The sequence below is a fragment of the Protopterus annectens genome, chromosome 7.part0, assembly GCF_019279795.1.
Source record: "Protopterus annectens isolate FY-2018-M chromosome 7.part0, PAN1.0, whole genome shotgun sequence".
Classification (NCBI taxonomy): domain Eukaryota; kingdom Metazoa; phylum Chordata; order Ceratodontiformes; family Protopteridae; genus Protopterus; species Protopterus annectens.
In genome coordinates this window covers 1,676,870,521-1,676,942,609 of record NC_056739.1, presented here as the reverse complement: position 1 = coordinate 1,676,942,609, position 72,089 = coordinate 1,676,870,521, and positions in this window count along the sequence as shown.

Sequence of the window (72,089 nt, the reverse complement as noted above, 5' to 3'; positions counted from 1 at the left end):
TCAAAGTCATAGCCTCAAGCTAAATGCCAAAAAATACATAGTCATCCCATTTGGGAAAAACAAAACACCCACAAATTACCTCATAGGCGGCAGCCCCCTTAATACAGAAGAGGTAATAAGAGATCTGGGGACCCAGGTAGATAACAATCTCTCCTTTGACAATCATATTGCCAAAGTAGTTAGGAAATTCTTCTATGTGGCCCATCTAATTACTAAGGGGTTCACATCTAGAAATAAAGAGGTTATAGTGCCTCTCTACTCATCACTCATCAGACCCATCATAGAGTACAATGCCCCATTTGGGATGTACCTCACAAGACACTTCCAACAGCTGGAAAGACCACAAAAGCACCTCGTCAAGAGGATTACTGGTTTCAAACATATGTCCTATGCAGCCCGACTGAAAAAACTCTGGCTGTACTCAGTGGCATATTGCTTACTCAGAGGTGATCTCTGCCTGACATACAAAGCCATGTCCAACTCAGAATTGATGGACATGCTCACCTAAAGAAATCCAAGTCACTGCGAGCCATGCTCTCTAGTGAGCTAAACTTCACCACAACAATAAATACAATATGCTGGAGGGATAGATTCCTGTCACAGAGACTCCCCATGCTTTGGAACAAAATTCCTAACTACATTAGGCAGAGCCCCACACTAACACTCTTCAAGAGAAGCCTTGACGAGTGGATGGGTAACAGAAAATACACCCCTGGGAATCACTTCATTGGTTCTGCTTGACAGAGGCTCAGTTAATTAATCAATGGGGGTGGCGAAAGCCGACACACTCTGGCTAGGCTTATAAATGCCCTTGGGCAGATAGCCTAGTACCTACCTATGAACCTATGAACCTAAGAGCTTTTCTTTAGCAAAAAAGCAGATCTGTATCTACAACTATTCCTAATTTTTTTCCTACTCACACTAAGACCTCAGAAAGAGAATTTTTTAGGATACTAAGATTTGTGGCATCTATGATTCTCAGAATTCCTCTAGCAAGACTGCACATGAGAAAAAAATGGTACCGAAAATATGCATGGTCCCAACATCAACATCCCCAGGCATTTCAGATTCCTGTTTTCAAATTTGGGAAAAGGGAACTTCTTTGATAGAGGAACCTGTTTTATATGAATTCCAGGTCTCCCATTATCCCTTCCAGCTCCATCACAGGCTAAAACTACAGGCACCTCATACTTTGTTTGGTGAGTGATATTTACGGGATTAAAAGTGCAGGTCTTTCAAACAAAAAAGAGCAGACAAAACACATAAACATAAAAGAGATGTTGGTAGTAAAAATGATCACAACTCTGTCAGTCATCTAGGGTTCCCAGGTCTATTACAAATGGTTGTAGAGAACACCATCATAATGTAGCACATACATGGAGGAACCAGATATTACCCTCTGTGCAGACTACCTATGGTTACTTGGGATATAGTTTTTCAGCATAATCTCACCATACAGGCATTGTGCATCCCACCAGAGCAGTTTTGTTGTATTCAACAGCTGGGTCTTCTGGCCATTCCAATTTTACTCTGGACTATTTACTGCTGCCAGGCCCACCATAGATCCTAATGGTGTCCTGGGCAGCTGGTGCTATCCTACCATCATCTGAAGGAGTCTACTTTAATCCTGTCCTGTTTCTCCCTGACATGCATGCTGTGACTTGCAGACTATGCCACTCAACCTCCACACTTCTGCATGGTGTTGCTGAGGGCAAGCTGCCCCATCCTTTTTGGTGAGCACATTGCATTTGGCTTCATAGTCTCCACTAGGAAGCTCCTATTGCTCTATGTGCTTTGTTCACACATCAGCCATCAGTCACTTGAGCTACTAAGTGAACCCTGATTGACTGGGCTGTAGTCACAGCTTTATTCTCCAGCATCATCAGAGTGGCTCGTCAGAACAAAATTTGGAGACATACAAGTTGAACAGGGCCAGAACAGATCCTCACAAATGGAAACTGAATCAGGGTTTTTTTCCAGGAACTGATCCAGCTGTGGAGTACACCTAAGATAGATCTATTTGCCAACATTCACAATAATCAGATGGTAAAATTCTGCTCCAGGTGTCCATGCAAGAAGGTCTGGAAAACAGATGCCTTCTCATTCTCTTAGATAGGAATGTTTCTGCAAGTTTTTCCATTAATATCTGGGGTCATTCTGAAGATTCAGAGGGACTCTCCAGAGAATATTATGGTGTGTACCTTCTGACTCAGGCAACAGTTCTTTTCCCTTCATTTGGAAATGGCCACAGGCAATTACCACAGGCTTACTCACATGAGACAGGGGGTGTTTGATACATCCCACCTTGAAATAGCTTCAAGCCAATTGACTGGATGAAAGAGTTTTAATACTTTTTAGGCACCTATTTTCTGGCAGCGTGTAGCAGGTATTAAAAGAGGCAAGAAAACCTGCCAGTAGGAGACCCTATATTAACAAATGGAAAATATTTTCTAGCTGGTGCCAAGACAAGAACCAGGATCCTTTTAAGGCTAGCATTTCTGTGTTTCTTCAATATTTATGTGAATTATTATCCTTGCATTTGAACTAGCTCATCAGGCTGATATGAGGTTACTAACACAGAAAACTGTTTTGCTGATTGCTCTGACCTCTGCAAGAAGACTGAGTTACAACCTCTTGTAGTGGATCAAGCTTATCACATTTTCCACAAGATAGGGAGTTTCAAGTGGCATCCAAATTTACTTTGAGCTGAACTACCCATCTCCCTATCTTCTTTGCAAAGAACATCATCCAATATATATATATATATATATATGATTGGATGGATTGCAATTTCTTTAGATGTAGCATTTCTAACAGAGCTGGGTCAGACATGGCTTTGTAAGTCAAGCAGAGATCACCTATAAGTTGGCGATATGAGACAGAGAATAGCTGGAGTCTTTTGAGTCTGTCCGTGTAGGACATATGTTTAATGCCTATGATCCTCTTCGTGAGGTACTTCTGTGGCCTCTCCAGCTGTTGCAGGTGTCTAGCGAGGTATATACCAAATGGGGCATTATACTCAATGATTGGTCTAATGAGGGAAGAGTAGAGAGATGGAGATGATGACCTCTTTCTTCCTGGATGCAAAACCCTTAGTAATGAGATGTGTCACATAGAAGGACTTTCTGACCACAGTGACAATGTGGTGGTCAAAGGAGAGGTTGCTGTCAACCTGCGTCCCCAGATCTCTTATAATGCCTTCAGTGTTCAGTGACCTCCCATCAATGTGGTAATTAGTAGGAACTGAGTTTTTACCAAAGGGCATGATGATGCACTTTCTGGCATTAAGCTTAAGGCCATGGTTTCGACACCAGTCATTGGTCTCAGTGATGGCTTTCTGTAGGATGTCTGCATCACTAGGGGAGTTAATAATGGTTCCCAGCTTGCAGATGTCTGTGAGCTTGGTCAGCCAGAGTCTCTTTGTGTTGGCCTGGAATTCTGAGAAGTAGATGCTGAACAGGAGAGGACCCAGGACTGATCCCTGTGGGACTCCACTCATGATTGGTCGGCAGTCTGACTTGAAGTCCATTACTTTCACACTGTGTGTTCTATCTGTGAGCCAACTTGCAACCTACCTAGTGATATAGGAGTTGATATCTAGTGTGGTGAGTTTATCAATAATTCCCGAGTGAGGAATGCTATCAAAGACCTTGGCCAGATTGAGGTAGGCTGCATGCACTGCCTTACTTTCATCCACAGCCCTGGTGACTGACTCAAAGAAGTCAACCAGGTTGAGCAGGCATGATCTCCCTTTCACAAAGCCAAATTGCGTGGAGTCTAGAGTTTGGAGAGTTCCTATATCTTTGTTAATCAGGTTCGTGATGATGCGCTCCATAGCTTTACATATCAGACTCGTCAGGCTAATGATGTGATAATTTCCAGGGTCTGTTATCGCTCCCCCTTTATGGAGATGGATGACTGTAGCAGTGCACCATTTGCTAGGGATAAAGCCTGTGGTGAGGCTGTGACTGACCAGGGCACACAGATGTGGTACTAGTTCACTTTGTAGTTCATGTAAAACACAGCCAAGGATATTATTGTGTCCCATGGAAGCTGTATTCTTGTTCTTGGACAATGCAGCTTTAATCTGTGCTGCAGTAATGCTGGGTGCCTGGCATTCTTACAGTACTGGGATTGGTCCTTTAGGGGGGAAGAGAGGGGTAAAGTTGGCACTGAATCTGTCAGACAGTATCTTGGCAATATCTGTTGGCTGAGTATAGGAGGCACCATTGTGCAGTATCTCAGAACAAATCTAGGTATTGCCATGGAGGTTCTTGCTGTAGCTATAGAAGGCTTTGTGATTGTTTCTAGTACCTGCTGCAATTCTGCCTTCATAGCTGGATTTGGAGGATTTGATGAGGGATCTCAGCTTTTTGTTGGGGCTAATAAGGGAGTATTTCCAGTCTTGGGACTTCACCTTTTTCTGCAACAGTTTCTTCCTTCTGTTGTAGAGTTTATTAATGGCATGCAACCACCAACTTGTCTTCCTTTTTTTGGAGGAGAGCGTCTTGGTTCTGTTGGGTATGGCTAGTTTCATGCATTTGTGTACATGTTCATACAGTGCATTGGTGTATGATTCTGCAGTCATGCAGCTATTTTCCACTGGCATGGGTGCAGTGAAGTTAACCACCTCTGTTTTTAGGAGTCCAAAGTCAGATTTGGAGAAGTTTTTCAAGGTGGTTACCTTTGTGAGAGGTGTGGGTGAGATGTGGGTTTCCATGGTGATTAGTTTATGGTTGGATTTAACCAGGGAGGGCTTGACTATTGGTGCAGAGCAATGTTCACCCGTGTTAGAAATAACCATGTCAAGGATGCTGCTTCCTCTAGTGGGGGTCATTATGAGCTGGTCAAGGGCACTGGAATTGATGAATTTCAGGAAGCGTTGGGCATGTGTATTGGTCCTTGAGTAGTTTTCCCAGTTGATGGAGGGGTAGTTGAAGTCTCCTAGTAAGAGAGTGTTGGGTTGGACCTTGCTAGATTCCAGGGTGCTTAAGAACGTGCACTGAGAGTCTAGGGACATGGTGGGGGATAATTCTAATTTCTGTGAAGTGGTAATTATGTATGCTGAACAGAGCTTTATGCAAGTAATGCATTTTTTATGAATGGTCCAGATAACGGATGTTTCTTTATTGCAGTTCTGAGAAACATTTTTGCTATGTTTTTGTCATTCTCACATACATTTGTTACATTATTTTCTTACTGACATTAAGGCTATGTCCCTACATATTAGTTTTAGTTATGCTTTAATTATTTTGATCTTCTTTACCTTAGATATGGAACGTTTACTGTGTCCATTTTCTCAGTGTCATTTACTGCTTGGCATGATGTAGTTATAGTTTTATTTTCTATTATATTGTTTTTATTTTACTTTTAATTCTGTTAAATATACATTTGTGAAACTTGATTAACATAATTGTGATGTTTTTATGGACTCCATTTCAGAAATGCAACTATTTTGGTATGGATACTCCTAAGTGTACTCACAAAACAACATATTTGCAATCAAGGCTGATATTGACTATAAGTTATAAATCACTGAAAAAGCATTTTGCAGGGGGACTCCACTCCTCTGTACTCCTTAAAATAGAGGTTTTGCCTGCACACATCTCAGTTATTTAAATATGCTATCTCCAATATTACCCTATCTCAGAGTGGAGAAATGTCCTAAAGGACTCAGTCCCAATCTTTAAATACATAATTGAGTAATCATACATTATTAGTTATACATTATGGTGTTGATCACTAACATCTCACTTAAAAGCATGCCAAACATTTTGTGTGGTATGAGTGACTATTTTTTTGTGTATTTAGTGTGTAAACTTGTATCCATTAAGTGTAAATAGAGTTGAATTACTTTAGTGTTGCATAACATGTACACTGCACTGATAAATGCTTCATGACATTAATAAGGGGGGGGGGGGGTGTTCAATACCTGATGAGAAACATAGAGTAGTGAAGGCTGTCCCATACAACTACACGTTCTGTCTATTATTACTGAATGTAAGTGGGACTAATGTTTTGCAATAATCACAATGTATTCATGGAATGGGACTTCTGAGCATGCTCCATATTTATCTTTATTGGGTTATGTCTCATGGAACTTTGGATGAAAGCTTGGCAATTTATATCAGGCTTTACTGACATGCACCACAATCTTTTTTACATCCAAAGTTCACAGACAACAGCAGCAAAAAATAAATATACTTCTGGACTGTATCCATTCAATAGGTATCAACATTGCAAAATTCAAACATGTTTATATACTATATAAATGCAGCTTTTATTTTTGCCTGGAAACTGGCACCGCTTACTTGTGTTTTGCAATTATGCCTAAGGATTTGTGCATTGATTCATTATCAGCATGCATTTGGCTTCTTCCAGAACTGTATGACATATTAAGCTATTGCAGACTAGGGACAGCTCCTTGTCTTGAGCATGGGGCTGTTTTGGAGTCTGACCCTTTTTCTGCATTTCCAGTTACTCCTGTGCGGCTTGTATGGATGAGCACATTACCATGTATTTTTGTAACAGGTTAGTCTGGCACGCCCTGTTTGAGCAGGATGCCCTAATCCAGGCTTCATTAAACTGCCTGAAGTTTATGTTCCATATTATAATATTTGAGCATTTCATATTTCCAGTGACTGGAGGTCTTTTGCTAGTTAACAAGATAAAGATCTCAAAGTTAAGAGCTGGTGTCAGATGAGTAAAAGAGACAGAATGATCCCATGCAATCCATGAATAGGTACGAGATGCAGTAGTTTTCTTGCATATGATGGCTGAAGCAAGATCATGCTGTTCCATTTATTTTGAGCCCTGCTTTATACCAAAGGCAGAATGGCATTTATTCTGCATTAGTAATCTGAACACTTGCCTGTAGATGGCAGCAAGCCTGCTGCAGGCCAGACTGAATTGCTGACTTGTTCAAAAAGTTCCATCTTATATTACAAGAATAAAATGCGTATTAAACCAAATAAAGAGATATAACTGAAATACATGTTTATTTGATATCCATGACTGTCATCTGAGATATTTATGTTTTAACTGTCATCTCTTAAAACAATGAGCATATAGTCTGTGCCCATATGTTATGTGGTGACTCTGACATCCTCTTTGAGAAGTTTTGTGGGATAAAGGAATGTGTTGTTTTAAACTGTATGTGCACTGTCATCTGCACGGAAATATTTTGTGATGCTATTTGTTTGTATTCCTGCAGTGCAGCTTAGAAAATGATATTGTACATAGATTGCTTTATCAATGTGGCCCTTTGTCCATACTTCCGTGCAGTAACAGATGTGCTGTCTGATTTAACCATATCCCAGAGGTTATCCCTGTGGTTGACTGAGTAAGCAAAGCAGAACTTAGTAGCCAGAATGTAAATATGTGATTAATCCTTTCATAGATTTAAATAATGTTTGGTTTTGTACTGTTAATTCAGGTTTTATATTGTTAGCTTTAACATTATTTCTACTTTTATATATTGTACATAAACTACCTCCTGTATCTCAGTTGGCATTTATGCATTATATGTCTGCCTCTGGCCTGTGCTATGGCTGAAATGATTGTCTGGGCCAGTTCATTTGCCAGTCTAACAAATGAAATTCATTAAAATAAATGCCGATTAATTTCAACAGACTTTGTCACCATCTTGTAGACTGCCTCAGTAGCATTTCCAGTTTATGGATCACTTATCTTCTGCAGTATAAGTATTAACATGCATTTACCAGTTCTGAATACTGACTTGAAATAGAAGCAAACAGTAGAAGTGTGGTAAGAGTCTGCTGTTGAGATTCAGAGGTGACAATGAACCTATGTGAAGTGACTGAAGGGAAACAGGTAACGTTGACAGGAAATTGTGAGGTGCCTCAAAGTAAATATTAGTATTATTTACATTATCTAAAGTTTGATTTTTTTCCACCTCCGTTTCCAATTCTCTCTGTCAATGTCAGTTTCAACAGGCCCTCTCCCATCAGCTATATCTCACTGTAACACTATTGTTCTCCTTTTCCCTCTTGTTAACTTCTCCCCCTGTCTTGTACATGCATTTATAGGACTGCTTCACATGTCGTGGTTGTAATCAGCTGCTTTCTGGTTTATATTTTGACAGGTGGAATGCAGGTTTTGCTTAACTGCATCTGTTGCCTCTCCACTGACGATACAGCATCACCAAACAGTATGTTAGGATTTTGCGAACTGTTTGCTGCAGATTCTCTGTTTCTTTTATAGTATTTCTTTTTACTTTTGTTCTGCATTTTGTGCTGAATGGCACAGATTTCAAAAAATTTTTTTAACAACAATCCATTGATTAAGTGTACAGGTAGACTGAGACCATGTAAACATATTTTGACTTTTTGTGAATGCTACATATTGCTGTGTCCTCCAGTTTTAGCTTCTGTCTGTTTCCCTATCCATTCACCATTTTTTTCACTATACTCTGGTGCTATGAAAGTAGTGACATGAAAATTTGTGCCATGCTACTCTGCAGAACTGAATTCCTTCATCATACCTTCTGATGCTGTTCCATTCTAAGATGAGTATGAAACAAATGCAAAACATCCTGTGCTGCATTATTCTGTAGAGACATTCAGAGAGATTCAGTAAAGATTTCTGAATCCGGGGCATTTCATTAATATCGCCACAAAAGTTGCGTATTGGAATATGTAAATATGCCTCAGTGAACTTAGAATATTTAGGCATATAACAGAGTTGAGCAGCAACAGCATTGGTGCACTGTCTAGCAGTCACAAGCACTCCGTAAGTCATGAAAACTGTCTCACAAGCCTTGATGTAAATTAACAAAGTTACAGAAATTATACTACGTCAATGTAAGCTGCATAATGTTTGTAAGTAATACATGTCTTCAGAAATCTCTCCAGTAAGCTTAGGGACAACTACAAATATCTCCATAAGTCATTTGCAAATAAAATATACTTGCTTGCACTTATGGATTTTGATGGAATTTGTAAAATTTTTAATAAAAAATTAATAAAGGTGAAAGGCAATCATGGCCACATTGCCACAGATAATGGCAGCTAACAATGGATGTAGGACATGTGTGGGGAATCCAAGGAAATAGGGAGACAGAAAAGCAGAGGTGGAGTATGAGTGAAGAGGAAGGACACACGAGAGGTATGTTGGCACAGGAAAATCTGAGGGATAGTCAGAGGGGCATGGACATTTTTTTTGGAGAATCTAAGGAAAGGTAATGACTGCAAAAGGGGAGTAGAGAGGTAAGACAGCAGGTATACACATATGACAAATATCACAAGACTTAACATGTAAAGGTTGGAAAAAACAGTAAAGAAAGGTAAGGTACACAGCACGCTGTACAACATGGGCAATGGTAAGTTAACAAACAGGGTGGAGATGCCATGGTCAAATGCAGAAATATATATGTACCTGTGCACTACCATGGTATGACATGTTGCAAACTGTTTGGCAGTCATACCTGAATGTGCATGACCGATGGCATTCATGTGTTGTAGGGTAATAAACTGCAATCACAGTACATATTAAATTTTGAATCCAGTACTCAAGTAGTCTGTCAGCAGTGCAAGTGTAAGCCAAGCAACAGCCCATGAAATGCTGGAAAATTCCAGCAGAGGACAGAATAGAACCTCTGACTATACATTTGAAAGGCAAACAAACAATCACATTGCCAAGCAGCAGTACTGTAGCAAAGCAGTAAACTGGCTGCTTCCTACACAAGTAGGTGTACACAACCCAGACAGGGAATGGAATGCATATGTCAGAGACATATGCCTTGTCAAAGGCAGCACATGACCTTCATTGGCCTAACAGGAAACTGTTGGAAAGCAATGTGAATACACATACACACAACGATGACATGTAATAATATGCATTCAGAAATATATAATATATAATTAACAAGTTATGCATGTGAGTTTCAACAAATTACACTGATTAATATGCAACACACAAGTATAACAAGAACAAGGATGCATTGCAATTGCCAGCACCTTGTGTGCATATGTCTTGCATCTGTATAATGGCATAATTTGACCTTCTAATAAAACAACTGAAAATGGACTAGAGTTCCAAGAAAACTGAACATATACCATGCAGATGTGGAATCTATATGACATACCTACAAAGGTAGAAGGAAGGTGGACAACATGGGTCCTCATCAAGGTGAACATGGCAGCAAAGCTACAAAGGCAAAAAATAAAGCTCCCTATTATGCTGTCGCAGACGCAGGTTGTTGACTGCATCTTTGTTGAACTGAAAAGCACGAAAAGGCAAAATAGCGAAGCGGCTTTTCAGCTAATTCTTTCCCTGGGAAAGAAATAGTTTGGCCACTTTTGCTACTTTGCCTTTTTGGCACTGTAGTGCGATCTTGGAGTTGGTATATTTAAGTAGGGGGGTATGTAATGTTTTATAGTTTCTTTTTTTTTTTTTCTTGGAACAGTTTGCTATTCTGAGGTTTTGACGTTGTAAGCTTTCGCTTATATGGGGTCTATTATTTGTGATTCTCTCTTCTGAGCATACAATATCATAATATAAACCCAAACAATAAAGTAGGACAACATTATGTAAGTGGACACATTGCAAGTGCATGTGTACACCACATAGGGTGGTGCTAAAGTCAACATAAACTACACTGAAGCAAATAGCCAATGTATGTCACATGGGCAGACTGTATTGCCAATGTCAACAAAAATGGCCATGTATAAATCACACACACATGCATTATTGTGCAATTAAATAACAGCAAGAGGCATAGGTAAATAAGCTAAAAATGCTATGCATGCACAAGTGTGCCTATACAACCCAATCAATTATATGGTAAACACCATGTTGGCAGATAAGTGGATCACACAGACAATACTTACGGTCATGAGGGCCCACTCTGATGGGGATGAACATTATGAATGATCTTCTGGGTTATGTCCCTGAATAAGTCCCACATAGCCAGTGCCACGTCCTTGGAAAAATTCCCCATCATGTCCATCATCTGAGTCTGAAAGACATCAGTCATCACCTCCCGGATCTGTTACCAATTATCATTCTGTGATGGGGCTGGGCTGTATCTCCTCAGGGGTGCAGCAGGGATGATGGCACATGCAGGTTCAGCTTACTTGTGTATGAATGCCAATTGTAGCCCATGTGTCTGTCCAAGTAATGAGTCATGTGAAAAACTACCAATTAACATACTGGTATAATAAAAGTATATTGAGATGATAATCCACTGGGAAGTATAAAAGATGTAGGCAAGGCAACATAGTCATTGGCTGACCCAGCATAAAGTGTTTGGAATGCAGCACAACACCTTAAAAATAATAGACAATCATTAAACATATTGACAGCCTGTGACATGTGAAAACATAGGTTATGTCCTACAAACACTACTGTCTAGTAATGTATCATTGCCTGACAGAGATTTATTAGCAGTATGTATGACCCTGAAAGATTAAAACAGGATGATGATGATTATGTAACACACAGGCATAATAAACAAGAATGGCTAAGTACACAACTATCCCTAAACACATGACACAAGTATGTTGTAGACAGAAGGGACACCCATCTTGAACTAAAGAACCACCACAATCAAAAGCACTGTGACAGTTTTACATAACTGACTGCCATCTAGGTTGTGACATAGAATTCTAAACATGACCTTTGTCAAACATGGCTTGCTGCTAACTGAAATGTAAATATATTTTTATGTAATTCATACTGGTATGACTATTGCACATACATTATTGCACATACCTTACAGATGCATGACGGGTATTCCTGCATTAGAAATAGTATGTATGGTAACACAACAAAAGCAATCCTCTAGCAATGATCAGATCCATTGTAGGTAAATATGTGAAAAAGTAATCAATATACATCTTACCCTGTGCTGCTCCTGCAGACTGTGTCCAGTCCTCATTACCCACAAACATTAGAAAGCATGTATGAATGGCTATGTAGGTATAAAATAGCATTGCCATACATGGATCAGCATATGTTCTCTAACTTTTAAATTGAGTAACATTCCACAGTCTGACAATTGCATATCTTTCACACACATACATTTGGAAGACTAAGATTCAAATCTTCATCTCTCAGGAATGTTCACACTCTAACCCCAATACCCACTTGCCTAGCTAATCCATCTTGCCTAAGACTGCATTGAGGAAATGCAGTTAAACAAATCAGAGTTATGAACATGCATGGATTGGATAGTATTATGGATTATGGTTTATGCTTTACATTAGTTAAAATAAAGTACAATGTGCTGTACATTTATGAACAAAAAGTTGTAAGCGTGAATGCATGTCAGCACAGTGGTCACAACACAAAAACATAACTTTAAAAATTCATATCTCAGACAGTGGACCACTGGTATTTGCATGGAACACCTTCCCATTACATTGAGCTATTGGATAATGGACCAAACTTCAAGAATGTACATGGCCATGTACAAATGGGATTCCAAAACCTTGAATTTTAATGAACTTTATTAATTATGTATGGCACAAATGGGACTTAAAAGCTGTGTGTGCATAGGTGATCTAACTTTCAGGTATACCTGACTTTCGGGTAGCTGCAAAGTTAATTTTGCACCTGCTAGCATTGCTGTAGTTGGCTAAGTTTCTTTCCTTATAGACCTATGTTATCATTTCTCAGTGTGTATATGCTTAGATTGATGCATTTATGGAAAATTGTGTGCAGTATAAAGAATGTATATGACTTACTGGAGGGGTGTAGGATTTTCCTGTATGCATATAGGTGGGAACATCTGAATCACTAACAGGCAGTGCTTTCCCATATGCATTTGTACAGAAAAAATGTAAACAGCAACTTGAACAGTACATAAGGATGCACTAATGAATTTTCTGTATGTATTACGGGTCACTGGATAGAGTCTGTGGTATATATACAGAAACCTATGGATTCCGACATTATGTTTATGTTGCTATGTAATATGTATTTGTAGTTATGCTATGGCTATTTATTTGCTGATGCTTGTTAAAACATGTAGTAGACATAGTGCCTCAATCTAAATATATCTGCATTTATGTTTGTTTACCATGTACTGTCTGCGGTATGCATATGCAAATGGGTGCTTTCCGGTTTTTCCATAAGTTGTTCAACTGACAATGCACAGATACTCTCTGCTAACATGGATAGTATTCACTGCTCACTATTGATCATGTTGATATAATCTAATCAAGTATAATAGTTTGGGTTAATATGAGCACATTTTCTTTTTACACAGGTTGTCTGTTTAGGCTCTAGTTGCATTTCAGCTATTGAGAATATGGGTGTGTGAAACTCATCAAACATTTTTTATTTTAAACATATGTTATATGTAGTATGTTAATGTGAGCAACATGCAGAGTGTGTGGATCATGTGGCATGATGCTGTTGTGGTTGGAGCTCAACTGCTGTGATACTCCTGTAATAGGTTCGAATTCCACAAAGGCTCTCTACAGATATCACAAGTTATATTGATGTCCAAGTCTTATGTATTCAGACGTTTTCATATCACATACATTGTTTTATATCACAGTAAGACATGTGACAAGGACTATTCCTAAAATTTGACCGATCACCTGAATGCACAGATGGTAACTTAGCATAAGCTGTCAGCATAATCGTCTCCATATGTGGGCCCCCACATTAATCTAACCATATGCATATAACTGTATTCCAGATGGTAAACAGACCTAGGGGTGATGATTTTTCACCACAGAAAAATGCAATTATAATAGATGCACTGCACCAACATGGATGAAGACTCCTTGGATGGGAGAAATGAAGTGTGGACCACCGTCTCCAACATAATTAATGCTGTGGGAGATCACAATAGATCTCATAAAGTCTGTCACCAGTGGTGCTGTGACATGATCCTTTGTGTAGCCAACAAGAAACACTGGTATGAGAGGTCAAGGGATGCCACCAGTGGTGACCTACCATTGACATCATCAGATGACATGATATCTTGCATCACTGCAAATGGCAATTGGGGAGTGCTGTATACCTGGAGTGGGATAGTAGCAGGTGATGCAGACCAAGCACGTATGTGTTACTTTGCATACAATTTTTGCATATAGAGCACCTCAGTACAGATTGTTGTTTCATGCATATCCATGCATTGTTATGTTTGTGTTACAGCTGCAGAATTGCTTTGAGACACATGGGTCCACACAGGATGATGATGACCAACAAGTAATGACATGTTGCATACAAATTCAATACATGCATTACAGTACAACCAACATGTGTTATAATATCTGCATTCATTTGCATGGGTCCAGCCACTTCTGCACAACAGCTGGACACTCCAGGTAAGTGTCTCCATATACAGTTACCTTGGCCATTACATGTTATTGGCTCTGTCTGCTGTCATGCAAGTGTTGTATACTCTCATATTGATATTTTCATGACATTCTAACCTACAGGTACATCTTCTGGGAACATGGGCCATGCAGGTCCAGCTATGGACAGACCAGGTATGTTTCCCCACCATATATGTAGACTACAGCATTGTGTAGCATAACTGTATTGTATGAAATTAATGTCACTGTTTTTTTTTCCACAGAGACATCTGGCCAACAGGAGTACCATACATCATGATAGTATCACCATATCCTGTTACTGTGTTGTATATGTCATCATGTACCTATGTTGGTGCCTGCATACATTACTGTGTTTGCTTCGTATTTTCCTCCTGCAGATCTGCATTAACACAGACAAACTCACCACAAAGGGAGAGTGTAACTATTATTACCGCTGTTTCAGACATATCCTTGCTGTTACTCCTGTTGTCTTCCATTTTTGTTAAATAGCTGAGGATATGCTCTTTTTTCCCACATATTCCTGCTCATGTCTTATTATTTTTTTGTGTTTACAATCCTTATTCTGTGCCATATTTTTAACAACTCGGTCAAATACTTCACCTTACTGTTTTGTATATTTAAAAAACTAAACATCTTTCCCCATATTTGTATTAATGGCCCTTATTTCTCCCTCAAGTTTATGTAACTTTCTTTCATTATCTTTAAAATAAGTTCCATATGTTCACAACCCATTTTATCAAGCAATTCCAGTAATTCCTGGTGTAGCACAGAATATAGTAGTATCCCAACTGGATCTTTCCACAACCAGAGACCCTTAGGTACCCTTTTTAACCTAATACATTCTATTAGAGAAGAATTATCTAATTGTAGGTACCTGTTTTTCAACAGATTCTTTTCAAACAGTTTCATTTTTGAAGCCAAGGAACTATTTTTTTATCTGTGTGTTTCATTCCTTTTAAAAACAAATTCAGGATTCTCAACCCATGAATTAAGAGATCTTGTTACCCTTTCCTGTTCTTGATCATCATTCAAATGAAGGAAGCGCTTTGTGTTACGAGGATGATTGTCTGATCCTTTACCAAGTCAGTTCCTTGAGTACATTGCACTAATGACTCTCCTTGGATAAACCTCCTCAACTGCTGTAATAATATTGTTAAATCCCCAGGCAACTGGTTGTTTTGAGATGCCATAGTTGATTTTAACAAATTCAATTATAGGAAATTAACAGACAGGATCAATGAACATTTGAATGATATAAAAAAATGGAAAGAAACAAATGCTTTGCAGAAGCACTCTCAAAATGTAAAGGGTTTAAGAGATTTACATTTTTTGTTATTGCTAAGACAGTAGTAGATGAAAGAAGGGCAGACTTTGATAATGCATTGGAAATGAGAGAGGTTATGCTGCAATTGAATTTAAATACCTGTATAGAACCTTTTTATGCTGCAATTGCATTTATATACCTGTATAGAACCTGACCAAAATGAAAATATTTCTATCAACAGTATTTTAAAATATTTGACTATCAAAATTTGATTTATTATTTGAGTAGGAGATTATTATTCTTAAACTAAGTTTTGTGAGTAAATAATTATGAAATTCATACATGTTGGATACGAGGTGTGTTTCTAGAACTTTTAAAATTTATGTCATGAATTGAATAATTATTCAGTAAGTGACAGATGTGATTGGTAGAATGTTTTTTTAAGTATGATGTAATTTCCTGTACACTAACTCTGATGAAGTCCTTTGTAAAGACAAGATGAAAGTGATAGGTTTGTGCTCAGTAAAGATCCAGGATTTCATCTGGTGTTGCATTTAGTGCCGTATGTCACACTGAACATTTTAGTCTTGCATTAATTCCTAACGAGTAGTCCTTCAGGTATTTCACCTTGCTGGAACACAACCTTCAGACCACTTTCCATCCATAGGCATTTCTGGGATGTGTTGTCATGATATTTGTTATACTGTCATCGGCTGCACACACCCTGGCAATTCAGAGATGGCCACCCCTTTCTATTGATGTATCTTTCTGCTGCTGGTTTCATGGAGCTCTTAATAGGGATGGGGGTGCAACCTATTGCATCAGGAACATGGGGGAAATGTGCAATGTTATAGAAATGGTGCATTACAGTTTACCACTCCATGGGTATACATGGGAAGGTTTATGTGTTCATTTACCTTGGAATACATTGCTGCCAGGAATTGTAAAAGGATGCAACTTGCTGTCTGTGACATTTCTACAAATCCTCCCTTATGTTGTTAGAATGCCCCAGATGCCAGGACACCTAGGTATAGACACACAATAGTTTCATGAGGGATGGAGTTGCCTCTAAATGTTCCCAGAGACTTGTGTGGAGCATATATGTTGCACACAGGCTGCACCAGTTGTTTGTTAAAGTGGTACCTGTCCATGATTTATTCATCTGAGAGCTGGCTTAGTTGTAGCCTGGCTCTCTGTCTAGCTGGCTGCCTTCTAGGATGCACCGCCAGGTCCTCCACCTCCATTGCTTGCAGGACCACAGCCTGTTGCAGTTCATTCACTGCAGGTAGCATTTTTTTATCAGTATTGTTATGCATCCTGTAGCATTATGTGGGAATAGTTCCCATTCCTTGTGTTGTAGTATGACATTCACCAAGGATTTTGGAAACAGAATTGGAGTTGCAGTTTACTGGATTAAGTTGTGTTGGGCGCACAGAATGTGTTTTGGAATCTGAGAGGCATACATGGTCTCTGTAATTATCCTACACTGAATAAATAAGTAATCAGACTGTTTACAGTGCACCTTCTGAAATCATATCCTCAGGTGGTCCACTGAAGTCTTCCTTTGGAGTGCTACACTGTTAGCAATTAGCTTTTGGAATCCAGCCCAATGTACTCTAAACATCTACTTTCTCTACTTTCAGCTTTACAGTCTTCATTTTCTCTTCTGCATATTCTGTCATCAAAGCCATTCAGCTTGGCAGAGGTGTAGTGGGAAATGTTTGCACTTGAATGAAATTACTGCACTGATTTACAGATATAACTGTTTTATGCAGATATGATGTTTTTCTTTTTTCATTTTACTTTATAGATAAATATTATTACTTTTAAGAGCTGGTAAATATATATTTTAACTTGAAAGCTGACTGCATAGAGACTGCCCCGTAGAACATATATTTTATTACTTCATCATTTGGGAAGTGATTTTGTAATAAGATTTCTGAATAAAGAGTTAAGATCCATATAGCATTTAATCTTTGCTTGATGTGCTGATCTGAACTGTTATAGCAAATTTGTATTTATATCTGTGTTTATACTTGCTATGTGACTTGCAAATGGCTTGTATTAATCAACACTCTCTGATATTCATAACTTACACTGTTGCTTTGTCTGACTAATCCACGTGGTTATCAAACAAACACATTGACAAATAAATAATTAACAATTAAGACTGCAGTTATTGTGTTTCAGTGGTATATTCACATATTTTTCATTTTTAGGTATAGTAAATATCACTGTGAATTTCTCTGTTTCTTGATGACCTGGTGGTCTTGAATGGATTTTATTACATTTCTATGTGGAAATGAATAGCAACATCCATTGACATCTCTAAAGGCAAATAGACTATTGGGAGAATGATTGACCAAGAAATGAAATGGCTATTAAGGCTTATCTGTTTCAGGGGTTTTGTGATATACGTTTTGGATCAAACTGTCTATCCAGAGTGGTTTGCAGTAATACGTCTATTATTCATTATTTATGAGACATTCTACATTATATATATTTGTAATAATGAGTTCATAGGTTCACAGAGTGTTGACCAGCTGACAGTTTGTAGTCTTGCCAATGATCCCAACAGTTTACCAAGACATTAATTAATATCAGATCCTCACTTACTTTATGTCCCTTTCCACAAGGGCTAAAGGAGTCAAATTGGAGCTACTCTGATTTATCTCTACAGGCATTCTGTTCTATAAAAGAGGTATTCTCTATGAAAAATATTGGTCCTGCCAATAGACCCTGTTGATGTTTTGGCCTGTTGATCATGTGTTTAGGGTATTAGTTTATGGATATGTTGGAGGTTACATATGACCAGTTCATTTGTGGCTCTGTAGGCAAAGCAGAAATCTCTAAATGGTAGGAAATAGAAGAGAGTGAATGTGAGAGTTCAAAGTGCATCAAGCTTAGTTTATGATACTACAAGATAGTGCAATAATAATACATTTGGCTATGAAGATTTATGAGTATTGCTTTTTCTCTTCTGTGGAGTGTCACTCTAACATAACTAAAGCAAATGTGCGTAAAACCTATTTACACTCATATAATCATATTCCAGATAGCATTTCTCTGTAGAATGTTGCATGAAAATTCATTATCAATGGAGGAAGAATTAAGGAGAGTTAAGGTTAATAAAAACAACATTGTTAGCTGTGTCAGAAAACCACACTAGTGAGTTCTATTTTGCTCTCTTTTTTTCTCTCTTCTTAGAGTTACCCCTATAACAAATACATTTTAAAAACAATGAATAATATTTTCAAAATTAAAGGAATGGAAGTTTCATTGTAAAGCATAGTCACCTAGAGTAAGAATACCTTTCTCACATTGGTCACATTCATGTTTGAAATGTCTGTAAGATGCTTCTACTGAGTGGATGAATTACAGCTTGCCAATGACTGAAATCCCCAAACTGCATTCCCTGAAAGAAAAAAAATGAAGTGTTTTTTGCAGGGTACAAGCTTCTCCCACACCCGTGATGTGGGGAAGAAGCCCTCCAAACCTATATATTCCAACTCCATTGTCACACCAAGTCAAACAAGAGGGAAATTATCCCCAAAACTGACATCTCTGCCATCACAATCTGCCAACAGTGATTTCATAGGTAGGAGCTCTGCTCTTTGGGCAAAAGGGGTATGAGTAGATATGGAAGTTGGGGACAGGGAGAGCTGATGTGTTTGCCCTGTTTGACCTATTGCTGTGTATTTTATTTCCTTTCTAGTGAAACTATCGGCTTGGTCTGCTTTGCGATTGCATACTGGAGGTGGATAACATGTCCACTACTGTTTTAATTTCATGTAGAGGAGTAAACATGCAAAAGTCATGTACTGAGCTAAGTGATGTACTGAGTAGCGCTGCTGCCTCAAAGTGTTTGGTTTTGTTGTTTGGTTTTTGGCAAGGGGTGCCTTCTTTGCAGAACCTGTACACCCTTCCTGCATCCACTTGAGTCATTGGCAGGTACTCCAGTTTCTACTACTTCCCAAAGACAAAGATAAATTGACATTATTGTAAATTGCCCATAAGTGAGCACAGCATGAGAAAAGGTATGTGTACCCCATGCAGTAGCCTACTGTTCTGGACTGACTCCCCTGCCTTGTGTCCAGTGAGTGATGAGATAGCCATATCTGCACAACCCTGAACTGGTTTAATCAGGTAGTAAGAGAATGAGTGAATGCATATGTTGAATATCTGTTATACTGTGACATACTCCTCATATAACATATGTATATATTCTTATTAAATATAGCATGTCTTGTGGATTGTGACTGTTTTCTGCATTTGGTGGTATCCCATAGTTGAAATTAAACATACAAAACAGATGCCATTGTTGTCATGTTAGTATGATTTCTTCATTTCTGTAAGCAGAAAAACTCCCCATTCCCTTCCCAGAACTGACCACATCAAGGGTAATCCTATAAGTCTGATGGAGCTTCTCCTATTCATAAAATTAATTCAGTATTTGGCAGCTTGTCAAACTACAGTTAAATACTGTTTTATGTGTCAGGGTCCCCAAATGTACTTTAAACCAATACATTGACTGACACTACTTCTTCAGCTGTCAATGAAGTCATCTTTTCCTTGCCATGAAAGCACTAGCACATAGAATCTGAGGTAATGCCAGGCATAAAATATGAAACTACAGCAAGATTCATGAAAAATGAGCAGACATTTTTTTAGTTTTTTCTTAAAATTGAAGCTCATGGACTCACACTAACTTTTAGGTTTCATATCTGGTAACTAAAAAAAAAGAAAAAAGAACTATGTTCTGCTCACATCATCTCTTCTCTTTTGCTTAGTGTAATGTTGTATAGCAGACTCATTTATTTCAAAGAGAAGGCTATTTGTATTTAAATGGAAAGCTTTACTTTAAATTATAAGTCTTGAATCCGTAAAATAACATTGATGTATTTTCTGTCATAAGCTATGCGATCAGTGCACCCCAGAAGGAGCGGAAGGTTCAATGGTCATAGCTTCTGAATATTGTAGTTCTGCACATTCGTGTTGTGTTCTTTTTTTTTTTTCCCATCCCCCTTGTTTATAGAGAGACAAGGCTTGATCAGGTCCAGATCTATTGAAGGTTTTAAAGGTTCTAGTTGGAATTTCAAGAAAAACAGGGAGCCAACTGTAACATTCATCTCATTTACGATGAGTAAGTAGTGTTTGGAGCCACAGTTTTACCCAATGAAAGAAATTATAAAAAAAAAAAAAAAACAAGTTAATGTCATATCTTAGCATTTTATTCAAATACAAAAGCTCAAGACATCGAAATCCTCTCTCGCAACCCACCCCCACCAGGGAAGCACACCACACCACAGAACCAAGCCAAACCAAAGCATTTTTTTTTCTTTTTCCCTTATACAATGGACCTGTTATTTTTCTTTATAGCAGAAAGGCCATTTCAATAAGCTTCGAGGTAACAAATAGCAATCCTCTTGCCTTCCCACATGACATTCTGACAGTATATCCAGACCATTCAAAAGCTATCATAAAGCCCCCAGAGAGAATATCTACTCTACTGCATTTCCCAGTAAAAACACTACAGAGAAGTTATGTATGTAACATCAATATACTTTGAATTTAACAGCAATAGCAAAAGCAAGCCATTATTTGTATCTTGTGGCAACCAAGTACTCAAAATGGGACATTTCTAAAGTATATATTCTAGGTATACTAAGTGTTAGTAAGAGAAGAAACTATTAGATTCCCCCAGTAGAAACAACTTTAAATATGTTGTATATATGTGTTATTAACCCAAGTAGCTAATAACATCATAAATAATGAGGTCAATTGTAAAGGAAACCATATATCATAAGGAAGGTGTATAAGGTACCCCATTAACCAGTTCAATAAATAACCAGACATTTTATATATATCTATATAATATATATATATATATATATATATATATATATATATATATATATATATATGTATATATGGATCTTGTACTATTGAGCGAAAGCTCAAATAACCGAAACCCAAACTAGTGAACACACTTTAGCGAAAGTGCGTTTTCACCGAAAATGCACTTTTGCTAAAGTGAGCTCAAGAAAATGAAAATAGTGACAGAATGGCTGTTGCTGAGGTTGCGGTACAGTGCGGATAAGGGAATATTCCCTTTTCCCCACTGTAGTGCGATCTCAGAGTAAGAATACAAAAGTAGGGGGTTGGGGGGCACAGCCCCCCAAATGGGGGGTGCAGGGGGCTTGGCCCTCTGCATAAACTTACTGTTTTTTTGTTTTTTTTCCAGACTTTTGCGAAAGTGCTTTTTCAGTGGAAAATCACTTTCGCGAAAGTGTGCTCGGTAATTTTGGTGTCGGTTATTTGAGCTTTTGCTCAATCATACGAGATCCATATATATATATATATATATATATATATATATATATATATATATAGAGAGAGAGAGAGAGAGAGAGAGAGGAAAGAATAATTTACCTTTTAAAGAACACCATATGTGATGCTCTGAAGTATTTTCAAGACAAGTGGATCAAAATCAAGGCTTGTAATACATTATTTATCTCTGGATTTCTTACTGCTTTTTTCTTTATGATGTGAAGTGTTTCTTGTCTTTTTAGGCTAAGAAGAGATATTTCCAAATCCTCTACTTTATCCAGTAGGTTTTTTGCTTTTGACAAAGTCCACAGCTTCTTCCAAGGTATTAAAAGTTCTTTGACCTTCTGGCAGGATAATTTTAATTCTAGTTGGAAAAATAATTTGTGGTTTAATACCAGCTTTTTTAAGTTTTTAATGACAGGAACACATGTTTTCCTTTTAGTTATCACTGAGGTGGTATAATCATTATCAAACCTGACATTTTTCACATTTATCTGGACTGGAGTCTCCACCTCAGCACAAACTGGAGTCTCCATCTCAGCACAGACTGGAGTCTCCACCAAGCAGCTCTGAGAATCAGATCTTTGTCTTGAGTTGACAGAAACTTAACAATGATGGATCTTGCAGCTGAAGGGGTTTTTTTTTAGATGGACACAGTTGATAAGGACCTGTGAGCTCTTTCTATTCCAAATGATAAATATTCAGGTGAATTCAGAGCTCTAGGAAACCAGTCATTCAGAAATTAAACCAAATCATTACCTTTCATTTGTTCTGGGATACCATAAATTTTAATGTTATTCCTTCTTGATCTACTTTCCAAATATTCCACCTTTTCAAGTAACAGATTATTTGACTTTAGAAGGAAATCAATCTGGTTTTCATTTTCTGTTTGCCTTCTATCTAGCTCATTCACAGATTCCGCTATTGCTGTAATTTGATCCGAGTGCTTTGTGATGATTTCCCCTAATAAGTATATTTGTTTTTTTTTTTTTTTTTTACTCTTTCTTCATATTGTCCATAATATATTCCAGATTATCCATTTTGTGGAGAGATCTTTAATACTAGAGATATTTGTAATGCCTTCTTCATTGAGTTGTCCTGGAGAGAACTCTTTGAGTGACTCATAATTGATATAGATTGTATAACGTGTGACAGTAAAAGTTCTAAAAAATAAACTTCTAAAGATGAAATTCTTTCACTTCTCATATGGCTAAATAATAGAGTGACCAATAGGATCCAATTTATTGAAGTATTTGAAAATAACAAATCCTGTTAGAAAAAAATATCTAAAGGCAGAGCAAGAGGTTTGTGCTGCTATCTGCTCAGCATGCACACCCCAAGCCATAGTTTTGTTTTTTGATAGCACCTTCAGAACATGCCTTTTAGTGAAAATAGGGGGTGCAAGGGATTCTGGGATATGTGGTTATTGAATAGGAGTTTCCAGGGTGAAGTTTGAGGTGAACTTATTTGCTAGCATATCTGCATTATCACAGGGGTTGGAGTGTGGGGCTGTATTAAGGAAACTTTCAAAGCAAGTGCTATTGTTTAGTTTTATAACATAGTTAAAGAATGACTTGCAGTCATCATTCACTTCAGAAGTTAATCTCCATTCATGGGTTGCTTTATTGGTTCTTATAGTGCTTTATGTTTCTTACTGATATTTTTTACACTATCCTCATTCTGAGGATTTTTTTTATCAGAACTTTATTAATGATTGTGAAGGCAGCAAAAATACAACAATTAACAATAAGCCTGAAACTTCATGAGATAAAAGTAAAAAATTGAATGTTTTCCATTTGAATAAACAATAATAAACCAAACAAACATATTATTCAAAAGGACAGAGAGCACACATTTAAATTTAGTGTACTTCAGAAAATGACTGTGTGTAAACTTGGGGGGGGGGTAACATGTTGAACAAAACCAAACTAGCAGAATACATATGGATTAACTATTTCAGAGCTGCTGAACAACCAGGATTAAATTCAATGAATAGCATAAAACCAGTTTTAAAATATAAACAAGTTTATTTATGGCTAATTATATATCCGGGCTATGTGAATTTTATATATTAATTTTATCTATTAGTTTATTAATTCTCTACTTTCAATTCATCTATACACAAGTATATATATATATATATATATATATATATATATATATATATATATATATATATATATATATACATACTAAAATGGAAAATGCTTATTTCATTTTTAGGTTTTTAATTAAGTGTTATGTGATGTGTCAATTCTTGTTATGTTAGGCTGGCAATTGTTTTTAAACTTGTACAAATTTGATTGAATGATATGTTAATTGTTTTTAGCATTGAGAAAGGTCTTTGAACTTGAAAGTGTTGCTGTTTAACATTAAATTGTTCTATTATGATGTCTGTATTCTGAATTTCTTGATGTGGACTTGTTATTATTTTACTTGGGGAATCCACTTGGCAGCTGGTAGAAGTTATTCTTCTTAAGATAATCTGTATGAATGGCATGACCACTGTCAACAGCTTGCTTGACCCCCTTGAAGAAGTTAACAAGATTTAACAGGCACTGTCTCCCATTGATGAAGCCAGTTTGCTTTGGGTCAAGCCTAATGAAACTCTTAATATCATAATTAATGAGATTGTTTTTTATATATTCCATACCTTTAGAGGTCAGACTTGCAATGCTAATTGACATATAATTTCCAGGGTATGTGGTAGGATTACCCTTGTGGAGGGGCATCTTCCCAGCAGTGCACCAGGATTCAGGCACATAGTTTTGGGATAAGCCTAGCTTAATCAATTTAAGGACAGGTTTGGCAAAAGGATATTTAATACTGTTTATTAATCATCCAGGTATGCTTTTAGGACTCATGGCATAAGTGTTTGTGTTTTTGATAACACCTCCAGAACATGCTTTTTAGTAAAAATAGTCTCGAAGAGGAAACAGCATTGAAAATACTACCTTCCATTTCAACTCACCTAGGCTGGCCCTTGTGACTCAAGGCAAAGAGTTCTGGTAGTTTAAATGCCCTAGCATAAATTTCCCAGTCAGAAACTGCCAGCCCTGGACAATAAGCTGGAACAATTCTATCCGCCTGTCCTACTTGCTTTCTTTTATTATGCCATATATAGCTAAAAAGAAGCCTGTTAGTCTTCCTAAAACAGGGTTGGATCAGGATATAGGGCTATGCCTAAAATGTAAAAAAGGAGCTATAAGCATTTTACTTGCTTAGTACAGGCAAATGCAGTCTTGTCAGGGAGTGGTCTCATATAAAATAATTATCCCAAATGCCACAGTTTTATATATCTCTCAACTGTCCAGATTTTCACAGAATGCCCAGATTTTTTCTTTATATTTTTGGTCTGTTCCTCAAACAAATTGCATGTGTTTTTTTTTTTTGCAAATAGATTCGTATGATCATAGGTAAGTACTAGGCGGTCTGCCTTTGCCTGCAATATTAAGCCTACCCAGTGTACCTTTTTGTGCTTGAAATAACCTATCCCATTTGGTTATAGATTTGTCTTAACCATCCCATGGTTATTACCCCTAAAAAGAATAACTGCTTTCATAGTATAGATAATTTAAAGGAACCCATGCATGGGATAAAGCATTTAGGAGCTGCCTCTTTCCATTAGTAGTACGGGGGACACTTCTGGAGAAAAAAATGATCTTTCTCATCCAAAAATCTAGGTAGCATTTGAAAATGGACAGATATGAACTTTGTTTTATGTTGATGGGGAGTCTGTTCCACAGTAGTGGTATCCTCTGTTAGATATACCTGTCCCTCCAAACCATTCTGTTGATGTTGCAGAAGATGTTTACAACCCTAGACACAGTATTTTTTATGCCATTTGATTTGTTGATGTGCATTAAATCTATCAGCATTGGGTTGAAGGATGACTTGAAGACTAGGCACAGGTCACCTTTTAGTAGTCTGTAGGATATTGAGTAGAATGACAAAGATTTGATTCAGTCCATGTAGGACATGCTGTTTAGGCCTTCTCTCCATTTGGTGAGGCATTTCTGTGGGTGTTCCAGTTGTTGCATCTATCTGGACAGATACATGCCAAAGGGGGGAATTATATTTAATGACTGGCCAAATGAGGCCTTAGTAAAGGGGGACAATATCATACCTAGATCTAGACACAATCCCTTTGTTTATAAGCTGTGCAATATGGAAGGACTTTGTTACAACGATAGACACATGTTGGTCAAAAGTTAAGTCACTGTCCATATAAGTTCCCAAATTCCTGAACAACTGGGTCAACTCTCAATTCAGTATTATTAATGTAGTAGTTCTCTAGGGTAGATGATGTCCCAAAGGATCCAACAATGTATTATTTTTGGCATTTAATTTCTAACCATGATTTTAACATCACTTATTTATTTATTTGAGGCAAACCTTCCTACAGGATGGCTAAGTCATCTGTGGATTCAGTAACTACAACTAGCTTATAGTCTTCTGCAAACTTAGTCAGCAAGAGGTATTGGTATTGGCTTTTAGTTCAGAAAATAGATTCCAAACAGGGGAGGCCCCAGCACAGAACTCTGGGGGAGTCCACTGATCACTGGTTTCTTTGTAGTGGAAACTTCAGCTGTTTTAATTATCTGCATCCTATCTGTGAGTCACTTGTCAACTCAGGGTTGACATAGGGGTTTATTTCCAGTTTAGTTAGCTTTTCTACTATGCTTGAGTGGGGAATTGTGTCAAAAACTTTGGCCAGGCTGAGGTATGAGGTATAGGTTTATAGGTTCATAGGTAGGTACTAGGCTATTGGCCCTAGGGCCTATACAAGCCTAGCCAAAAAGGTACCCTGGCTTTTGCCTCCCAAGAAAATTATTTTCCTGTGCCCCTGTCAAGCAGAACTACAGAAGTGATCCCCGGGGTGAATTTCCTATTACCCATCCAATCATCAAGATTTTTTTTTAAAGAGTGCTAATGAGGAACTCTGACATAGATAGGTAGTCTGTTCCAGAGTATGAGAAGCCTCTGGGACAGGAATCTATCCCTCCAGCATGTTCTGTTTATTGTGGTGACAAGGTTTAGTTCCCTAGAGCGTGTAGCTCAGAGGGATTGGGATTTCTTTAAGTGGAGCATGTCCAACAGCTCTGGGTTTGACATAGCTTTGTATGTTAGCCAGAGATCGCCTCTGAGTAGGCGATATGCGATGGAGTAAAGCTGGAGTTTTTTGAGGCGGTCTGCGTAAGGCATCTGTTTGAAGTCAGTAATCCTCTTTGTGAGATATTCCTGTGGCCTTTCCAGTTATTGTAGATGTCTTGTGAGGTACATACCAAAAGGGCGTTGTACTCTATAATGGGTCTAATGAATGATGAGTAGAGGCGAACAATTACCTCTTTTTTTCTGGATCAGAAACCTTTTGTGATGAGGTGTGCCATGTAGAAGGATTTCTTGACCACTGTGGCGATGTGATTATCAAAGGAGAGACTACTGTCCACCTGTGTCCCAAGGTCTCTTTTCACACTTTCGGTGTTAAGTAGACTACTGCCTATGTGGTAGTTCATGGGTACAGAGTTTTTACCAAAGGGGATGGCAATGCACTTTTTGGCATTGAGCTTGAGACCATGGCTTTGACACCAGGCATCTGTCTCAGTGAGGCCCTTTTGTAGGATGTCCACATCATTAGGACTTTCGATTATGGCTCCCAATTTGCAGTCATCTGTGAATTTACTTAGCCAAAGACCTTCTGTGTTAGCCTGTACGTCAGAGAAGTAGATACCAAACAGGAGAGGACACAGGACTGAACCCGGTGGTACTCCACTTGTCACTGGTCTGATGTCTGATTTGGAGTCTGCTACTTTCACAGTGTGGGTTCTGTCAGTAAGCCAGTTGGTAACCCATCTTGTGACATAGGGATTTATACCTAGTTTAGTGAGTGTATCTATAATTCCAGAGTGGGAGATGGTGTTGAACTCCTTGGCGAGATCTAGATAGGCTGTTTGAACCACCTTACCCTCATCTATGGCTTTGATGACTACTTCAAAGAAGTGTATCAGGTTTAGGAGACATGATCTGCCTTTTACAAACCTGAACGGTGTGGGGGGTCCAGAGTATGGAGATCTCCAATGTCTTTGTTTATGAGCTCCATGATGATACGTTCCATGGCCTGGCAGACCAGGCTTGCCAGGCTAATGGGGCGGTAGTTCCTGGGGTCTGTTGTAGCCCCCCCCCCTTTGTGGAGTGGGATAACTGTTGCGGTGCACCATTCAATGGGCACAAAGCCTGAGGTGAGGCTATGATTGAACATGGTACTTAGGTGGGGTGCCAGTTCATTCTGTAGTTCATGTAGAAGGCAGCCTTGGATGTTGTCAGGTCCCATGGATGCTGTGTTCTTTGCTTTGGAGAGTGAGGTTTTTATCTGTGCAGCCGTGATTACAGGAACTTTGCATTCTTCTGGTATGTACCATTTAGCCTTCATCCATTACTTTGGTGACCTTTTCAAAACAAACAAAAAAAACACCAGGTTTAGTAAGTATGACCTGCTCTTGATACATCCAAACTGAAACAGGTCCAGTGTTTGGAGACTCCTTATGTCTTGACTGATTCCATTATAAGTCTTTCCATGGCTTTGCATACGAGGCTGGTCAGACTTATGGGTCTGTAATGCCTGGGTCTGTGGAAGGTCTTTTCTCATATAGGGGAATGACTGTAGCTGTTTTCCTTTCACTTGGTACAAAACCTGTATTGGAGCTGAGATTGAACAGTATTGTTAGAGGTATGGCTAAATTATGCTTCATTCTGTCAGGACCCATCAATGAAGTATTTTTAGGTTCTGATAACACTTTTAGGACTTGGTCTTGTGTGATAGCTGGAGGTGAGCCAGTTTCAGCTATATCTTCAGAGAAAGATGGATGGGAAAGAGGAGTAAAGTTAGTGCTAAATTTATCAGCCAGTAGGTTCACTATATCTTTGGCCTCACTGTAGGTAACATTATTCACAATCTGCTCAGTGCATTGTTGCATTGTACTTTTGAAATTACAGACATAACTAAAAAATGCCTTATGATTGTCTTTGGCTTGGGTAGTTATTTTAAGCCTCAAACATGGCTTTAGTGGATTTTATTAAGCTAATGAGTCATTTCTTTATTTCAGTGACAAAGGCTCTGACATTCTGGGAATTACTCTTCTTACTTTTGGCCAGAATTATTTTCCTTTTATTATAAAGCTTGTTGATTTTATGGTTCCACCATGTGGGTCTGTTTCTTAGGTTTGCCATGCACTTGTTTCTATGAGGTACAGCTGCATCTGTGCAGCTGTTTAAATGCTGGTAAAGTGTGGAGGTGCATGTCTCTTGAGTTTTCAGTGAATTTAGTTGGATTTAGTTGGGATCTGAAGTTTGCCAGTGTATCTCTTAGGAGTACGTAGTCTGTCTTAAAGAAATGTCTACAGGTACCTTGGGTGGAATTGATCTCTGGTTTTAGTTTTATCTCGAAGAAGACAGTGTTATGGTCAGACCTAACAAGTGATGAAGATATGGAAGGAATGGTACAAGATGCTCCCATATTAGCAAGGACAAGATCCAAGGTGTTACTTCCCCTAGAGGGTAATTTGACTAATTGTTCCAGGGCATTTGCATTAAAAAAGTTCAGGAATCTCTGTGCTTGTGCACTAGTGCTGAAGGTGTAGGTTTTCAAGTCTATAGTCGGATAGTTTAGATCACCTAGGAAAATGGTATTGAGTCTAATAGTGAATTACTCGAGTTCCTGTAGATGGGCATTGTGGCTTCCTTGTGTCACAGAGGAGTTCTATAGCCAGTTAATATATGATATGGGACCTTTCTGATGGTTATTTGGACATGAAGAAGATATGCTGCATCATACTGCTTTACCAACCTTGGTGGGAGTCTCTTCTGGATGTAGATTGATATACCTCCACATTTTTCCCCTCCTGTGCTTTAGTTGATCACAACATGTGGAAGCCATTATATCCCTGCACAGACAGGGTGCTCTCTGTTATTTTAAATGATTTCTAAGTCACAACACAGATATCAGTGTCTTCCAAGGTGAGAAGGGCTTGTAGGGAGTGAAGCTTCTTGTTCAGGCTCCTAGCATCAATCAGTAACACCTTCATATTTTCCTTTTCTTGTTTGTTATATTGGTAGGGTTATCAGGTTGGCATTCTCTAAACAAAAAGACAGCAATAACAGAGAAGCACCAAACAGCAGTAGGCAGCAGTTTAGACCAAAAGACAACCAAAAGCATGGGATGGTATAAATAAAATTTAATACACAAAACTCCACAGAGTAATCACAATGCTTACATAAAAAAACTTCCTCAGAATCATACATTTCAAACCAGCACCATATTTTAAATACCCAACCTATAAAATCATATTCAATAGAAATTAATTGGCAATTAAGATGCCCCCATTTTTAAAGAAACACATAGGTACATTTAACATACCCATACCATCCTTATCGTAACTCAAAATTACATACTTTAACACTGAACCATGCAGATTTATTTTAAACAATGTAAGATTTAAGTCTGAGTATACTAGCATTAGATAAATTATCATTGAGACCGGGTAGAACAGTGGCATTCAATTTTAATTGCCAGGACAGCTCATTGGCTTCCAATATATCCTCCCATTGTCCCCCCGGTAATCCCTAGGTACCCACTCCAAGAGAAAAAATCCAAAAGCATGGTCAGGATGGCTGGCAATATGTCTAGCAAGGGCATTTTTCAAATCCCCCTTCCTCATATCTAACCCATGCTCATACAACAGCTCTTTAAATTTCCTTTTAGTGTTCCCTATATAAAAAAGTTGGCACTTGAGGCACTTTCCCACATATACAACCCCCACGGTATTACACATATTATGGGATTTGGACCTAAAATCCTGGAACTGACCTCAATCAGCCCCTTCCACCACCATCCTGCATTGGGGACAATTGGTACACCTATAATCTGTGGAGTTTTGTGTATTAAATTTTATTTATACCATCTCACGCTTTTGGTTGTCTTTTGGTTTGAACTGCTGCCTACTGCTGTTTGGTGCATTTTTGTTATTCTCTAAAAAAAGGCACTATGGGGGTGGTCAATGTTTTCCAATAATTGAAATCCTAGAGGGGACAGATGCAGGCCATCCTTGGCAAAGCAGCATGGTCTGTTGATCATATCTTCCCAGGCTGACAAATACTGGATCTCCTTATAATGACAACAAAAACTAAGCCAATTATTGAAGTCAGTTAGTTTTGCTCATATCACACCATCATCCTTGGAGAAAGTAGAATGTTGCTCAATCCTAGGCTCATACCTGGCTTGGACACATAGTCTGAGAGCTCCACCATGTCTCTCTTCATATAATCCAGGGAAGTACATGTCAAATCATTGACATTAGTATGAAATGTGACAGAGCCATACTGGTTCTTGTTGTTCAAGGACTTGAGTGCATGTGTGAGCTAATGAATCCTGGCATAAAAGACAAGCAACTAACTCTTTCCTTGCTCAGCTTTCTAAGATGCATATCTGTATATCTTAAAATGGAGTCACTTATAACAAGAATGTTTGGTTAGGTTGATGCCTGCCTTATGGGTCCAGCGTCTGTGACTTTGGGAATCTTTGTGTATGTGAGGAAGTAGGATTAATATGCTGTGTGTGCTTTGTGCCTGTGTTGTGTTTTGGAAGTCTATAAGATTTAGATAAGCTAATATTTAGAATGTCAGCATATGATGGATTATGCATATTGTGATGGACTTGGAAAGGTGTGATGTGCTGTGTACTGCTGATGATTTTGGTGCTGACTTTAATGATATGTACATCTCTCGTACACTGTGTTATATTGTTTGAGTAATAGCTGATCATCAAACAGCGTGAGACAATTCTTACACTATCTCATGATACCCATTTCAATCAGGCTGGCTAGAGGAGTTGTAGGGAAGTACTAGTGCATGATAGGGATGGGAATAACTTGGGGGGGGCAGGGATAACTATGCCAGCTTGGAGCTTGGTTTTAAAATGATGTTTGGGTGGACTTGCTACTAAATAATTAAATTTCAGTACAAAACAACTAGCCTGGAAACCTTCATCTGCCACCAGTAAGAACCAGTAAACTAATTATAGGAAAAACTCACTCATTTTCTACTAAAATCATGCCCAACCATATCAGTACAATCACTACTTAGCAATTTCATTAAAGGCCTGCTGAGTAGTTTAAGTTAAAGACTTTTCAAAATTGTGCTTATTATCAACAGCAAATAAACAGGGAGAGGAAAGGAATGATGTTGTCAAATTCTCATAAGGGTAGGGAACAACAGATACACTGAGTTTAAGAACACAACTACAACAGAAAGAGTGGGGTGGGGAACAATTAGACCCTTAGCTCTGTGATGACTGACCTGGAACTGTCCCAGTGTAAAGACAAGTCCTGAACTAACCTGGCATACACTCAGTACGCAATAAAACCGAGATTTAATAACAACAGTTAGACCATTTAAAATAGCAAAAATGCAATGTAATTATGTACTGGAATCATTAATATAGGCTTAAAGACCCTAGCTAAATCAGATACAGACTGTTAAAATGAATTTTAAATCAGAACAAGAACTGAAAACAGATATCTGTCTTTCTCTCTGTAGTGGAACTCTCACAATGCAACAGTAATTTCACTGAGTAAATAATAAAATCACTGAGGACTCAAGTCACTAAATAATGTCATACATTTGAGTTTCGGACTTCATATCCTTTTGACAATGCATGCCAACACAAACCCTGTTATTCTAGCAACTTTCTAATTTTATAAGAATATTTAAAATGTGTCCTTTTTTATTTTTTATTTATTTTTTTTGCCTTTGCCCCCCCTCCCCCCCCTCCCAATTATTTTAGGCTTTGTCTGGAATTTTTGCTCTAAGAGGTTGAGAAATATGCTCCTTGAGTGTTTCATTTATTGTAATCAACTTATTTTAACTCTAAATTACTGGAAGCCATTTCTTCTACCAAAGCTGAAGCTTGAGCTGCTTTTTGCTGAACAGCTGCAGGATTCTTTCCTGTCAGTGTTTCTCTTCACCTTTTCTAGTTAATTTTCTTTCAGGCTCCCTAAGTTTCTTCTTTGGTAGCATCCAGGCAGTATACATACTAACCAGTAACTGAATTTTACTAAATGAGGTAGGATTACTGCTCCATATCTTTGAGTTTCTTTTTCCACACTGGAAGAGCTGAAATTAATTTGTTGATAATTGTGGATCCATCTTGGAAAGCCACCAGTCACCTTGCCTTTGACCTGCCCTGCCATCCTTTACTAGTCTGCAGCTGCCTTCAGGCAAACCTCTCCAGAAGGTGATGAAGGTCATCAAAAAGAAGGTGACCTGAGGGATTCTGTGGTGGCCTCAGGCAGAAGTTTTGTAAGAGCAATAAGTAAAATCTGTTATTTTGGGGCCTTTGTTCCCACCATTATTTTTTGTTTTGTCTGGATTTCTTATGCTGAGTCTGAGGTGTGTGTGTGTGTGTGTGTGTGTGTGTGTGTGTGTGTGTGTGTGTGTGTGTGTGTGTGTGTGTGTGTGTGTGTGTGCGCTTGCTTGTTTGTGTCTATGCATGTGCATGTCTGTGAAATAGAGAGGGATAAAGAAAAAGCTTTTCAGCTAAACATTTACAATTGTTTTAGAATGCCTTTGATATTTTTATTAGCTTGGAATGCAGTACTGAAGATGTTATTTAGATGGGAAGATATGACAAAGCAAATGTTTAGTTTTTTATTTAATGCATATGATTCCTGGAGTGAACCTTTTCAGCGGAGACCTGGGAAGAAAAGCTCATCCATGTAACAGATAATTGATGTTTAACCATTTGTTACTAAGACTGTTAAACTTCCTGCATAGTTTCTATATTTAAGGAGATCTCTTCTTATCTGTACATCGAATTTCTCGCTTACAGTGTCTGTTTCAGTTTCTGAAATGGAATATATGGTTTATTTTATGCTGCTTTCTGTCCATTTAATTCACTCGGTCTTGTACCGTCCTTGTTTTGACTTGTTGTCAGCCCCAAAGGAAAACAAAATAGGATGGTTCATGTTCATATTGCTTGTATATTGTATGTGTATGTTCTCTTGACTATGTTATAGTTACAAGGAAAATTATGTGGTTAGTGCCCTATACACACACTCTTAGAGCAGAAGAATTTGATTCCTGAGGCTATATGCAACTGCCCTTTGGCAAAAAAGTGTTGAGGGCATGACTGACTGAACCTGATCACTCAAATGCATACCAACTTTTAAAAACTGATATTGTAGTTGTAGTCAAACCTTAGTGCTGTAGTGCTCTGTTTGGTCAAAATCATAGCAACTGCTTGCTAAAATATTGCAAGCAGTTTCCTATAGTTTAAAATTATTTTTTTTTCTTTCTTTCTTTTTTTAATAAAACCTGAGCACTGTAACATTCCATGTGTAGTCTAAGCTAACTGCAGCAACTGCTTACTCTATTGCTGCAAGCAGTTTGCTACAGTTAAAAAAAAATAAGTGAAACCTGAGTGCGGCAGTGCTCTTCTTTGTGGGGTATAAGCCATAGTAGTTGCTTGCAACATTTGTCCTCAGATATTTCAGTACAGTTTTGGATATTTACACAGTGATGAAAGGATGGAAAAAGTTGAAGATTAAGACAAGGTGTGGAAACACAAGAAAGAAGTAAATCAGATGGTATAGGAATGTAAGTAAGACAAGCAAGAATTATTACTTTAGATTAAACTTAACTCATTAACACCTTCACAGTGTGGAATGTCACACCTCTAACAGTTTAAACATGTTGCTTTCTAGAGCATTTACTGAAAAATAAACTTAAAAAGCATAAGATTAACAAATATTCATATTTTGTGAAGAATAAAAGCTATTGACGCTGTACAAATAGCAATGTTATTACTAAGCAGTAGTATTTACAGTGATAATAGATGGTGCATTCACAGTTTTTTCCATAAATACTAAAATATAATGAACACAAACTCTAAATTATATTTTTGTAAACTTTCACAAACAAATTTTCATATCTTGAAAACTGTACAGCCTAGATGTACATTATTAGAACATTTTTAACACGATGCAAGCTCTCACATCACAAGAAGAAATTCCTCTATATGTGCATTTCTGAGATATTGTATAATTATCTTAATTGTATAATTAGCATAACAAATAATACTGGATATCTTTCATGATTGGCAACTGACAGAGCAAATATCAGACAGTTTTCTTCAGCAGCAACTAAGGTTTCACTCCATGACATACAACAGTTTGTAAGTCACTCAGTTTTTGAAGTATTAAGTAAATACATAAATATTACTTATTTTCATAATTACTAGCAAACAGCTAGCAGTATTTCCAGTGTAATGTGATATAAACCAGCATTGACAGTGACTTGTCCTGTCTCCCACACTGGTGTTTCACACCATACATATTATTATTAACATGTATGTCGCTCAGTTATGAAAATAAATATGAACATAAATTTGAAAATATGAATAATAAGTGACTAGGGTTGCCACCTTTCACCATGGCTAAAACCGGAGTAAAGCCACACCCCTCGCATCATCAGTAACGCTGCCCACCCACCCCTCCCCACCCATATTCCGTCCATTTTGTGATGTCACAATGCCATCACTCGGCAAGGAATTCCCTCTTTTTCTGTTCCTGCTGCCTCCTTTCAGCTGATTTACTATGCTTTTCTGTAAAAAAAAGCATAGTAAATCAGCTGATTTACAAACTCTGATAGTCTGTTTCCTTTTTGAAACAGAATACCGGAGGTGTACAGTGTTTTCCAGACTACTGGAGATTCAGTTTGATTTCCGGATAGTCCAGGAAAAAAAAAAATGGAGGGGTGGCAACCCTATAAGTGACAAAGATTAATTTCTCCACTGCTGGATATCCTAGACTTACAATTTTAGTGTCATTTTGTTAATAACTCCTCGCCCTTTCTAATACTGACTAGTTTTAGCTGGTAAGTCACATAAAGAATTCAGACCCAAATAAGTTTCAGATGCCATAAGGCAGTATGAGTGTGAACTGGAAGTATACAAAAAAGGCATTGTAGGCTTGAATGAGTATCGTGGAATCTTCTTATGCCTCTAATATGTGAATGATATTTATGTGCTTTCTGCAATTCGGTGTTCATATCTTCATATGTTCATTTCTAAATATGCAGAACATGAAAAAAATAACTGAGGGGGTGAGTGTCCCATGAAGTGGAACAACATAGTACTGACTGACTACTGACATTCCTGTTTAGTCAGAAGTAACTCCCCTCATCCACATCTGTTCTGGATCCATCACCTGATTTTGTACTGTAGTCAAAATATCTCATCAAACTTTTTATGTTAGTTTCTTTGTACACTTTCCATTTATTTTGCCAAATAAAGTGACTACATAGGGACAGAACACTCCAGGACAGATCTTAATATAGTAAACAGTGAAATCATGATGACCAGAGACCTATTCCAGACTGACCTTGATTTGAGACTTCAAGACAGAGATGCTCTGTATTGTTCCTGAAACTGAGGTTCCTCTCTACTAGGACATCTGACTCATCAAAAATGTCCATCTTTTCCATCATGTTGTTATCTAACATATTGCATTTGAAATTTTCTAAGGCCAATCAAGAATAAATATGAATATAGCAATAACCCACGCCTGGGTGTGGGTAATGCTGGATTTACCCACGGTTGGCGTGGTTTGGTCCTGAAGCCAGGGACCAAACAAACAAAACCGTGGGTAAGCATTCAGCACCACCACATATTACTTATTACTTAATATTATACATTATTTAAAAAAGAAAAGAAACTTTTCTAAATTCTTTGCATAATATAATGCCTCTGCTGCCCTTTTCGCTGTCTGTCTGGTATTCTGCGCGGTTCTTCTGATATAGCGCATGCCACTCGCAGTACAAGTTCAAAGGCAAAGCAAAAGCAAGAACGAAGATCTCAGTTGTTTTTTTTTTTGCTGCTCTTGTTAAATGGTTTGATTAACAGAGTTTTTTTAAAATTAAATAAACGGAGATCCTTTATTTTTATTTTAAACTCATAATCTATGTTAAACTAATTCTATAGCTTATATAGTTGTAAAAAAAAGCGGAGCAGGAGATGATCTCCTTCACTCCTTTAGCTTTATATTAAGGAGTTTTAGTAAGCGCGAGATAGCGAAAAAAAAAAAGCAACGCGGAGCGCTCGTTGCTTTTTTAAAATGGTCGCTATGTGTTAACCTTTAACATAGCCGGTAAACATTTCTAGCCATAGAAAAAAAAGTCCGGGCCTTTTCGATTTTTACAATGATTATATATTTACATGCATGTTGGGCTGGCTGGCTGGGCAAATCCTGCGCGCACGTTTTTAGGAGGTATAATATCATTTTTATGTGTAAAGATCTTCATATGCAATGACTAAAATCATGCAGAAATACCTGTGACTATATCTGAAACAGCCATTCCACTCCTCTGATTTTAACTTTATTATAAGAAAGAATAATGTCACAGTCACAGTGACCTGAAGCCACTAATGTTGTAGTCTATGAAATTTAGAAAGTATAGTGACTAGTTGTTCATGTTTGTAAAGAATGATGGAAAGAATAAAAAGAAATGCACTGTTCAGAAAATGGATAGCATGTTAAAATAATAACAAATATAGTGCATTGTTCAGAATTTCTGTTTACATATCAAGAGGCTCCTTAAAGGATTTTTCTAATTTAACTGCTGCCAGAAAAATCAGGCATGATGCTTCATGGGGGATTTTACTGGAAGCATTACAAAAGGATAATTGTCAAAGATGAGCCTGGAGAGAATTATAGTCCAGATGCAGTGAAAGAACTGAAACAGTAGTAATAATAACAGAGGTCCGTGGCAATCCATGGGAGGCAGCTCTCACTCATGCATAAACCTTTTGCTACCCTCTTTTCATTTCTGCAGATTCTACTGGATTCTTTCATATGACTTTAGGGAATATATAGCCAAAGTGTAATCAGTAGTGAGTAGTCAGTTTTTCCCCTGTAACAGTCTCCATGCATCACTTTCCAAAGATTTAAAAAGTACAGTTTATTAAAGTAAAAAGTTGTAGGCAAGCCAAGACTGAAATATGAATTCATGTTTTAAGCTTTGTCCATATCTTTCATGTATTGATCTATTGCTTTTGCTATATCCACCAGAGAGCTGTCCCCTCCAACCTCATAGATCTAACTTTGAATTTTATATATATTGATATAGGAGAGCCTGTGTTCCTGTTGTTAAAATACAACCATGCTATATAATTAGACTTTCATCATTAACATCAACAGAAACATATGAATTTGTTTAAGCAAACACGAGACATTTACATGTAAGACACACACACACACACACACACACACACACACACACACACACACACACACACACACACATTTTATTTAACAAATTTTTGTTTTAGTTCTAAGGAGGAATCATCATATTAGCCTTGCAAACCTACAATGTATAGAAAAATACATTTAATACATAAAAAAACAGGTGGCTATATGTTACAAATGTAACTGTCATGTATTAGACTCTCTCCAGTCTCACATAAAAAATAGTTAAGTAACCAGAACAATAAAACTGTAGCAGAAAGGATGAAAAATGTAAGAAAGAAAACATATCAAATTCAAATCAGGAAACAAATTCAGGTAGTCAAATCAACATTGCAACCAGAGGATGAAGTAATGTCACCAATCAGACTCCAGGCCTGCATATGTATTTTTTGAGAACTTTTAGCATCTTCACTTATTCACCTTGTATTTTAGGCAAAGTAGAATGTGTATATGTATCATTATTTAGCACTGTAGGTGTCCCAATATCATTCTCCATGAACACTGGGCAGTGAAATGTTCCATATATTCACCCTAGTTTGATAAGGCTGTGATTGTAGTAGATGTTATAGAGAACCTGAAAAAAAAACATACACCTGCTAAATGTTCAGACTTTAGAATGAATTCACAACATATCCATTAATTGTTAATCAAGTTAGACCTCTAGGCATAAGTCTGTGTTTACAGTGGTAATATGGCTTGATGTCTTTAATATAGTGTTGACATTAAAGTTCTTCCTGGTTAAGAGGCTTGTGCTGAGTTACACATTATGAAAATGAAGGCAGAGGAATCGATTCACTCACATCCCATTGTCTTAAAGCTGTGTGTTATATTGCCAAACATTATTTATAGCCGTCAAAGTTTGGTGCTCTATAAGTCAACTATGCTAATTACCCTAACTCATTATTCTATTACATCTCAAATATGCTACTGTATTTTATCAGGGATTTCTTTTTAAATGTTTAATTACTCAGACAGTGTACCTAGAACTAAGCTACTCACTTGGGTACTTAATTTTCCTATCTTGTCATAACACAACTAGTAATAATTCCACTGTATATACCTATATCTTACATAGAGTATCCTATCACCTTACCCAGATATATGGCCATTCCCTTCCTATTAGCAAACTATGTTTTACCTTATTGTTTCATTGTATCTGAATTTCTGTAAGTGTACTGAATCTACTGTACGAAGTATATCATACGTATACTGTATGTTGTCAATCATATGTACTGTATGCTGTTAAATGTATGTACTGTATAGTTATATGTACTGTCTTTAATGTGGAGCTTTTCTCCCTGGGCCTCAGTTGAAAATATTTGTATTTATTTTATTTATTGTCATTTGTTAACTGGGTTTGTCCAACTGAGCCAAAGGCCCATTTTCAGTGGAGAACCAAGGAGAAAAGCTCCAATTACAATTACAGACATTCCAAAAAAAAACAGTAATTAATAAAAAGTCTAAAAATTACAATAGTAATATTGGCAAGAAACATTTACAGAACATGAAATAAGCAAAGACAAAAAAAGTTTAAAAAAATCCAATACACTAGCAACAGGATAAACCCTGAGTAGGAATACTTACAAGAACATGATTGTAGGTATACTTTAAACCAGAGTGTTAGAAGTGCAAGAAAGTAAGGCAGATAAAAAGAGAGAAAAACAAAGTAATCAAAACTAGAATTTAGGAATATTTATATAGGGACTTACCAATATTTTTTGATGGTTTGCAAATGTCAGGAAGATGTTTGTCAGATGTATGAAGCTGACGTTGGGGGTTATATAGAGATACAATATTTGAGATGGAGGGGCAGGAAGTGGGATCTTTATGGCCCAGTGGACCATCCCAGTAAACAAATGCAAATAAATAAATAAATAAATGACCTGCTTCATAATGGATAATTGTACTAAACTATACTTTTTTGTGAACCTGTATCGAAGACACAGTAATAAGTGGATACTTAACTGCAATAATAATACTTTCACAAAAATGCTTGAATAAAATGAAAAGTTGTTGACATTATGGCCTCATATACAATGGATAAGGTGTGACCATTTGCCAAATCTGTTTTTTCTCTAACTGATTTTTTTCCAAAGGAAGGAAGAATCTGGTCTGCCTGTCAATACTGTGGGAACAGAATGAAGTCCTACTGGAAGATTTCATGCTTAGTCAACCACATAAGCTGCCTATTAAAGTTCATTAATGCATTTTTATCTAATAGTTAGATCTCTACTTAAGTATACTTAAGTATCTATAGAGCCTTGGAAAAAGTCAACATCATTATCATCATTAACAGAAGCAACAATCCCTTTTCCCATTTTTTTTCTACATTGCTCAGGGTGTCCTATCAACTGTCATCACTTATCTTGGTTCAGTGCCACTCTCCTACATTCTTTGACAGTTATGCACAAGTGTTACAGGTCTTCTCTCATGAAATTCCTTGCATCTGTTTGCTGGATGTCCTCTTTTAATCTGGTCTTCTTCCAATGTCTCCCAACTCTTCTTCCTAAAACTGTCCTCTTTTTCTTTTTTGTCTTTTCCTGCACATGTACCCAAACCACTGTTCACTTTGATCTTCTCTACAATTGATTCTACTGTGGATTCTGCTCTGATGTCATAACGTCTTTGTCTGTCCCACAGTGTGCATTCTGCAACAAATCCCAGGCACATCATCTCCATCCCCTCTAGTTTCCTCAGCTACTTTGCCCAGGTTTCTGTGCCATACAGAATTACTGGTCACACCAATGTTTTTTACACCTCATTTTTCAACCTCTTTGGCATTCTTCTGTCATAGACTACCAATAACACGCTGTGCCAATAGGTTGCAGCACCTCTGAATCTAGCTTTGACCTTTCTTTCAGACTTTTCTTCTCATCAACCACCCCTTTCAGATCTCCATGTTCAGCTTGTCCTGATTTTCCCTATTTACTGCCATGACAGCTGTCTTATTTATGTTCAGTTTCATCCCCTGTACCTTCAGTTTTGCATTTCAGTCCCATTTATGCTTATACTTCAAACATAGTATTGATTCTAACAAACTGAATGTTTTCAAGTGACAACTGGAAATTGTTTTGGAGTGGTGCATAATGTTCAGAAGTTGATTACTGATGCTCCTACTTTTAAATAGCCAAACTTAAATGGCCACTGTGAAGCCTCAAGTTAGTGCAAAGTGCTTAAGACATTGTTTGCAGGTGTAGGTAATTTATTAATTTGAACGGATGTTACTAAGTTGTATAAGATGAAATGGTTCAACTTGAACATGTGTGTACATGTATGTTAAAAATGAAGGTAAGGCATGCTGGAATCTATGAAAATGTTCTGAGAAGCATTAATAAAAGAAACATCCATGATAGTCTAATCACCAAAATGACTAATATTTTAAACCATTCTCTTGACCTCTAGCTCATTATAGATTTGTAAGAATATTGTTTTCAATTGCTTAATAAGGACACTTTCTGTTACTCATGCCAGTTCTTCAGTGCATTGAGATCAGAGGATAAAATAATGTCACCAATTAATGAAAAACAAACAAAACAGTAAGAAGTCTCTGATGGTAACTGATTAAATCCTTTTTTAGAAAGTAATGACTCTAGCTGAAAATCTGTTCAGCAAAAATTACAAGACAGTTTGAGAGTCAGTAGTCAACCTAAGTAGCACGCATTTTATAAGAGAATGAAACCATAATATTTGGAGTTGTATTCCTGACATAATGATATAAGCATTATGCCAAATGGCAGCCTATGTGTATCAATATCTGTGACTACTAGGAACATTGCTATAATGAATAATAGATACACCATTGACTATATACAGCTGTGCATCTGTGATCAGTGTGCTGATGAGTTTAAGCCTAAAATAAATTGTTGAAACACACTATGGTATGCTGATTATTTAACGAATGTTCAACGTTAAATAACCAACGCACAGTACATCGACCAAAACATACTGACCATTCATTATATCAAAAACACTCTTTAGTGACAACTGTGGAATACCATCTGGCATGCTGATTTCATGGGCCCCTCTCTGAATATCCTCATACCCTCTTCATGGACATGAGGAAATATGGACTCCAAGTCAATATCAAGTATACAGCCAATAAAGTGGCTATAATTGCTAGGCATGGAGAGTAACACATAAAGATGCAGAGAAACAGACATATAAGCACCTCGCACACATACACATACACATACACATACAGAAGCATGTCCAGTAATTAGAGCCACTTTATGGACCTTGTGATACACCAGTGTTTTATTTTGATTCAGTGAATGAATACATAAATTGTATCAACAGTAAAGTTTCTGATGTTAGACATATAGAGTACAAAGCATTACATCTCCAATTATCCCATCCCCACACATAGACACACAATGTTCATACCTATATACGACCACAAGGGCCATTACAAGCCTAGCCACACTTCCCAAATGTATCCAGCAAGTTTTTTTTTTGTGCTCTAGAGGTTATTTTGGTTATTTTATGGGTATACTTCAATGGCTATATGCAAGTTAGGGCATGGCTTGTCAAATATTTACAGTCTGCCTCTGGGGAGACAAGACATAGGTGCCTAGCCAGAGGTGCCTTATATGCCAGGCATAGATAGCCTCTCAACAATCTGTAGGAAACAAGAGTATAGGGATAGGGGTTTAAGGCACTCCTCATATAACATGCTGTTTATGCCCTGTATTCTTTTTGTGAGGAACCTTGACATTTCAGTTGCTGCATGCGTCTTCTTAGGTACATACTGAAGGGGGCATTGTGCTCAATAATGGGTCTGATGAGGGCTGAATACAATGGAATGATGACTTTCTTGGACCTGGATGCCATACCCATGTTTATAAGTTGATCATCATAGAACAATTTCCTTACTACCTTAAAAACATGCTGGCTGATTGCCAGATCACTGTCTACATATGTCCTTGAGTCCCTGACTACAGTGTCTACTATTAGGGGTGTGTTATCAGTCAGGTAGTTGATTTTCCAAAGGGTACTGTTTTGCTTTTCTTTTCAAAGAACTTTAAACCATTGTTCTTGCACCAACTGTTTGTCTGTGTTAGCCCTTCTTGTATGATGTTAATGTCTTGGGGGTAGGGGATTCTATGACTGCACCTGGTTTGCAATCATCAGCAAACATGGTCAGTCAGAGGCCCTTAACAATGGGCTTCATTTCTGATTTTTCTCCGATATATGTTTGTTACCCAAATATTCTTCACACATTGAGGATTGAACTCAATAAATAATGAGAGACATTTTGAGTTTCAGATTTTGTGTTCGTGGAGAAAATGCATTCAACTGCAAAACCTGTTCTTCTAGCAAATTTCTAAGTGTATAAGAACAATATTTAAAATCTGTCTCTGATTTGGGAGATTTGTCACCAGTTATTGTTTGCTTTTGTCAAAGATTCTGGAGTTAAGAGGTTAATAACCACATGCACACAAACAAACACACACACACACACACACACACACACACCCACACCCACACACACACACACACACATTAAACTCCCCTTCACTAAACACGATTGTCAGCAATCAGGTTTAGTGAGAGAAAAGGAAGATGACAGCAGATTATTTTTGTTACCCATTTGTGCTTCTGGGTAGCTTAATAAGTTTCCCTCCAGCCAAGGACTTGCATCTAACAGGCATTCTGATTGGATGCTTCTCGGGAAGTCATTCTCTGATTTTCCCCCTTTTTCTCTTTGCCGATTGGCTATAATTGTAATTTAAGATGCAACAACTGGAATGCCCACAAAAGATACCTTACTAAAAGAATACAAGACTTAAACAATTGGTCCTGTATGGACTGACTCAAAGCCCTATCACCGTACTTGGTACGCTACAGACTGATAAAAGTTGACTTGTGTCTGTCATGCAAGGCATCGTTGACCCAATACTATTGGATTTACTGCACATCAGCAAGTCAAATATCATCAGAAATATTTGGTTTAGGCCCTTCTACAGCATCAACAGAATGGGTTGGAGGGACAGGTACAGTATATCTCACAGAGGATACCACTGCTTTGGAACAGATGCTATATCCATATAAACCAAAGCTCATCCCTCCTCATATTCAAGTGTAACTTAGATCTAAGGATGTGAGACCAAAAATAAACCACAGGACTGTTCCCTGTACTACTAATGAACAGATGCAGCTTCAAAATGCCTTATCCCATGCACAGGTCCTCTCAAGTTACATATTGTATGACCTCAATTATTCTCACTAGGGATAATATATAATTATTGACCACGGGATGTGTAAGGCCAATCTAACACCAACTGGGTAAGTTAATTCAAGCACCAAAATGGAAATTGGATAGGCCTAAATGGCCTGCAAGGGCAGATAGCCTAGTCCTTTCCTATGAACCTATGAACCTAAGTGATTCTACTTATGCAAATCCAAAGTGAAAAAAGCCAAAGAGAGTGTTTTTAAAAGCTGAACAGCAGAAACATGATCTTGTGCTGAAATCTAGCTCTTTACAAAGTTTGGCAATATGTGTTCTGTATGTGTAGTCATCATGGTAATTGCTGGTTTTGGAGGCATTACCAAGACTGCAATGCCTAGTATATCAGGTGAAAGTAATTGGAAAGGCATGAGGTTTTAAAAGATAGGGAAGTTTAGATTTTGATAATATTAGGTACTGAGAGCCAAATTATAGTACTAAATATAACCATGTGGTGAGTATGGGTAGTTTTTGACAGGCAAATCTGATAGTCTAATAGTATTTAGATTCAAATTTTGAGGGAATATGAATTAAGGGTAGTGAAGTGGTGTTTAGTAATAAGAGAATGATGGCAGATACTACCGCTCGCCTAGATGAAAAAGGTATGAAGGAGGAGGCTTGTTTAAAGTATTCCATGTTTGGTTTGTTATACTGATGAATTTCTTGTCATAAAAGTTAAGAATTGTGAAAAGTGACACACATAGTGCTTTAGTGGGGATCCACAAATGAGAGAAGATATGAAGGTGAGATAAAAAGAAGTTATGTACTTACCATAACATTCCATGTGAGTTGTTCATCTCGCCTTCATTCTTACAGACAGGGTTCATAGCCGATCCTCAGCTCTGAGTTGGCCCACTACAAAGCTCGAGGTCTTCAAATAGCTCAAGGCAATGTCCCTATCCGATGATGCACCTAGAGTTTCCACAGATCTTGTTTGCTGCATATAATAATACCATGTGTCATTATATCACTCCATAAGAGAAAGCTATAGAAGGGTTGAGCAACCAGGAAGAATCCAGCATCTCAGTCTTCGAAAATCCAAGGAGGGGGTAGGAGGGTGGGAAGTAAGAATGAAGGCAAGATGAACAACTCACATGAAATGTTTTGGTAAGTACATAACTTCTTTATGTGAAGTTGTTCTATCTCGCCGTTCATTCTTACAGATGGGTAGCGTCGCAAGCACCATCTATCTCGGGTGGCTCATGGGAGTATGTTTTTCAGGACAGTGGATCCAAAGGAGTCCCTGTCCCTGGAGGCCGTCTCCACTTTGCAATGAGCGGTAAAGGTATGAGGTGTTGACCAAGTGGCTGCTGCACAAATGTTATCAATAGGAAGTCTGGCAGAAAAAGCAGAGAATGTAGACACTGCTCTGGTGGAGTGAGCCTTAATTTTATCTTGTAAGGGCATATTAGCAGCTAAATAAGCAAATGTGATACAGTCAGATAACCATTTAGACAGAGTTGTTTTAGCCACTGGCATACCTTTCCTGGAGTCTGAGAAGGAAACAAAAAGCTGTTCAGATTTCCTAAAATCTTTTGTTCTATCCAAGTAGAATCTGAGCTGTCTGTGAACATCAAGTTTGTGCTGCATATATTCTAAATTGTTGGAGTGATTAGGGAAGAAAACTGGCAAATCAATAATTTGATTAAGATTAGCTTCAGTGCAAACATTAGGCAAAAAGGAGGTTTTTTTTTCGAAATGAGACTCTGTCAGCATGGAAAATCAAATAAAGAGGCTTAATGGACAAGGCTTAAAGCTCTGACACTCTGCAGGCAGAAGTGATAGCTACTAAGAAGATAGTCTTCCATGATAAAAATTTGAGGTCACATGAGGAGGCTGGTTCGAATGGAGGAAGCATAATGCGAGAAAGCAAAAATGTAGATTCCATGGGGTATAGGGAGATTTTACAGGTGCCACCATGAAGGCAAGGAGCAAGCAACACCAGGAACAGAGAACCAGAATTTATTGAAAACCTTAGCGCTTTCATCAGGTTATATCCACAGACTTCTTCAGAGGTATTAAAACCAACAAACATCACTTCACCTTTTAAATATCCCTCCAAAACAGTCATGTGACATAATTAATTAACAATTAAAGGAAAATCCACCTGAAAAAATATATGTATATACAAAAATGCAATGCATATAAAAGCACTACATAAAACAATGTATGAATAAAACAGTTAATAAATGTAATAAATGCTGTATATAATGAGAAGTTGATTTTGTGTACAATTGATGTTGTAAACTTATTCAATGTTATTCCTCATGACATTGGCTTAGATTGGTTTCATGAGATTCTGGTAGAGTTAGGTACATTGTCAAACAATGACATTAACACCTTGGATACACTGATGGAGTTTGTTTTAAAAAACAATTTTGTGTATATAGAGGGGCATTACTTTTTGCAGAAACAAGGTGTTGCAATGGGGGCAGCGTGTGCCCCCATTTTTGGAAATATGGTAATGCTATTCTGGGAAAGGAAAACTGTTCTTGATTTTTTGGGCCTTCTCCACCTTGGTCTTTATATTTGAAGTTTTTGGATTATGTCATCATATTTTGGAAAGAACCTGAGGACCGATTGTGTAGATTCATTGAATATTTGAACCAAACCACCCCCATTCTTACTTTTACTGCTACTTGGAGTAAAACTGGCATCAATTATTTGTATGCACATCTTTCCAAGGATACTTTTAATAAAAGGTTTGTTAGTGAGATATACAGGAAACCCACTTTTTCTAATGGGTAGCTGCATTTTGATAGTTGTCACCATATACATCAGAAGAAAAGCATTGTTAAGGCACAATCGGTATGCCTTACTAGATTGACTTCTGCTGATGCAATTTATGTAAGGGGAACCAAAATTCTTACTGATATGTTTTTATCCAGGGATTATCCCAGGACTTTGGTTGAAGCTAGTTGTTCTGAAGTTACAATGAAGAGAGGGGTCTGGTTTCTACCTTCCCCTTCTTTCAGGTTCAGCTGAAGTGACTAATATTCCTGTTTTAGAGACTGTTTCTGACTCTAAAACTGATTATAACATTTCCTTTATTACTTCTTATACCCCTGAATGTGCCCAAATATACAACATTTTGAACACATATTGGCACATACTTAGTGTTCATGTGAATTTAAAGACATTTATAATAAAGGCATCAGAATGGTGTATCAGAGGGGTAGATGTTTTAAAAAAATATTAGAAAATGTTGTGGATGTAGAAAAGATGGGCTCTACAAGAAAGAAGGGCACTCATAGATGTGGCTCATGTAATTACTGTAAATACCTCATTGAATTGGATAGGGTGTATGTAAATGGGACCTGTATTCGAGTCTCCTTTTATTGTAATTGCAACACTGAGGGCATAGTGTATCTTTCCCTTTGTAAATTTTGTAGTTGTTTTTACATTGGGAAGACACAAAGAAAACTGAAAGAAAGTATATATGAGCACACTTTAGGTATCAGGAAGAGAAACCATAAGAATGCTTTATCCAAACATATTGGTGAGAATCCTGGTCATGAGTTTGGTTTTGTTGGTATCGACCATGTGGTTAGAAATGTGAGGGGGGGGACCTTGGAAAGACTCTTTAGAACTTCAAGAACTTAGATGGCAATTCAAATTAAATGCTTGTGTTTATCCTGAACTGAATGAATCTATTAGCAGTGTTTTAAAACTTCGGTCTTATTATGAGTAAATGTTTAAACTGCAGATGAATATTTTAATTAATAATATTTATTAACAGCATTTATTACATTTATTAACTGTTTTATGTAGTGCTTTTATATGCATTGCATTTTTGTATATACATATATTTTTTTCAGGTGGATTTTCCTTTAATTGTTAATTAATTATGTCACATGACTGTTTTTGGAGGGATATTTAAATGGTGAAGTGATGTTTGTTGGTTTTAATACCTCTGAAGAAGTCTGTGGACATAATCTGATGAAAGCGCTAAGGTTTTCAATAAATTCTGGTTCTCTGTTCCTGGTGTTACTTGCTCCTTGCCTTCATTGTGGTTCTTGGTTTGTGGAGATTTTACAGGTGGTCTGAGATGAAAGGTTCCTTTAAGAAAGGCTTTGGGTAGTTTGTGTGACATAATGTTCAGTCTTCCAAATCCAAGATGAAAATTAGTAATGACAGCAAGTTGAACAAGAACTGTTGCTGGTGCAGCTCCTTTGTTAAAAACCATAGTCAAGAACTCTAAAATGGAGGCCGTAGAGGCTTGATAGGGATCAATATTGTTTTGAGAGGCCCATATAGAAAATGCTTTCCTTTTGCTAAGTTATAGCTTCCTCGTCGAGGATTTATGAGAGGATATTAGAATTTGCTGTGTCTCCTTAGAAAGGTTATGGAACCTGGCTATGATGGGAATTGGAGCAGCCAAGCTGTCAGCTTTAGGGACTGAAAAGAAGGATGAAGTTACCCTGACCAGTGTGTCAGAAGTTCCAGAACTGGGTCCAGAATCCAAGGGTCCTCCAAAAAATGAAGTCAAAGGAAGGGGAGCCAAATCTGATGAGGCCAATGAGGGGCTATTAGAATGATGGTCCTTCCCAGGGCTTTTGCTTTCTGTAGTACCTTGGGTATCAACGGGATTGGTGGGAATGCATAGAGAAGACCTGGAGGCCAATTGTGAACGAGTGTGTCCCTTGGGGCTTCTCCTGGAGGGGGAATCAGGGCAAAGTAGCTTCTGCATTTCATGTTCATGTGACTGGCAAAAAGGTCACAGCAAGGCTGGCCCCACCTGCGGAACATCCTGTCTGCTATTTCTTTCTTGAGGGACCACTTGAGAGGCAAGAAAATTGCTTTGCTCAGCTTGTCTGCTATCACTTTGGATTTCCCCGGGATGTGTGTTGCTAACAGAAAGCACTGGGTGGATATAGCCCACTGCCATACTCTTAAGGCCACACTTCAAAGGGGATATGACCTGGTTCCTCCTTGTTTTTTCAATTACCAGACCACTGACATGCTGTCTGTCTGAATCGCAATTGTATCCAGAGGAAGAGAGTCCTGGAAGTACTGCAATGCTAAAAGTACTGCTCTCATTTCTAGGACATTGATATGCTGGTGTGTCTCTTGATTGGTCCATGTGCCTTGGGCTGTTCTTCCCTGAAAATGCCCCCCACCCTATCAGGGAGGGTCTATATTATAATATTGAATGAAACGAATATCGAATGGCCGAAATATCGAAAGTGCTGTTCAAATAACTTGGTTTTGTGGGGGGCTGTGTCCCCACACACCCCGCTAATTATATATACTAATTCTGAGACCCCTCTACAGTGAGGAAAGGGCAAAATTCCCAATCTTCACTGCACCCCAATCCCACAAACCAGAACTCGATGAATGCCACTTTCAATATTTCGGCCGTTTGACATTCGTTTCCTTTGATATTATAATATAGACCCATCAGGGAAGCATCCATGGTCACTGTGGCTGCTGGTGGGGGTAGAACAAAGGGACGACCTATTGTGACATGGAGAGAGGTCAACCACCACTGAAGATCCTTTTTGCAAGAATTCATGATCATTATAAGGTGAGACATGGGGAGCTCTTGGTAAGACCATTGAGTAAACAACAGCCATTACAGTAGCTGCATGTTCATGCGACCCAGCGGTATGGCCAGAATTGCAGCTGCCATCATGTCTAACAGTTTGAGAACTTCTGATGCTGGAGCCTTGTTTTTTGATATCAGATTGTGGACCTACTGACGGAGTATTAAGACTTTCTACTGGAAGTCTCAGAGTGGTGGTGGCGGCGGTGTCCAATTCTGCTCTGATAAAAACAGTATGTTGCGATGGCAACAAGGCAGATTTTTCTGAATTTATTGTAATGCCCAGCTGGTCGCAGAGTGACAGAGTGGTGTCCCTGGCTTGATTGAGTTGATGCCTGGTGGTGGCGGTGAGGAGCCAATTGTCTAGGTACAGAAACACCTGGAATTCTAAATGTCTCAGGTGAGTCATGACCACTGCCATGCATTTGGTGAACACTCTGGGGGCTGTAGTGAGACCAAAGGGCAGGGATCGAAACTGGTAATGATTGGCTCCGAGCCAGAATCGCAAATGATCCCTGGATGGTCTGGCCATTTTTATGTGGTAGTACACATCCTGGAGATCTATCGAGCACATCCAATTGTCTTTCCCTAAAATGGGAAGTATCGACTGAAGTGTGACCATCTGAAACTTCTCCGTCTTGACAGATTTGTTTAGGCTGCTGAGGTCCAATATAGGTCTTCAGTCCCCTGTCTTTTTTGGAGCTAAAAATAATCTTGAGTAAGTTCTAGATCCTGTCTGGTCTGCTGGGACTAGTTGGATGACTCTTTTTTTAGCAACGTTTGAACCTTTCCTGTTAATTGGTCCCTGTAACTGGGTGGAATGCCCGGGATTTTTCTTGTCAGTGGAGGGGTGTGGTGAAAGGAATGAAGTATCCTCTGGAAATGATACTTTGTATCCAGCTGTCATTTGTTATTTTGAGCCAGGCATTTGGATACAAAGATAAGTGACACCCGGCTGCCTCCAGAGTAGGACAGTCGGGCCTCCTTTCAGGAGCATTGGTAGGACTTCCCAAAGAAGTGATCTCTGTCACCCTGGTTTTGCAGACCCCCCTCTGCCACGAGGGTGGTGTCTTACATTATTGCCTCTCCTCTGCCCCTGGAGGGAGGTTCACCACGTGTGTCCTGAAAGGCTCCTTGGGCATTTTGGGACCTCATCTTTCCTCCCCTTTGACTCTTGGGGTAGGGTCTGGTCGGGGTGGAAAAACAGACTCCGACGGCAGTCTTTCCTTCCTGCTCACACCTGGTCAAAGTTTCCTTAACATTAGGCCCGAAAAGGGACAAGCCATCAAAGGGGGGTATTTACAAAGGATGACTTGAAGGGCTCTGCAAAGGAACATAAGCGTATCCAGGAGTGTCTCCTAAGAGTAATTCCTGTACTTGCTGCCATGCTTGTTCCATTCGCTGCATATGAAATGAGGCGCATGGATGAGTTAACTATGGAGTTGAGGGTAGCAAGCTAAGAGGCAACTTTATCTGAAGCTCCTGCAGCTACTGTACCCTGAAGAGTATCTCCCAGCTCTTTAAGGAGATCTCTTTGCAGTCTCGTAAAATGGGTTAAATAGTTGAGCAAATGCAGTGCAAAAGTCACTGAACTGTAAGTGCACTTCCCGTATCTATCCATGATCCTGGAATCTCTGTTAGGTAGATGGATAGAAGAGTAAGTTTCAGAAATTTCCATTTCAGTGGCTGCCGCCACCACCATGGCATCAACTGGCACACCCTTGGTCAGAAAGGATTTGTCTTGGGGAGCAGAGATAAATTTATTAGGCCTCCTAGAGAAAGGCTCCATGGTGTCTGGAGACTCCCATGCCCTTTGTGAGACCAGCTGCATAAGCTCATTGAAGGGTGGAGATACCCAAGAGGTTGAGGGTTGAGACCTGAAAGCCTTCAGGAGAGCCGACTCATCTTCAGTAGGGTTGGTGGACTGCCAGTCACACCCCTGCCTAAGGATTTCTAGTATCTCACCAAATGAGATATCCTTAGAGGGGGACCGTAGGGATGCTTCTGATTCATCCAAGTTGGTATAAGATGTCAGGGACTCCTGTGGAGAGTCTAGATGCTTCCTCTTACAAACTCTCTTCCTGAGAACCTCATCAGAGGGAGCTTCTGATGAGGTCTCGGAAGAGTATGGGCCACCCAATGGGGCAACCTGCAGCTCTGGGTCTCAATGCTTGGCAAAGATGTATGAAGCAGAAGCAGACGCAGGTGCTTTAGGGTATGAAGAAGCCAGACCTGAGGTCAAAAATGTCTTAGGAGACATAACTCTCCTTATGGCTTTGATGGCACCTTTGCTCCAATGCGAAGGGACCGACAGATCCAAGGAAATCGTCGATACCCCTGGCACTGAGACAGTGGGCTCCAAGCCAGAGGTAGGAGTCAAGCTCATCCGAGCCAAAGACCCGTGAGGCAGAGTAGGAACTGACAAGTCGGTCCGACTATCCTCCCCGGACCTGACTAGAGAGTGTCGGCTCCTAGATTCCTCGATCAGCACCGAGGACGTCAGAGTAAACAGAGCCAAAGACACTGGAGCAGGCATTGGCTCTGAAGGCCCCACAATCAACAAGTCTGACTCCTTCGGCTCTGAAGGGCCGGTATGGCTCAGCAGAGGAAGAGTAGTAGCTGGCAAAAGGTTCTTCGGCTCCGAAGTTGGGTTAGAGCCAATAAAAATTTAGTAAAGGTCTGTAAAAGCTTCTGTACCACACGACCCACATCCAATCAGAAAGGCTGATCGAAGACCGAGATGAGTAGATAGAGGGTGGTACCGACTGTAACAGAGGAGACTCAGGAACTTCGGATACCGGTTGCAGAAGTGGGGACAGGCTGTGAAATAAGACGGTTGGCTCCGATGTCTGTGGAGCTGACGTCAAAGACTTTTTGGATTTTTTACTCTCACAAGTCTTGGAAGACTTTGAGGACTTCCTAGATCCATTTTGGTAACTCAAAGCTTCTTGGTATAAGGGTTTCAGCAGACCTGTATCAATTAACTTACCCTTTCTCCCCTGGAAAAACCTGGAAGATTAAGAATGACATATGGAGCAGCTATCTTGTAGATGTAATGCTCCCAAACAATATACACAGCATGACTGTCAGTGACAGACATTATTTGGCCACATTTAGGGCATTTTTTTAAATCCTAACTTAGGGTACTTGTCTTGGTCAGCTATAATGTACAAAACACTGTATCAATAAAGGTTACTGTCAAACTGTAGCACCCAAATAAATTTGAACAGTAACAACAATCAAAAAGCCCTTGAAAAATAAAGGCTAAAAGTCACACACACACAGAAAAGTATTTATCTAAACAAAGATAAAGTACCAAGTTGTAACAGAAAATCACTGTCTAAATGCACACAATACTAAATGGTACAATTCCACACACCGAAAAACTAAACTTTAGCTTTAATTATTCTAAATTGTGACAAAAGTTCACTAACTAAGCACACACTAAATCTATTAATAAAGATAGCTGTGACAGAAAAGTCACTTATTAAACACACTCTAATAATCTAAACTAGGCCTAGGAAAAAAAGAGGCCAACTAGTAATTTAAGAAAAAGCACACCAAGGGAAAGGGAATTACACAATAAAGCTGTAAGAGCTTATGTAAGTATCTATAAATACTATCAATAAAGAGTTATCACTATAAAGAAGAAATATTTGAAAAAAGTAAGGTTTAATTGGCCCGAGCTAGTGAAAACCTCCGATCTATTTCAGTGGCAAACTATATCTGAGGTAACTCTAGGTGCATCATGGGATAGGGACTTGACCTCGATCTATTTGAAGACCTCGAGCTTTGTAGTAAGTCAACTCGGAGCCGAGGATCAGCTCCGAACCTCATCTGTAAGAATGAACGGCGAGATAGAACAACTTCACATTAAATATCTCTTGTTCTGGTACCAGTTTAACTGAGATGAATATCATGCTAGGGGCATGGTCTGCAGGAATTAGTAAGAAAGAATTGATATGCTAGGATTCCTTTTTTAGCACTGCAGGTGGAGGGTGCATGTTGATCCTTAGAAGGAAGGGATGGAGAAGAGGAAGGTCCTACCATCTGCACATTTAGTTAAGCATAAAAATTATTTCCATTTATAATTCAATACTGAATAGGAACCTCTTGTACTTTAAATAGGATACAACTGTTATCATTAATATAGTGCTTCTAAGCATGATTAGCTGTTCTTTTGCCACATCTCCTTCTTGACACTAATGCCATTGACCTGGCATATCTTAATCTTCTTTATTTATTACAAAAAAGGTTTCTTTCTAGATTGATCTATATACTAAGCATATTTCTGAGGTTGTGGTGTTAGTGTTTGTACTCTGAATATTATTGTTGTTGTGATTCTTTTGATAAATTATTAGTTCAAGTTAACATTATTGAGAAAGACTTCAAAAACTGTGGAAAATGTTGTCATAAAGTTCTGCCCAAGAACACCCACACCTTACATGTGGTGTGTCTGGGAACAGAGCATCTGGAGGCAGATTGCACTACAGGAAAAACATTTAGGCAAGGTTTCTGTTGGACAATTGAACTAAATTACCCTTGAAAGGGTTTCTTCTCCAGATAACCATTCCTTCCTGTAGACAAGCAGGAGAAGAGAATAGAAAAGTGTAATGAGAAAGCTTAGAGGAAGAAAAAGCCTGAAGAATTGGGTTCTTCCCCAGAACCAATAATTCCTAGACAAGAGAAAGCTAAGTTCCCTCCTGCACAGACAATGATGCACAAATATCAGCCTTCACTTTCCAAAACTATTCTTATAAGGGAAAATTCCTTGTCAAACAGCTCAGCAGGCATTCTTCTGAGAAGAACCTGTCTTCTTTGCTTTCCTGAAGACCATCTTCTACTACCTCCTCAAAGTCTGTCTGGTCCTTCTGTATTTCTACAGAAGCCAAACGGGAGCCATTGATGCGTGCATTTTGAATGTACGTATAGAGATAATTATCACCCTACTTATCTGCTTCTATAATAGATTGGATTGGCCCCCACTTATGATTTTGGCACCATGTCCAGCCCATTTCTAGCACTAGTGGTTTCCAAGCTTACTCAGTTTCTGAAACCTGCTTCATAGTGCTGACATGTACTCTTACTCAGCTTCAGTATCCGAGTGTTTGATAAAATTGATGCATAGACCTTGGTGTTAAGTGAATCTCAGGACTATTTGCTTCATGCAGGGTGTTTGGCACCACCTTTTATGTCACTTGGGCCATTTTTGGTGCCAGATTTCTTGGCCTTTGTGGCATTGGCACCAGTCTTCAACTTTGAACATCCAGATGCTTGACATCAGGGCATCCCTCTTCAGGGCCTCTTGTGTGCATGGGCATCCATGTCACACAGGCAAATGGGTGAGAAAGATAATATCTAATGCCTGTACTATACCTTATTCCCATTCCCCTCCCCTTCAACTAGAGCCACTTCCAGGTGTCCCACCATCACCTCAAAGTGGAAAAGAGAGTTTTGTATCTTCTTGCAAAAAAGAGTCATTCATAAGGTGTCATCAGACCATTCCAACAAAAGAAAGTACTTATTACATACCTTGCATATTCATAGATAGCTCAAATTCTACCTCCACAGAAAAGATGACACAGAAAATGTGTTCAGTTACGTATTTCCATTGCCATAAATAAAATAGTTAAGACAATCTCTAAGCAAAGGATATCTAGACGGATGAAATGAAACCTTGCTTTTAAACCAAGAGCTCATTCCACCAAATCTGATTCAGTATCCACTGCCTTCTTCAGAAATTTCTCTCCAGATGAAATTGTTCTACATTGCATAACTTTGCCAAACATCATAAATTGGATTACTTATTTAGGTCTGCAGCTTCCCTTGGAGCTACAGCTCTGAAAGGTATCCTGTTATAATGCCACCCAGAGCAAAAATAGGTAATTTGGGATTCTGTCCCAATGGCTGGTTTGAATAGACTGACAAAATAAGATGCGGAAGTCATGTACTTGCCATAACACTCAGTTGTCTTCATCATAGTCTGTCCAATGCAGTATCTCTGCCTGCCTCCTTCTCCCTGCCAAACTGTCATCTTTTTTCACATGACCTGAATTCAAATATGGCACTCCACTTCTTTCTTGTCTCTATTGTGGCACATATTCTCTAACATATGCCCTTCTTGCAGGCAAAATTGATATATGATTGAGAGCACAAGAAAATTATGAGACAAAAAGTATGAAGGAGCATGAGTCTATGAGCACTAGCAGATGGCTGGATTTGATCCAACAATTGGCTTGATACTTAACAGTCATAATATATGAAGTAAAGTAAAAGGGATCCAGCCCGTTTAAGCAGGGTGCATCACTGGGATCCAGCACATTTTAGCAGGATGCATCACTGCTCTGAATGGACCCAGTTCAGGCCCATATCATAAGTATTGTCAGGCTATGTGACTTGTTCGGGTTCACAAGAGTAGCCAAGTGGAAGATGTGGGAATCAAACCAAGGAGGACTGCAGAGTAATGAAAGCAACTATCAACTGCCAGCCTCTATGCCCAACTACCAAATACAAAAGATGCTAGTAAGATGTTAGGCCAGATTTTCAGTGGTACATCAACTAACCAATCAGATTAGTGATACAGATGAGAAGATAAGAAGGGTCTAGCTGGTTATAGTTATTAGTGTAAGAAAGAGGCTTGAGAATTGTTATTGATATATATACAAAGAGATCAAAAGTAGTTTAGTATAAGATGTATTTGTATGTGTCCACCATAGAGGTTAAGTGCTATAAAATTACTTCTGATTGTCTGTTAGTGAGAAATAGGCTTGAGGATGCTTACAGTGGTTGTTCCAGTCAATATATTGCAGCAGAGTAGACACGACAAAGTATGACTTTTTGCTCATCACCAGAACAATGGTTTCAAAAGTTAAACTTGGATCTAATTTTGGAACTTTATGTGTATATTTGGCCAAAAGTGACAGCAAGGTCTATCCAGTTTTATGGTAGCTTTTTAGGCAGCCACATTTTAATGTGAACCTGCTCATATCTTGTGAGTCCTAGTATTTATATTAGTGAGTTGGCAGGATACAGCAATATTTCTTGTCCTTTCCTAAAATAACACATTAGAAAGCTCATTGCTGTCTTTCTGTCTATCTATCTATCTATCTATCTATCTATCTATCTATCTATCTATCTATCTATCTATCTATCTATCTATCTATCTATCTATCTATCTATCTATCTATTTTTGGTTGACCAACTGCAGTCTCAGCACAGGTTGCATTTTACAACAGAAGTAAACAGGATACAGTAGGGAATGATACAAAGTAACAGTAGAAGCAGAAATAAAATTAAGAATAATGTACATGGAGGTAGAGAACAATATACATCACTGGAAACCAATTGCATTGTATTATAACAGTATAAAATATCTGGTTAAGGGTCTAGTTTGAAAGCTTCAAGTTTCAAAACTTCAAACTTCATATGGTCAGGACCATAAGAAGAAAGTTTTAAAACTTCAAATTGTTTAAATGGAGATCACCATACAGTGCGGAATGGGAAATTTACCATTTTCTTCACTGTAGTATGATCTCAGAGTTGGTATTTTAATTAGCAGGAGGTATGGCGGTGCAAGAGGGCTTGCACCCCTGCATAAATGTAAAAACATGTTTTTATTTTTTTTTTATTGAAGTTTTGAATTTTCAAAACTTCAAGGTTATGGTCTTGACCATATGAAATTCAAAGTTTTGAAAATTCGAGCTTCCAAAGTAGCTCCCTGCTTAAATATAAAATAAGATTAAAGAAGGTATGTTCCAGTGGGAACCAGCTCTAATTTGCATCTTGTGATCAGAATATTTAGACAGATTGGGTGGAAAGTTTGAGGAGTGGTCCTTTCCTATGGTAGTGTTTCATGCACCTACTTATGAGTGGGAGCCTGCTCCTACCAACTTTGATCTTCAATAGGGGCCACGGTATGAGCGCTCCAGTGAAAGCATTGCACTATATAACAAGATTATTGTATCATTCTTTTATATAATAGCAGCCTTCTATAAACAGTTTGTGTATTTCGGCTTTTCCCAGTTAGGGGTCGCCACAGCGGAACTCGGGTCCGCTAATGATTGGCAGTTGATTTTTACGTACCAGCTTGCCAGGCCTGACGCACAACCTTCAACGAAGGTACACCCATTCACGCATGTCTCCATGCAGAAGACGCTCTAGCTGAGAATCGAACCAGACAGCGTCTTACTGTGAGGTGACAATGCTAACGGAGCACCACCACCGCGGGTCCAGCCTTCTATAAACAGTATTACATTTATAAATTTAGACTTAAAGAATAGTATGTAACAATGAACTGAGCTATAATAATATCAGTTAAAGAAAATTCTCAGTAACAATGGAATGCATTATGAAAATTCTGTCCTGTGTAAGGAAAGATGAAAATGTTATCAGCAGAAATTTGAAAGGTGTGCCAAACACCAAAGCCTTGCTCTGCAAGTGTTCATCCCTACCCCATTGACTATGATTCCAGTTTTTCATATAGCTCATTAACAGATTTGGCTGATGAAAAATAAATAAACAAAGTAAACTTAGACAGGGTTTCATAATATGAGAAGTGGGCACACATTACTAGTAATGAGATTGTTTAGACAGGGTGGTGCAAAAAAAGAAGTTATGTACTCACCATAACGTTCCGTCTGAGTAGGTAAACTTAATTTGTTAGCAACCTGTGGGTATTGGATCCATATCGGATCCGAGCCGGCAGCTTCAAACAGCTAAGATCCGAGCTCCAAGCTCCTTCTCCTTGCCCATAATCCCCTGATATCCCTTCCTGACCTCAGATCGAGTTTGCTTAGCAACACAGAGCATTACAACACAAAGGATCACCTGCACATCCTAACCTAGAGTTATCCGGGAACGAAGGCAAGGAATCCTTTTAGTACACGCTATAGGTTAGGGGGATGGAGACGGGGGTCGTTGCTGACAAATGAAGTTTACCTACTCAGATGGAACATTATGGTGAGCACATAACTTCTTTATCTGAAGTAGTTAACTTCATTTGTCCATCAATCTGTGGGACAGAGTCCCTAGCTACCCAATCCTTGGGAGGTCCTCATGGAAGGATATTCCGGAGCACTGCAGAACCGAAGGATGCTCTCCCTCTGGAAATTATATCCAACTTGTAATGGTTAATGAAAGTATGAGATGATGCCCAAGTGGCTGCTGAACAAATGTCATCCAATGATACTGTGGACCAAAAGGCTGCAGAGGTGGAAATCGATTGAGTAGAGTGGGCGTGGACTCCTTCGGGTTCAGGTTGGCCAGAACTCTTATATGCAAGAAGTATACATTAGGAGATCCATCTGGACAATGTAATTCGGGTTCAGGTTGGCCAGAACTCTTATATGCAAGAAGTATACATTAGGAGATCCATCTGGGCAATGTAACTTTTGATACTGGTTTTCCCAAAGAAGGTTTAGCAAAGGATACAAAGAGTTGATCAGATTTCCTGTGGTCAGCGGTCTTGTGCAAGTAGAACCTCAATTGCCTGTGTACGTCCAGAGAATGTAACTTGTATTCACCCTTGTTCTGATAATTTGGAAAGAATACTGGTAAATTAATAGATTGATTGATATTGGGCTCCGAAGCAACTTTGGGCAAAAAGGAGGGATTGGTCCTGAGAGAAACTCTATCTTTATGGAAAACCAGGTATGGTGGTTTGGCGCAAAGGGCTTGAAGCTCCAAAACCCTTCTGGCCAAAGTGATGGCAATAAGAAAGGCCGTCTACCAAGATAAGTATTTTAGATACACCGAAGCTGCAGGCTCAAAGGGAGGAGCTGTCAGAGACTGGAGAACAAGAGTTAAATCCCATGGAGGAACTGCACATTTAACAGGAGGACTCAAGAGGAAAGTGCCTTTTAAGAAGGTCTTGCATAATTTGGAAGAGGCCAAGGGACCAAGACCACTTCCCACATGATAGTGGGAGATTGCGGCTAACTGGACTTTGACCGTAGAGGAGCTAGCACCCTGGTCGAATAAGATAACAAAAATTCTAGCACTGCTGGTAACAGAGCTGTAAAGGGGTCCAAGTTTCTGTGCTCTGCCAAAATTGAAAAGCGTCTCCATTTGCTATTATAAACCTTTCTAGTAGAAGGCTTGTGAGCGGCTACTAGAATAGCCTTAACAGAGGACGAGATACCGGGAGCCCTAGCTATTACTGGAACTGGATCAGCCAAGCTGTAAGCTTGAGGTTGTCCAGGTTCAGGGTTGTTAATCCTAGTGGATGAGAGATCAGATCCGGAGTGGGACCTAGAATCCATGGGGGATTCACTAGATGAGACCATAGACAAGGGAACCACGCTTGATGAGGCCAGAATGGGGCTATGAGGATCACTCTGCTCCCCAACCGACAAGCTTTCTGCAAGAATTTTAGCATTAGGGGAAGAGGTGGATAAGCATAAAGTAGACCGAATGGCCAAACATACACCAGAGCATCTCTGGGGTATTCCCCCAGTGGGGGAATTAGAGTGAAGTAGTCGCTGCACTTTGTGTTTGAAGGAGATGCGAAGAGATCGCAGCAAGGTTGACCCTACTTGTGGAAGATTTGCTTCGCCACTCTCGGGTTCAGAGACCACTTGTATGGTGAAAGGATGGTTTGACTCAGCCTGTCTGCCAAGATGTTAGACCAGCCCGAAATGTGCGTCGCTATGAGAAAGCAGTTGGTGGAGATCACCCATTCCCAAACTCTCATGACCTCTCGACAAAGTGGGTAGGATCTGGTTCCCCCTTGCTTGTTGATATACCAGACTACTGACCTGTTGTCTGTCTGAATTGCAATTTTCCCCAAGGGAAAAAGGGCTTGGAGTGCTTGCAATGCCAAAAGCACTGCTCTCATCTCTAGGACATTGATATGCAACAAGGTCTCTGAATGGGTCCATGTGCCTTGGACTATTCTGCCCATACAGTGCCCCCCCACCCGAGGCAAGAAGCGTCCATGGTCACCGTGGTTAGAGGAGGGGACATAGAGAAGGGGCGCCCTTTCTGGAGGTCTGGGGACTGGAGCCACCAGAATAGGGCTTTCCTGTAATCCCTGCTGAGAGGGATGGGTGAACTCAGTGGATGTTGTAGGATGGACCATTGAACGTGCAAGGTCCATTGTAGTACCCTCATGTTCAAGTGCGCTAAGGGTAGCAGGTTGATTGTTGCCGCCATGGAACCTAGAGCCCTCAGGACCAATTCCACTGGAGGAGCCGGGGGGTGTAGAAGGGCCAGCACATGGAGCTTTACTGTTTGAAGCCGGTCTGGAGTTAAGAAGACTTGCCAAAGGTTTGTGTTTAATCTGGCCCCAATGAAGTCCAAAATCTGGGTTGGTTGAAGAGAAGATTTTTTGATATTGATTGTGATTCCCAGTCAGGAGGCCAAGTGGAGGAAGTAATCTCTGGCTGAACACAGTAGATGCCTGGTGGGGGTGGTCAGGAGCTACAACTGACAAGACTTTGGTGAACACCCTGGGGGCTGTGGTGAGACCAAAGGGAAGGACCCTGAACTGGTAGTGGCTGGCTCCTAGCCGGAAGCGGAGAAACCTTCTGGATCGCCTGTCCATCAAAATGTGGTAGTATGCATCCTTGAGGTCTATACAGCACATCCAGTCATTCTCCTGCAGGAGTGGGAGAATGGATTGAATGGTGACCATCTGGAACTTTTCTTTGGGTACTGACAGGTTTAGAAAGGACAGGTCGAGGACTGGTCTTAAGTCCCCCATCTTTTTTGGCACCAAGAAGAACCTGGAGTAAAAGCCTGATCCAGATTGGTCTGGGGAGACGTGCTGGATTGCTCATTTTTCTAGCAGCTGGAGTATTTCTGTGGCTGCTGCCTCCCTTTGATTGGGTGGAACATCGGGGAGGCTCTGGGGTTTGGGGGGGGAGATTGAGAAAGGGGATTTTGTAACCTCTGGATATGATTTGACGCACCCAGTGATCTGTTGTGATGGACTCCCCAAACTGCTAGGTGCCTCGAGAAGCGCCCCCCCCGACTGCCTCCAGAGTGGAGCAGTCGGGTAACCCTTCAGGGTTGATGCGCGGGCAGATCAGAAAATGGTTCTCTCGACCCAAAATTCTTCTGTCCCCCTCTGCCTCTGGGCTGGTGTCCACCCTGTCCTCTTCTGCCTCTGAAGGACGAGGGGTTCAGAGCGAAACGGGACTGTTGAGACTTCCGGAACCACATCTTCTTCTGTCCCTTTTGGTTCCTAGAGAAGGACTTCTGGGGAGCCAAGAAGCGGACTCTGACAGCAGACAACGTCTTCCCGTCTTTCTCGCTCTGGACCAACGTGCCGCATACGGTCTTGCCAAATAGTGAAGAACCGTCAAACGGGGCATTAGCAAAGGACGCCTTGAAGGGTTCTGCAAAATTGCAATGGCGGAGCCAAGCATGCCGTCGTAAGACAATGCCCACTCTGCTAGCTCTAGTGGCTCCTTCGATAGCATGGGAGAGGAGGCGCATAGAGGTGTTCATAATGGATTTGAGAGTGGCCATTCGGGTTGAGAATACCTTCTTATCCTCGGCCGACTTGGACTCTGGGGGCGACCCGGCATATTCTTTGATGAGATCCCGCTGGAGTCGTATCAAATGTGCCATATAATTCAGCGACCTTACAGAGAAGGTTGGCTGAAGCAAACATCCGCTTCCCCAGGCGGTCCATTGTCCGAGACTCCTTGTCTGGAGGATGGATAGAGGAACTCTCCAGGCTTAGTTCCTTTCTGGTGGCTGCTGCCACTGACATGGCATCTACAGGAGTACCCTTGCTCCAACACGTCCTATCAGAAGGGGGGCTGAGGATTTTATCTGGTCTGTTTGGAATGGGCTCTACAGTGTCCGGTTCCTTCCATGCCCTGGTAGTAATCAGGTCTACCAGGGGTCAGTGGGAGGGGACACCCAAGATGTAGATGGGCCTGCGTCAAACACCTCCAGAAACACAGACTCATCAGAGGAAGGTTTTTGGGCTGACCACCCCCCCTCTAATTCGAAGCATTTCCATGATGTCTCTAAAGGAGACGTCTTTGAGAGGTGACCTTGGGGAACCTTTCCCTTCCTCTACGTCTGTGTCTTCTGTCATAGACTCAGGTGAGTCCAAGTGCCTCCTCTTGCGTTTACGTTTGTGAGGAACCTCCTCGGGGGGGCTGTCCAAAGAGGCCTTACCAACCACATCCTGTTCCTCCAAGGGAACTATCTGGGACCTAGGCGGAGGCTGTCCTTGTGGTTGGGTGATGGAAGGTAGGCCCGTCTGAGAGGGAGTGCAGGGTGGAACCGTAGCAGGAGCCTGGGGTCTCGAATCCCTCGACAATACCCTCTCCACGACATCGAATGCCGAAAGAGAACTGCTCTCTCTGGGATCTGAGAGCAGCCCCCTTGGATTCGATGTGTGGATCGGAGCTGGAGCTGAAGCAATCAGATCCGAAGGGCCAGTATGATCCGACCGAGACGGAGCAGAAGACACACTGACACCTCCGGATCCAAAACTCAGCTCTCGGCTCCGAGAGCTCGGATCTGAAAACAGACCTGACAAACTTGAGGGTGCCGTCGACGCCGAAGTACGAGGTACTATTGGCGCCGACACTCCCCTGGCTCCCATGCTACCCAGATCCGAAGGCTCCGAGACCCGGAAGTGGGTCAGAGAAGGAGCAGTTGGGTGAAAAAAGGGGTTGAGCTCCCCCCAGAGGGGGGGAGGCAGGAGCACTCCCATCTGCAGCTGGGCCTGGAGGAACCTACGCATCATCCGGTCCATGTCTGCATCGGACAAGCTTTGGGTTGACCTAGAGCAGGTCACCGAGGCGGGCCGGGAGTGCCACCTTGATGACCTCGAAGGCGGCCAGGTCTCCTCCTCCTCCGGCTCCGGGGAAAAGCGGGGTGAATGGAGGTGGGAAAGTGAAGGCCTGGAGGCCCTGGGAGAAGCTGCTTGCTTGGCTGGCGGGGCCGAGGAGGAAGACTCGGCCCGCCGCTTGTGGTGCTTCTCTTTTCTCCTCTCTCTCTCCTAGCTTCCCCCTCCTCCTGGCCTGAGGTGGGAGGGTGAGTCCCGGCTAGGGGAGCAGGGATGGAAGGTGGAACTGCCACGGCCACAGCAGGTGCCATGGAGGGAGAGGAGGACGAAGTCGAGTCCGGGGGCAACAGTCCCGCCAGAATCAACTTCGACCTCCTGTCCCTCAAAGCCCTGGGGTTGAAGGCTGCACAAATAGTGCAGCCTGAGGAGAGGTGGTCAACCCCAAGGCAGATAGCACACCCAGTGTGGCCATCCGCTGGGGACAGCTTATGGCCACACTTGGTGCATTTAGAAAAAAAGGCTTTACGGGCCTCAGACATGACTAATGACAAGATTACACTAGGCCCAAAGACAAACACACCTTCACACACATGGGGGGGAGGTAATTTAACTAAAAATTAACTACAAAAAACAGTTAAAAATTAGAAACTAACTAAGGAGTAACACACACACAGATTTTACTGTTATAACAGAAAAAGAAAAGGATTTTTCTAACAAAAATTATCTACTCCCACACCTGGAACTCATTCAGAGCTGCTGACTGAAGCGCGGCAAACGAGATCTGATGTCAGGAAGGGATAGCAGGGGATTATGGGCAAGGGGGAGGAGCTTGGAGCTTGGATCTTAGCTGTTTGAAGCTGCCGGTTCGGATCCGATATAGATCCTATACCCACAGGTTGATGGACAAATGAAGTTAACTACTTCAGATAAATGGGATTAAGAAACTACATGAGTGGAAGACAAAGCATCCATAAACCTACATACAAATTCAGATGTTTTGCTTTATAATAAGTTTCTTATTAAGTTAAAGAAAAATCAAATTACACTGCAAATTACGTTTTTTTTTTCCAGAATGGAATACCTAGGCAAGTTTTAAGATGGCATTTCATTTTTCTGGACACTAGAGTAATATGGGATTTCAAGCCAAACAGCATGTAAAACTGCAGGCCAGAGTACATAGCCCTTAGCTAAGGTAAACATGTAACTGGTTCTCAGAAAGTAAGATGATACCATGAACTAAATGAGAAACTGGAAACAGTCACCACATGCAAAACAGAATGTAGAAAGGTATAAACCTAAAGATAAAACTGACATTGTAAAATATAAGAACACTTAAAGCTCTGAGTAATATGATGCATCTCCCTGTATTAATGATGGATTTCACAAATTATTTTAAAGTTTATTTTTATATGAGAGAAACAGATGTGCAAATGCATTGACATAATTTATTTAGCTTTTTTTTAAACCCTGGAGTAAACCACACGGGGGATCAGACTGGCTGCTCATAATAAATGACATTCAAAAATACACATTGCTAAATACAACAAAGAGGTGCATATCTGTGTATAGGATCTATTGCTAAATATAACACACTGAGGCATATCTGCGTATAGGATCCATTGCTAAATACAACGCACAGGGGCATATCTGTGTATAGGATCCATTGCTAAATACAACGCACAGGGGCAGATCTATGTATAGGATCCATTGCTAAATACAACGCAAAGAGGCATATCTGTGTATAGGATCCATTGCTAAATACAACACACAAGGGCATATCTGTGTATAGGACCCATTGCTGAATACAACACACAGGGGCATATCTGTGTATAGGATCAATTGCTAAATACAACACAAAGGGGCATATCTGGGTATAGGATCCATTGCTAAATGCAACACACAGAGGCATATCAGTGTATAGGATCCATTGCTAAATACATCACATAGGGGCATATCTGTGTATAGGATCCATTGCTAAATACAACACACAGGCATATCTGTGTATAGGATCCATTGCTAAATACAACATACATGGGCATATCTGTGTGTAGGATCCATTGCTAAATACAACACACAGGGGCATACCTGTGTATAGGATCCATTGCTAAATACAACACACGGGGGCATATCTGTGTATAAGATCCATTGCTAAATACAACAGACAGGGGCAAATCTGTGTATAGGATCCATTGCTAAATACAACACACAGGGGCATATCTATGTATAGGATCCATTGCTAAATACAACACACAGGAGCATATCTGGGTATAGGATCCATTGCTAAATACAACACACAGGGACATATCTGGGTATAGAATCCATTGCTAAATACAACACATAGGGGTATCTCTGTGTATAGGATCCATTGCTAAATACAACACACAGGGGCATAGCTGGGAATAGGATCCATTGCTAAATACAACACGCAGGGGCATATCTGGGTATAGGATCCATTGCTAAATACAACACACAGGGGCATATCTGTGTATAGGATCCAATGCTCAACACAACACAAAGGGGCATATCTGTGTATAGGATCCATTGCTAAATACAACACACAGCGGTATATCTGTGTATAGGATCCATTGCTAAATACAACACACAGGGGCATATCTGAGTATAGGATCCATTGTTAAATACAACACACAGGGGCATATCTGTGTATAGGGTCCATTGTTAAATACAACACACAGGGGCATATCTGGGTATAGGATCCATTGCTAAATACAACACACAGGGCATATATGGGTACAGGATCCATTGCTAAATACAACACACAGGGCATATCAGGGTGTAGGATCCATTGCTAAATACAACACACAGGGGCATATCTGGGTATAGGATCCATTGCTAAATACAACACACGGGGCATATGTGTGTATAGGATCCATTGCTAAATACAACACATGCGGGCATATCTGTGTATAGGATCCATTGGTAAATGCAACACACAGGGGCATATCTGTGTATAGGATCCATTGCTAAATACAACACACAGGGGCATATCTGTGTATAGGATCTATTGCTAAATACAACACACAGGGGTATATCTGTGTATAGGATCCATTGCTAAGTTCCACACACAGGGGCATATCTGTGTATAGGATCCATTGCTAAATACAAAACACAGGGGCATATCTGTGTATAGGATCCATTGCTAAATACAACACACAGGGGCATATCTGTGTATAGGATCCATTGCTAAATACAACACACAGGGGCATATCTGTGTATAGGATCCATTGCTAAATACAACACACGGGGGCACATCTGTGCATTGGATCCATTGCTAAATACAACACATGGGGGCACATCTGTGTGTAGGATACATTGCTAAATACAACACAAGGGGGTGCATCTGCTTATAGGATCCATTGCTAAATACAACACACGGGGGCATAATTGTGTATAGGATCCATTGCTGAATACAACACACAGGGGCATAACTGTGTATTGGATCCATTGCTAAATACAACACACAGGGGCATATCTGCATATAGGATCCATTGCTAAATACAACACACAGGGGCACGTCTGCGTATAGGATCCATTGCTAAATACAACACACAGGGGCACGTCTGCATATAGGATCAATTGCTAAATACAACACACAGGGGCACATCTGTGTATAGGATCCATTGCTAAATACAACAAATGGGGTCACATCTCTTTATAGGATCCATTGCTAAATGCAACACATGGGGGCATAACTCCGTATAGGATCCATTGCTAACTACAACACATGGGGGCATAACTGCATATAGGATCCATTGCTAAATACAACACATAGGGGCATATCTGCGTATAGGATTCATTGCTAAATACAACACACAGAGGCACATCTGCATATAGAATCCATTGCTAAATACAACACACATCGGCATATCTGCATATAGGATCCATTGCTAAATACAACACACAGGTGAACATCTGCGTATAGGATCCATTGCTAAACACAACACACAGGGGCACATCTGCGTATAGGATCCATTGCTAAATACAACACACAGGGGAAAGTTTGCGTATAGGATCTATTGCTAAAAACAACACACAGGGGCATGTCTGCATATAGGATCCATTGTTAAATACAACACACAGGGGCACATCTGCGTTTAGGATCCGTTGCTACATACAACACACAGGGGCATGTCTGTGTATAGGATCTGTTGCGACATACAACACACAGGGGCACGTCTGTGTATAAGATCTGTTGCTACATATAACACACAGGGGCATGTCTGTGTATAGGATCCGTTGCTGCATACAACACACAGGGGCACGTCTGCATATAGGATCCATTGCTACATACAATGCCCAGGGGCACATCTGTGTATAGGATCCATTGCTGCATACAACACACAGGGGGACATCTGTGTATAGGCTCCATTGCTAAATACAACACACAGGGGCACATCTGTGTGTAGGCTCCATTGCTAAATACAACACACAGGGGCACATCTGTGTATAGGCTCCATTGCTAAATACAACACACAGGGGCACATCTGTGTGTAGGCTACATTGCTAAATACATCCCACAGGGGCACATCTTTGTATAGGCTCCATTGCTAAATACAACCCACAAGGGCACATCTGTGTATAGGCACCATTGCTAAATACATCCCACAGGGGCACATCTGTGTATAGGATCCATTGCTAAATACAACTCACAGGGGCACATCTGTGTATAGGATCCATTGCTAAATAAAACTCACAGGGGCACATCTGGGTATAGGATCCGATGCTAAATACATCCCACAGGGGCACATCTGTGTATAGGATCCATTGCTAAATACAACCTCAGGTGCACATCTGTGTATAGGATCCATTGATAAATACAACCCACAGGGGCACATCTGTGTATAGGATCCATTGCTAAATATAACCCAAAGGGGCATATCTGTGTATAGGATCCATTGCAAAATACAACACAAAGGGCATATCTGTGTATAGGATCCATTGCTAAATACAACCCACAGGGGCACATCTGTGTTTAGGATCCATTGCTAAATACAACCCTCAGGGGCATATCTGTGTATAGGATCCATTGCTAAATACAACCAAAAGGGGCACATTTGTGTATAGGATCCATTGCTAAATACAACCCACAGGGGTATGTCTGTGCATAGGATCCATTGCTAAATACAACCCACAGGGGCATATCTGTGTATAGGATCCATTGCTAAATACAACACACAGGGCATATCTGTGTATAGGATCCATTGCTAAATACAACACACAGGGGCATATCTGTGTATAGGATCCGTTGCTAAATACAACACACAGGGGCATATCTGTGTACAGGATCCATTGCTAAATACAACACACAGGGGAATATCTGTGTATAGGATCCGTTGCTTAATACAACACACACGGGCATATCTGTGTATAGGATCCATTGCTAAATACAACACACAGGGGCATATCTGTGTATAGGATCCATTGCTAAATACAACACACAGGGCATATCTGTGTATAGGATCCATTGCTAAATACAACACACAGGGGCATATCTGTGTACAGGATCCATTGCTAAATACAACACACAGGGGCATATCTGTGTATAGGATCCATTGCTAAATACAACACACAGGGGCATATCTGTGTATATGATCCATTGCTAAATACAACACACAGGGGCATATCTGTGTATAGGATCCATTGCTAAATACAACACACATGTTATATCTGTGTACAGGATCCGTTGCTAAATACAATACACAGGGGCATATCTGTGTATAGGATCCGTTGCTAAATACAACACACAGGGGCATATCTGTGTACAGGATCCATTGCTAAATACAACACTGGGGCATATCTGTGTATAGGAACCATTGCTAAATACAACACACAGGGCATATCTGTGTAGGATCCATTGCTAAATACAACACACAGGGGCATATCTGTGTATAGGATCCATTGCTAAATACAACACACAGGGGCATATCTGTGTATAGGATCCATTGCTAAATACAACACACAGGGGCATATCTGTGTATAGGAACCATTGCTAAATACAACACACAGGGGCATATCTGTATATAGTATCAATTGCTAAATACAACGCTTAGGGGAACCATTGTTAAATACAACACACAGGGGCAAATCTGTATATAGGATCCATTGCTAAATACAACACACAGGGGCATATCTGTGTATAGGATACGTTGCTAAATAGAACAAACAGGGGCATATCTATGTATAGTATCCATTGCTAAATTCAACACACAGGGGCATATCTGTGTATAGGATCCATTGCTAAATACAACACAGAGGGGTATATCTGTGTATAGGATCCATTGCTAAATACTACACACAGGGGCATATCTGTGTATAGGATCCATTGCTAAATACAACACACAGGGGCATATCTGTGTATAGGATCCATTGCTAAATACAACACACAGGGGCATATCTGTTTATAGGATCCATTGCTAAATATAATACACTGGGGGAATATCTGTGTATAGGATCCTTTGCTAAAAACAACACACAGGGGCATATCTGTGTATAGGATCCATTGCTAAATACAACAAACAGGGGCCTATCTGTGTATAGGATCCATTGCTAAATACATCCCAGAGGGACATATCTGTGTATAGGATCCATTGCTAAATACAACACACAGGGGCATATCTGTGTATAGGATCCATTGCTAAATAAAACCCACAGGGGCATATTTGTGTGTAGGATCCATTGCTAAATACAACACACAGGTGCATATCTGTGTATAGGATCCATTGCTAAATGCAACACACAGGGGCATATCTGTTTATAGGATCCATTGCTAAGTACATCACACAGGGGCATATTTGTGTATAGGATCCATTGCTAATATAACACACAGGGGCATATCTGTGTATAGGATCCATTGCTAAGTACAACACACAGGGGCATATCTGTGTATAGGATCCTTTGCTAAATACAACACACAAGGGCATGTGTGTGTATAGGATCCATTGCTAAATACAACACGCAGGACATATCTGTGTATAGGATCCATTGCTAAATACAACACACAGGGGCATATCTGTTAATAGGATCCGTTGCTAAATACAACACACAGGGGCATATCTGTGCATAGGATTCATTGCTAAGTACAACACATAGGGGCATATCTGTGTATAGGATCCATTGCTAAATGCAACACACAGGGACATATCTATGTGCTGGATCTATTGCTAAATACAACACACAGAGTAATATCTGTGTATAGGATCCGTTGCTAAATACAACACACAGGGGCATATCTTTGTATAGGATCTGTTGCTAAATACAACACACAGGGGCATATCTGTGTATAGGATCCGTTGCTAAATACAACATGCAGGGACATATCTGTGTATAGGATCCTTTGCTAAATAAAACACACATGGGCATATCTGTGTATGGGATCTGTTGCTAAATGCAACACACAGGGGCATATCTGTGTATAGGATCCATTGCTAAGTACAACACACAGGGGCATATCTGTGTATAGGATCCTTTGCTAAATACAACACACAGGGGCATATCTGTGTATAGGATCCATTGCTAATTAAGACACATAGGGGCATATCTGTGTATAGGATCCATTGCTAAATACAACACACAGGGGCATATCTGTGTATACGATCCTTTGCTAAATCAACACACTGGGGCATATCTGTGTATAGGATTCATTGCTAAATACAGCACACAGGGGCATATCTGTGTACAGGATCCATTGCTAAATACAACACACAGGGGTATATCTGTGTATAGGATCCGTTACTAGATACAACACACAGGGGCATATCTGTGTATAGGATCCGTTGCTAAATACAACACACAGGGGCATATCTGTGTATAGGATCTGTTGCTAAATACAACACACAGGGGCATATCTGTGTATAGGATCCATTGCTAAAAACAACACACAGGGGCATATCTCTGTATTGGATCCTTTGCTAAATAGAACACACAGGGGCATATCTGTGTATTGTATCCATTGCTAAATGCAACCCACAGGGGCATATCTGTGTATAGGATCCATTGCTAAATACAACACACAGGGGCATATCTGTTTATAGTATCCATTGCTAAATACAACACACAGGGGCATATCTCTGTGTTGGATCTATTGCTAAATACAACACACAGGGGCATATCTGTGTATAGGATCCGTTGCTAAATACAACATGCACTGGCATGTCTGTGTATAGGATCCATTGCTAAATACAACCCACAGGGGCATATCTGTGTATAGAATCCATTGCTAAATACAACTCCCAGGGGCATATCTGTGTATTGGATCCTTTGCTAAATACAACACACAGGGGCATATCTGTGTATAGGATCTATTGCTAAGTGCAACACACAAGGGCATAACTGGGTATAGGCTCC